This window comes from Martes martes (genome assembly GCF_963455335.1).
Source record: "Martes martes genome assembly, chromosome: 2".
NCBI lineage: Eukaryota > Metazoa > Chordata > Mammalia > Carnivora > Mustelidae > Martes > Martes martes.
In genome coordinates this window covers 23,036,309-23,108,397 of record NC_137889.1, presented here as the reverse complement: position 1 = coordinate 23,108,397, position 72,089 = coordinate 23,036,309, and the positions used below count along the sequence as shown (strand labels likewise).

Sequence of the window (72,089 nt, the reverse complement as noted above, 5' to 3'; positions counted from 1 at the left end):
TGTGCTACCCTGGAAGTAATCAAAGACTTTCAGGCCAGAGATCTGGGAGGTAGTGTCTGTCCTGCTCTGGAACCAGGAATAGAGCTTCCAATATGCTTCCTCTTACCAGAACCTATCCCTTATTTCCCAGTTTTAGTACTTGTGTTCCTACCTGCCAACCAGTCCCTGAGGCCTTTTCCTGAATACTGCAGTAGTTTCCCTGCGATTACAGTGCTTGCTTATCCACTCGTCCCAGACTGAGTGTTAAGTTGCTATTTATCAGGTCTCCTAGATGCTATTTTAGAGTGCCTGCTACAGAGATCTGCTAATTGTCAACATATTCAAGGACTGTCTACTGCTAGTACCTCATGAAACCAACTAAGCTAATACTAATCAATAGCTAGTCCTAACCTGTTGGAAGAAACAAGAATGAGTCTGATCTCACCCTGTGCTTGAGATGAGTTCTGGTAACTATAATGGTCTCTGAGCTATGGTCAGCTCTAGTAATATTTTCGATCAACTCAGCTTTTCATTTCTCTGGAAATGAGAAACTTCTGCAGCTATTTCCAAGATGAGTCTCTGCTCTGTATCAAATAGTCTCTGTGATTCCTCCACTCAGACTCTCAGAAAGAAGACCTGTCATAAAGCCTCTGCAGCCATGCCCTCTCTATTGTATAAGATACTGCTCCAATCCAATCCTAATTGATCACATCCTTATAATAACATATCTGAAACTTTGACACCAGTGAGAGTATTGAAAGTTCCCTGAGAGTCAACACTGTACTTCAAATAAATCCTAGTTATTTTCATCATACATCCCTATTATGTCACTTGTACTCCTTTTCCCCATTCATATTGGGTTGCAATAACCTGTTTACATATCTGTCTCTGCCATTAAACCAGGAATTCCTTGAGAGGAGTAGTAGTTGTTATGTTTAAAAGAACTTAACCAGTGATGAACATAATGCCTGGCACATCTGAGAGGCTTGGCAAATGATTATTGTGTGAATAAACAAATGCTTGTGGATAAAAACAAAATTGGCAACTGGATAATAAAGGAGCCAAAGGAATACTGAGTCTGGGTCAGGTGGCAGACAAAGATAAACAAGAGAAGCTTCTGATTCCAAACTAGGAATTTAGAGTAAGATAATAAAAAGATAATTTAAAGTTTTAGTGAGAAAGATATGGCATAATTTGTGGGTATCTTTTTTAGAAGTTGTACAACACATCTTTAAAACCCATGTTGGGGGGTGCCTGGGTGGCTCAGTTGGTTAAGCATCTGCCTTCAGCTCAGGTCAAGATCTCAGGGTCCTAGGATGGATTCCAGGGTTGGGGGTGGGGTGGGGGGGGGGGTCCCTGCTCAGCGGGGAGCCTGCTTCTCCCTCTCCTGCTCCCCCTGCTTGTGTTCTCTCTCTCTCTGTCAAATAAATAAATAAAATGTTAAAAAATGTTAAAAAAAACAACTAATGTTGGTTTTAATACATTATATGTTAATAATGAGAATTGACCCCTCCCAAGTGACTGCAATATATAAAAACTACATATGTGTATTTTTTCACATTTAGATTTTAAAAAGGTTCTACATACTTAAAATTTTAAAGTACAACTGACCCTTGAACAGCACAGGTTTGAACTATACATGCCTCGTTACACAATTTTTTTCAATCAATATAATACAGTTCTATAAATGTACATTCTCTTATGATTTTCTCAACATCTTCTTTTTCTAGCTTACTTTTTGTAAGAACATAGAATACATATAACATACAAAATATGTATGTGTTAATCCACTACTTATGTTACTAGTAAGGCCTTCCAATCAACAGTAGGTTATTAGTAGTTAGGTTTCTGGAGGAGTCAAAAGTTATATGGGGGTTTTCAACTGGAAGGGTAGTGATGCCCCTAACTTCTGCATTATTCAAGGGCCAACTATAATTATAATATTACTAGCTACATATCACTTCACTTAGCTTCTTTCAGTTACACATTACCAATTCTTTTCTTTTCTTTTAAGATTTTATTTATTTATTTGACACACAGGGAGAGAAATCACAAGTAGGCAGAGAGGCAGGCAGAGAAAGGGGGGGAAACGGGCTCTCTGCTAAGAAAAGAGCCCAATGCAGGACTCGATCCCAGGACACTGAAATCATGACCTGAGCCGAAGGCAGAGGCTTAACCCACTGAGCCACCCAGGTGCCCTACCAATTCTTTTCTACAATAAAAAATAATTTTTGCTTCTATAATATTGCTTCAAAAAGGGTTAATGAAATTCAAATTTTTCTAATTTTTGATTATAGAAATAAGAACAAATGAACAGCACATTTAATGAGAATTTTATCAGTATATGAATAGGGAAGGCCAGATAGAGAATACAGCTTTTCAAAATTTGAATCAATAGTGGTAGTTACAACATAGAAGTACTTTACTGTTGGAGAAAAAGATAAACACAAATATGGTTTGAAAGATGTTCAAATTTAGTAGATTACCCTTTTTCCTACATGAAGGATTGCAGGAGGGTACAGCAGTAGAGGGAAGAGAAGCCAGAACAGAAAAAGTAAGGAAAATAGAGCATATGATTTATCTGGCACAATCCTGAACCAAGTACAAGACTCAGACTGTGAATATGAGCCAGGAATACAGGTGATACACAGTGGTTCAAGCAGCAGGCAAATTGGCTTAAGACCATTATTAAAAGGGGAGGGTGTGTGTTGTGGTGAGTGGTGTGTGTTTTGTAAGACTGATGAATCACAGACCTGTATCCCGAAACAAAAAATATTAATAATAATTTTTAAAAAGACCATTATTCAAAGACGAGACGAACGAGTACCAAATCAAGAGAAACCTGGATTCAGAAAGAAGAAATTTAGTCCCTGGAAAATGGGCATAAGACCACTGGGGTATAAGACAGGAATCCATAAGACAAGGACTAAATCAAAGAGATCACTTCCATTAATAATGTCAAAAGTGGACAATTAGCCATTAAGCTCCTTTGTCTTAGTGTGTATGGTCAGGCTGAACCTATAGTTCTGCAGTTAGGTGAACTTTCATACCAGAAGAATACAGGAGACCATCCAGCTGACAAAATTAATTTACCTTCATCAAAAAATAATCATCTCTTTCCTTTTCAGTGATCAAAGACTTCACCAATTAATCCTTTCTCTACTGTATTAGAATAGACTAAATTCCTCAAATATAATGGCTCAAACACAACGGAATGGTGTTCATTTCTCTCTCATAAGAGCCCAGAGAGGACATTCTGGGACTAGGGTTAGAGAGTGGGATCAGGGAACTCTACTTCAGTGACTCAGGGTGATGCCATTATCAACTAAGGTGGGGAAGGGGGAGGGGGCATGCAAGAAGTTCATGTGACAAGCTTTTTATTGGTCAGGACTCGAAGTGGTATCAATCACTTCTGCTCACATTCAGTTGAGGAGAACTTAGTCACATGGCCACACTTAAGTGCAAGGGATGATGGCAAAGGAAAAACTGGGCATTTACAGCCCGAAGTATTAGGGAGGAAGGGAAGAGATTACGGTCAACAGCCTGCAGTCTTGTCATACCAACTTTGGGTATCAAGGACTCATGGAATATAAAGGACAAGGGAGAAAAATATTAGAATTATATGTATGTTTAACCAAGACCTGGAGAAATTCACTTCCAAAACAAACCACCTCTGTAGGATTGGAAGCCTTATGGGAGATAATTCTTCCAAATCACCTTCATGAATTTTTCAGGGAATACTAAACTGCTGTGATTCACCCAGCTTGAGTTCCACACACTTTATCTTCTGCATTCTGTATCTCTTTCCAAAGTCTTAGATACCAGCCACTATTGACTTGAAGTTTAATGTTTGCATTTGCACTCTCCTAAGCTCTGTTTTTCCAAATTTAGCAAAATGCTTCTGTATCTCTGACCTTTTCACAAAGCATTACAGTGAGATTAAGAAAACACTGGGTCTGGTCCTCCATCCTTAAATGTTGAGAGATGTCCAGTGTAAACAAATGTTTTGTGTTACACCTCCACAGACCTACCCACATTAGCTATGGGACGCTAAACAGTAACTACCATCCTATGGCTTAATTTACAAAATCTGAATTAAACTGTCTCTAGGTAAAAATATAAAGCTCTTCACATTTTTGCTCTATAATTCTAAAACTGAGTTTTTCCCAAACTAAATTTGATGACAGATTGCTATACACAAATATTAAAAAAAAAGTCTAAAAACTCTAAATCTAAAATCCAACAGAGAAAAATAAAATTACCTGAAAATTCATATATATAAACTTAAGTTTTATTTTTTAACTTGTTTCAAATTCAAACAGCTTCATTTCTTTTGTTAACATAGTAAAATTCACTCTGAAAATAAAGTATCATCAAACTTCAAAAAATGAAACTATACCATGTGTGACTGACAAATATTAACTGTTAAATATAATGTAATTATGATTTCTTGGCTTCTTATGGGCATGTTCTAAGTAGATATGTTAAAATTTTAATAGTGTTATTTTTCACAGATTAGGAGACTATAGACATTTAAGTTTAAGGGAAGGTATCACTGCAAAATTTTTAGATGTGGCAAATTTTGTGAAGGAAATGGAATTTTTCATTTCAAAAAGATCTTACACAACTGCTAATGAAAACTACCCAAGCATGGATCTCAGAGTTGGCACATAAATTATCTTATAAATATAAGTGCAAGGCCATACCGCAGGAAAATGAAGTCACAGAAGTCTAGAGGTAAAAAAGAATTTAAGTTTGCCTTTTCAGTTTATTCCTCCTAGGAAATTACACTTTATACATTCTAAGAAATTATTTTATGGGAATTGCTTAACATTCTTTTCAAGTTTGCTAAAAATGTTTAGGGAATTTTCTTTCTAGCTCGAGAAAGCTCTATCTTTTCTGTTTTACTGAAAAATTGTGAGCTACATTTTAATCTCAGTTTTCCTATTTATAAAAATGGAGAGTTTATATGGAAATAAAAATTTCAAATACAACTGTAAAACAAAATACATAATTTATTCATAAAAGTAAGCAATGATCATTTTCAGGTAACTTTGTGGAACCTCTAAGTCATGTTGACATGAACAAGATGAATGGTTTAAGAAGTGGGAGAAATAATAAAAGCTACATTTTTTAATTACCTCATCTTTCTGAAAGAAATAAAAATATTGTGTCAGTGCAATTATCTTCTTTGGAATTTCCAAACTCAGACCTTTGCAACTAGTACTTAGATGTTACTTCTTAAGGTAGTGAAACAAGGGCCTTCAGGCAACAGAGTACATCATTATCCTTCCTATGAATAACAGAAAGCGAAGGTTCACTGCCAAGGCACAGTCTCAAGTTACCTCAGGTCAGCAATTTGAAAATTTACTCTGTGGTAAGGTCTGATTTTCCCAGGGAGGCAAGATTAAATGCCAGATAAAGGATTCACTACTTGACAATTAGAGAAACTGATGCCTACAAGCTGATAATACCCTAAAGAGGTAACTTGAAACAATTATATCAATTATCTAAACACTATATAATGTATTACCTTTTAGCAGGTGAGAAATAGAGCCATGAGAATGAACGACAGAAGAAAGAAAAATAAAAATCATTTGTATTAACCAACATTATTTTGATTACTTATCCTTATTAGTTTCTTTAAAAATTGTTTGATATTAAATCAAACCAATACTAACTTTAAAAATAAAGAATAATCAAACATTATTTGATTTCATGTAGGAAGCTGAGCATTTGTTATTATGTCCTACCTGATACTGGCAACAGGGCTAACATTTTTATGAAACACCGAAGAGCAAAAACCTTTTAAATTTAGATTTTTATGTTATATTTTCTGGATAAGAATCTTATGAAATTCTATTCACATCTATTTTTATTCTAGCTAAAAAGATGTTCACGGAAGTATTACACTTGGCTTTCTCAAATGGCTTCAGGCTCATTTACAAGCTTCTAAGAAGATAAAAGGGGTAACATTTTCTTTGCTTGTTGGGTGGTCGAAAGGTTACATATCAAATTCCAGTGTGGGAAAATCCCAAGTACTCTAGGTGAAATGTTTTGATGCTAGGTAAATGTGTCCATTTGGAAATACATACAGTCTGAAGAGGAGCCAATAGTATTTCCCTGGCTGGGTTCAAATAGGAAAAAGAAGTTGTAAAATTGAAAAAAAAAAAAGTAACTGAAAAACTGATCACTTAGTCTCCACTTGTTATAGGAGTTTACATTATAAGATTCTTTACAAGTTTACAAAGTACTGTCACAAATAATCATCTCAGTATTGATAGGAGGATGATGTGAGTAAAGGTTCTCTAAGGAGGCAGTATGTGTATTTCTAGGGAGGCAGTATGTGAAATGTGTATTTCATCTCTTCTCGCCTATTCAAAGCCTTTGCTCCAGAAATACCACCCTTGCCCTGCCTACCTCCCTCACTTTTTTCCCTCTTCTACTGACTACTCCCTTCAGCATACACATGTTGGCATTCCTCCAGCCTTAGAAGGCTTCCTGTCCTACTTCTCCATTTAGCTACTCTTCCCTTCCTCCCCACTTTGTCTCTTGCATTCATTTCCTGTTTGATCTGATTTCCTCTACTTCAGTAGGTTCTCCCCTCTACCACCTCACTAAAACTGCTTTCCAAGGTCATTGATGACCTCTTTTTTGCTAAATTCAAAGGTTAATTCTCAGTTTTCATCATACAGCATCTGACATAGTCGATAACTCTTTTTTCCTTAAAATAATTTTCTCAGTTTCCAAGACTTCACTTTCCTGGTTTTCCTTTTACTCTTCTGGCATTCTTTGTACTTTTGCTGATACTTCTATGCCAGTCCTCAGACCTTGTCTCTTTTTAAAATCTATAATTACTTCTTTGATGATCTCATCTGGCCTTTACATATTATAAATATACTGACAAATACAAAATTTATACATCTAGCCTTCTGAAATAATATAAATTCCACAAAGTGGGAATTTTTAAGGGGTATACTTCAGTTTCCCCAGTTTCTTGCTTGTAGCAAGTTCTTCAATATTTGCTAAATAAATGGATGCATGAAAGTGGTTGTAAAACTTAGTACAATTATTAAATAATAATTCCTTTAAAAATTAAAGCATATTAAAAATAAAAAATTAGGGGCACCTGAGTGACTCAGTGGGTTAAGCCTCTGCCTTCAGTGCAGGTCATGGTCTCAGGGTCCTGGGATCCAGCCCCACATCTGGGCTCTCTACTCAGCAGGGAACCTGCTTCCCCCTCTCTCTCTGCCTGCCATTCGGCCTACTTGTGATCTCTCTCTCTCTCTGTCAAATAAATAAATTAAATCTTTAAAAAAAATCAGAAGTTATCTGGCATTAATGTAATTGACTTCAGAACTGTGGGATGGAGAAGGCAATACAGTTAAGCATGTTCAATAATTTGCCTTGTGTGTGTAACCACTTGTAGAAACAGGATGTATAACTTTCAAGCCACCATAGAGAGAGAAAAGAGAAAAAATAGGACCAATCTAATGTCAGGGCATAAAGAGAAAAAAATTACACATTATACAGCAAAAACAGATGCAGATATGTCAATAAATATGAGTGGGTTAGACTCATTAAAAAAGAGCAACTCATATTTTTAAGAAGCCACATAAACATTCCTTGTAAGAGTCAGAGTTAAAACACTGCCCAAGTGTTTGAAAATATACAAAATTAAGGGCCAAAAGCATTAAATGGGACAAAGAAAAATTCACCAAGACATTACACACATAAAACAAAACAACTTAAAATTATACGATGGGGGCACCTGGGTGGCTCAGTGGGTTAAAGCCTCTGGCTTCAGCTCAGGTCATGATCCCAGGTTCCTGGAATAGGAGCCCAGAAGCCCCCCATCGCATGGGGCTCTCTGCCGGCAGGAAGCCTGCTTCCCTTCCTCTCTCTGCCTGCCTCTCTGCCTACCTGTGGTCTCTGTTTGTCAAATAAATAAATAAAAACCTTTAAAAAAATTATACGATGGAAAACCTGTTCAAAAAAATGCAATTTGACCAATTCATAATCACAGCTGAGATGTCAATACATCTCTACTAGAAATGGGCAGATCAAATGAAGAAACCATGTAAGAAAAAGAATCTGTGTAACAAAACAAATAAGATGCTGATTTGTTTTTAATAAACAAAATGTATCAACTGAGCATAGATTAGTCTTCACAAGAATATCAATAATATAAAAATGTGGAAGTTATATAGGTTCAAAGAAATATTCACAGAATATTAGAGAGTAGTGAATATAAATTTACCAGGAGTACTTATATCAATATAGATAAGTTTCTTAAATATAATACTAAATAAAAACATGAATTATAAAAGGATACTATCAAATAAGTATATATTATTCAGGGGTACACTCATTTGTAAAAAAAATTATGAAAACATGCATGGGAATGATAAAAATCAAATTTAGAACAGTGGTTATCTCTTTGGGGAAGAGAGAATTATGATAGAGGTATATATGTTGATGGTTTATTTTTTAAGCTGTCAGTGCATATACAGCTATGCATTATATTAATATCTATTTACTGTATTTTTGAAAGTTGGATATATGTTGTTTTTAAACAAGAAATCACTCAGGTTTTATTCCTTGCCTCATATGGAAACATGTTAAAATTCATCAGCAAAGAAATGAACATGAAAAAGACCACTATGAAAAATTCGAGATACACTACTGTATTATTAGACAATTCTTGGGTTAAAGAAGAAACAAAAACTGAGATTACAAGTTTTTGAAATTAAGTGACACTTAGGGACTCACAAGCAGCAATCTGTGTAATGTGGTCAAGGCCACTACTGACATGGGAAAATTAATATCCTCTAATGTATTTTTTAAAAAATAAGAATTTAAAATAAATATATGTATTCAACTCAAGAAGCCAAAGAAAGGATAAGATAAATTTGAAGAAAACAAAAGAGAATAATCAATAAAGATAAACGCAGAAGTAAAAACAATAAAACAGTAAATGATTTTAATTTTAAAAAGTAGTATTTGAAAAGACCAATAAAATAGAAAAACCTCTATCAATCTGATTTTAAAAAAGAATTGAAAGTGAAATAAACAATATTGAACATAAATTACAGTATACCCAGAGTTTGGGAGAGTACCCAATCATAAGACAAGAATCAGGATCTAGAATATATTGATATAATAACAATGTAATAATCAGTTTAAAGGCCAGAACAATACGGACAGTATGGTCATATCTGTGTTACAAAGAAAATGATGTATATGTTTTAAGTTTATAGGTCTGTAAATGTATTTTAAAGGTCTAAGATGAGAGAAAACATTTATGACCCACAAAGTAAGAACAGGATTTAATTCTTACATATCCTAGAAATCAATAAATTTTAAAAAAACGGCAGAAGATATTAAAAGCCAAGTCCTAGGAAACTATAAACAAACAAAAAATTCTCTACTTCACCAGTAATCATAGAAATGGAATTTATAACAATCATGATAAATCATTTTTTCATACTCATGTTGGAAATAATTAAACCTGAAAGTATTAAAGGGGACACTAGAAGTCCATCATAATTGCTGACAGAAGTATATTTTGATGCAACCATTTTAAAGAACAATTCAATAGTTGCTATTAAATCCAGTACCTAGAGACCTAGCATTGTAACATGTGCATCTACACAGAAACCTGGATATTCACTGCAGGACTATTTCTAACAGAGAAAAAATAGAAACATTCAAAATTCCCATCGGTGAGATAATACTTAAATAAATTATGGCACATCAGTGAGTAGTAGTCTGTGGCCATTCAAAAGAATACGGTAGATCTGGAAGTGGTACTACCATAAGATTCACAAGACACACAGCTTGGCGGAAAAAAAGTTATGAAAGAATGGGTTAAAAAAAAAGAAACCAAGGTCACACTTTAAAGAATCATAAACACACATGTATAGACTTTAAAAAAGCAGTGGAATGCTGTATTATTTTTTAAAAAGCAAACAACACATATATTACTAGCCTCATTTTACAAAAGAGTTACTAGCCTAATCTAGAGTAGCCTCCATCATGGTCATACAGATAGTAACTGAGTCTATGACCAAATCCAGCGTTCCTTCACATTACACAAATCAGCATTTTTTAATAAAAGTGCATTGGTTTGGGGGCACCTGGGTGGCTCAGTGGATTAAGCCGCTGCCTTTGGCTTAGGTCATGGTCTCAGGGTCCTGGGATTGAGCCCCGCATCGGGCTCTCTGCTTGGCAGGGAGCCTGCTCCCCTCCTCTCTCTGCCTGACTCTCTGCCTACTTGTGATCTCTCTCACTGTCAAAAAAAAAAAAAAAGTGCATTGGTTTTGTAATCCTTCAGGCCTATGTTCAAATGCCAACTTCACCTCTTCCTAGTTAGGTAACCTTGGAAAAAATAATCTCTCTGAACTTAAACATTTTCAACTATAAAAAAAATGGGCAAACAAATATTAACTCCACAAACTATAAAGATTAAATGAAAACTTAATGAGAATACATCCTTCTCTGTCGGCCAATAGAATCGCCAATAGAATCAGTTCATCAAGAATGTCTACTCTGTTGATCAGCAGGGTCCAGAAATAGTCTTTGGCAGCTCAGCTCCATGTATAAAGTTTGAGGTATCAAATGCCTCTGTGGTACTATAAGTTGGGAGTTCTTTAAATGTGTCCATGATGAAAACTATTCCAACAGCCTGGCATTTCCTTGAGGCTCCCATCTGCCTCTACCACCTTTCTCTCAGTCTTCCTGGCTCAGTTCCAAACATCTAGATTATATAGTATGTGGTGTTCTATTTATTTCTTAAGAGTCATGGCTGACCCTTCATGACAAAAATCTCTAGCTATGCACTGAGGCACTGTCTTCCAGGCCTGGCTACATGACTCCCAAGATAGTTTTTCTAGACTGCAACTGGAAGGAATAAGCATAACACATCATTAATAGTCTGGACTATTTTACCCTAAATGAATCACCTTGAACATACCCAACTGAATTAGTTAGCTTAGGCTGCCATAACAAAATACCATGGACTGGATGGCTTAAATAATAGAAATGTATTTTCTCACAGTTCTAGAAGCTACAAGTCCAAGATCAAGGTGTCAGCATATTAAGTTTCTGATGAGAGCTCTCTTTATGGCTTGCAGATGGCACCTTCTTTCTATAACCTCACATGCTCTTTCCGCAGTGTGTTGGGCACATTAAGAAAGTGTGAGTGCGCTCCCTGATGGCTTTTCTGAAAGGACACTAATCCTATCAAATCAGGAGCCTACCTTTAGGACCTCATTTAACCTTATGACTTCCTTAGAGATCGCATTTCCAAATACAGCCATGCTAGAGGTTAGAGCTTTAACATATGAATTTTGAGGGGACACATTCAGTCCATAACACCAACCACTGAGTGACTCGTTTGCCCTTTTCCTGTACTCATTCATATAGATCTTAAAAATGCTCTGGCAGGTCATTTCCCTCAAGCTGGAATTTTATTTTCTGGAAGAACTTGAAGGAGATTTTACTATTTACCCTCTCTTTTGGAGCCTTTATAAACAATCATTAAGTAAGATCAGTCCTGGAGTCCTTGGCCTACCTATCCCCCAGTGGCAGGGTTTCCGGCTTACCAGTCACAACTTGAAGTTCCCTGCCCACCATCCAGCCTTGGCCTACTTGCATCACAGTGGGGGATCTCCTGCACGCCAGGTCTATCCATGGTTCCCTGTCTGTCAGCAATGGCCTAATGCACATCAGCAGGAGTTTTTCCAGGCTGCCAGTCCTAGCTTATGTTTTCCTGTCTGCCAGCCTCAGCCCAGCAACTCTGGAGAAAAGCTCTAGCTGTGAATACACCTTTTCTAACAAGGCCTAAATCCCAACCTAGGGAGGAAGTTTGTTCTTTCCTTAGGTTTTCTCCCTCAGCCCTAGAATAGTCTTCTGAATTTTGATTCCTTCTTCGTAGCTAACCTCTTGTAAATGGTGAACAATTCTTCATATTGAACCTTATCTGTTCAAATTACTGTGTGGTTTCCAGAAGCCTGGCCCCTGACACAGAAGAGCTTGAGATGACTGTCAATGGGTGTTTCACAGTGGCCCCAGGAACAAGCAAAACAGAGGTACACCAGACTCAGAGAAAGAAGCCTCTTCCGCCTACAGTGGCCCTGCTGCACACTCTACCAGCAAAAAAGAAATGTTTGCAAGTTCCAACTCAGCATAAAAGCGGATGAAATGAAGGGTAGCTTTGAAACTGAGGCAATAACCTGACACCTAGTATTGTAACCTTGCTGCTATCCATACACAAAGTCCCTATTTAGCTACATTTTTTTAAAAAAAGTTAACATATGCCAAGACCTTCCTATGTGCCTGACCATTTTAAGCTCTCTTAATAATCCTATAATGTGGGATGTGTGGGTGGTCAATCAAGCATCTGGTTAAGCATCTGCCTTCGGCTCCCGTCATGATCCCAGGGTTGTGCTCCCCTCTTCCTCTGCCTGCTGCTCCCCCCGTTTGTGCTCTCTCTCTGACAAATAAACTTAAAAAAAAATCTTTAAAAAAAAAAATCCTGTAATGTAGGGACCATTACTATCCCTACTTTACAGATGAGGGAAACGAGGCGTGTAAATTTAATTAGCTTTGGCAAGGTTCTCGAGTAAAAGAGCTGAGATTCAGATCTAGGTATTCTGACTCCAAAGACCACACTCTCAATCACAATGCTATATTAACTTTTGTTTCTATTGCTAAGACAAAAACAAGTTTTAGAACGTGAAGAGATCTGTCCTTTTTCTGGAAGCCACCTCCCCCACCAGTCCCACACACAAGCGTGGCACCGTTTCCTCTCACACTCCTGGGTGCTGCTCTGAGCAGCATCACCCTTTAGACTAGAAAGCTGGCGGGCACAGAGGAAGAAACAAAACAAGAAAGTGGAGGAGGTGCTAGAGGGTGAGGAAGAAGAATATGTGATGTAAAAATTTCCCGATCATCGAGTGGAAAAGGCAAAGTGGAGAATTTCCGCAAGTGGAAGGGGTCCTCAGATGCGGATGACACTTGGGAGCCAGAAGAGAACCTGGGCTGCACTGACCTCATTGCCACTTCTACAGTCACAGAAAACAGTATATGGGACAGAGAAATTATAGGAAGGCAGGTGCTAAATTGACTGATTCTGAAAATAAAGGAGAGAACAAACCAAAGAAAAAAGAAGAGCCAGAAAAGCCATGAGATTCTGCCCAGGGTCTGCAGCTGGAGCAGATTAGTAGAGCTACAGACTCCAGGGCAGAGCTCATGTTCTTGACGAAATGGAAAAGATATGATGAGGATGACCTGGTCCCTTCCAAGGAAGCCAATGTCAAGAGTCCACTGGGTCATATCCTTCTATGAGGAAAGTCTGATGTGGCATTCCCACCTCTTAGAGGACGATGACAAAAAAGATGACAAGAATTAACTCTCCTGAGTACCAGCCCCTTTCACACCTGACTGTGGGTTTCACGTGGAGAGGGAAGGAGTTCTACTTGTCTTGACACCACAGAGGAGGCTTGAGGAGATGTCCTTTGAAGAGCAGTACTTAGAGCCACCCAAAGGAATATAAAGCCTTTCCAGCTGTGTACTTTGCAGATTCATCCCAGGGGAGAGGAAGGAGGAGATGCGCTGCAAGGCAGCTCATTCTGTACTTTGCTGAGAAAAACAGAAGGCCTTCCATGAAGGACAAAACTTGCAGAATGCATGTATTGGAGAGCAAACGATACCGCAGATCTTCAAAGAGCATCTCCACAACGCACAGCCTGCTTTCCAATTGTTAACTCTGCATTTTTACAGTGTAGCATGTATATAGTTTGGGGGGATCAGTGGTGTACCATTCAGGGGTAGGAGGGATGGGATAGGAAGGGAGACAGGAAGGATCATTTTTGTTAAAATTTGGGGCCTGATGGTCAAACACTGGAAAGAACAACCTAATAATGATTTGGTTTTATGTCCAGAATATTTTATCTTTAAAAAACATGTCACTGGCTACCTAAATGAAGACTGTGAGACTCTAAAAACTGTGAAGACCTGAAACTTCTTTTTTTGTTGTTGTTGTTGTTGTGTTTTGTTAGTTATCATACATGCATCATTAGTTTTGGATGTAGTGTTCCATTATTCATTGTTTGTGTATAACACCCAATGCTCCATGCAATCCGTGCCCTCCTTAATACTTGTCAAGGCGTCCCCTGCCTGAGCTTAATGCTGTTCCCAACAAAGGGCTATGCCAGTTAGTAAGTCAGGAGGGACAGTTTTATTGGAACATACACCAGGCAATTGTTCTTAGAGGCACTAATCCTTGACAATGATAAGCCCCCCTTTTTTTCAATTATAAAGTTTTCAATATCAGCCTGTTCATCCAAGCAAATGGCTAAGGTATTTGTGGAGGGGAAGAGGGTGGAATAGAAGGTGGGAGAGTAGGGAAAGAAAGGCCCATGCTCTTAGAATGGAAAGCTCTTGGAGCCGCTCTGCTTTTTGAACTTTGAACCCTGAAACCATTGGTAGCAGCATTGACAGCAGAAGTTCACAGGAACAGTTTAAGGGCTGAAGGATTTCAAAAGCCCTAGACTCAGAAGAAGATTAAGCTTTCATACTGGGACAGTGGTTCACTTTAAAACACCAAGCAAAATTCTTTCTAATCCTAGGAATTACCTAATACCCAAAATGCTGTCTTGAATCATAAGATCCATCAGTTCTCGACATTGTCTAGACCTGAACCTAAAAGTCCATTGTCAAATCTTTTGAGGCATGTGTTAGATTTCTGTGAAAACTTCATTTAAATGTAAACTTTGTACCACATCATCAGTTTTGGTCTTAAAACTACAGATTAAAAAAAAAAAGTGAAGAGAAACTCTGTTAGAGGCTAAAGTTCTTTAATATTCCTATTAAAAAAGACAGCACACTTAGATAGCATTTATCTCTGAAGGAAACTATAAACAAATATGTCAAAATGTTAACAAGTGGTAATTCTGAATGCTGGACTATACAGTTCACCCTTACACAGAGGTTTGAACTGACAGGTCCATTGATCCATGGATTTTTTTTTTTTTCGATAAATACAGTACAGTGCTATAAATATATTTTCTCTGCCTTATGATCTTCTTAATATTTTCTTTTCTCTAGCTTATCTTGTTGTGAGAATAAAATAAGGTGTACATATATTGTAATAATTTGCATATAATACATACCACATAAAAAACAGGTGTTAATCAACTGTTCATATTATCAGTAAGGCTTCTCATATACAGTAAGCTATTAATAGTTACGTTGGGGGGACTCAAAAGTTATATGTGGACTTTTGACTGCACAGGGGGTTGGTGCCCATAGTCCTACATTATTCAAGAGTCAACTGTATAATTTTACATATCTTTTAAATTTGACAAAAACAACTTTTAAAAGGGAATGTAAGAAAGGAGCACTATTTAAAGGTATATAATCTTGGGGCGCCTGGGTGGCTCAGTGGGTTAAGCCTCTGCCTTCGGCTCAGGTCGTGGTCCTGGGGTCCTGGGATCAAGCCCCACATCGGGCTCTCCGCTCAGCGGGGAGCCTGCTTCCCTCACCCCTGCCTCTCTGTCTACTTGTGATCTCTGTCTGTCAAAAAAAAAAAGTATATAATCTTAAAAATTATTCAGTTTTTCAGTTGTAGAAATTATTATTGAAAAGTATAAACAAGTTTTAAAAATAATATAATATTACCTAGCTTTGGCACTTTATTCCCATTACATTGACATTTGACTTTCAGAGAGAACTTAAATGTCCCTGAATTTAAAATGAATGAAAGTTGAGAAGGCATTATCTGGGACAAAGTTTATAAAGTTTATAAAACTGGTGTTTAATTTATAAAACAGATTTAAAATATATACACAATGGAATATTACTCAGCCATGAGAAAGAATGAAATCTGTCAGTGACATCAGCTTTTTCTCTGTTTGGGTAACGTAAATTCTGACTCTGACCCCATAAGAGGTAGTGAGGGACCATGTTTATACATTCTCAGAAAATGTTTTTTTCCACCTGGAGTCCAGACAGACACGTTCAGGTTTCCGTATCATCACACTAGGAGAACGATTTTTTCTAGTCCATTCTTTTGAAGAGGGCTCTGGGTGTCTCAATTTCAACTTACCAAGGTCTTGTTTCCATTCCCAAACAGGCATTAAAATCCAAGTGTCTACAATTTTAGGAATAATAATCCACTGCTTGCCCAAGTAAGTCACAGCTCATGCTGTTCTAGTAACTAGTTTCCTCTTTATTTCTGCACCTGGCAATTTTCCTTAATGTCTTAAGTACAGTATGATATTTAAAAGGATGTTTAAAATATTTTTATGACAGATTATATAGTATGCTATATTGTTAAAACCATAAGTCTAACCATTTATTTTATTAAATGGGCATTCCATAATTTATTTATGAGCATTTTCATTTCACTTAAAAGAAAAAAAAAGCCATTTTCCTAATACAATATACTTCATATCTAAGAAAAATGGATAGATACCTATCACTCATTCTCTAGTTTTCCTTAGAAAGGAAACAGATTTTTAGCTAGGTACAACAGCACACAGAATAAAGGTTACATTCATCATGTTTTATTGTAGTTAGCTATATAAGCTAAGTAAAAATGACTATTTTGACTAAATTGTGGCCAGTAAAATGTAAATGAAAGTGCTTTTTGAGACTTCCTGAAAGGCCCATAGAAAAGGAGCTGACTCTGCTATTCAGAGCCCAGGTAAGTAAAGGCTAAGTGACTCATTTCTCCTGATCCTAAGCCATCTGCTCCTATGCCACCTTATTTTCACTTAATTCAACCAATCTTATTTCTATAATCTCTTTAATCCCTGAGTTTAAAGTTGTTGTAGAGAGCATTCGTAAGTAGAAATGGGTAAGCAGATCACTGTAGAGGGAGGAAGTGTGGGAAAGGAAAGGGTGGAAGCTCTATATTTTCCCAAGCTCAACAATTTCATGAAGATCACAGTCGCTTTTAGATTAGGATATAGTGCTGTGACTTACTCAATAGGATACCACGGTGCCTTTACAGATTTTTCTAGGCTAGGTACCTCTGACCCCTCTGTCTGTCAAAACACTGATGCCTAATACTAGTACCAAAGGACTTAAACTCACTCCCTAGGGAACCACTCTGCTATCCTACAATTAAGAAAGCCCAGCTGCAGATACTTGAATTTTACAGTATATTTAAGAATATTATTTTCTCAAAAAAGAAAAAAAGAGAGAGAGAGAATGGCACTTCTCTGTAGAATCTAAGAAACCTTCCTTAATGAAACCTATCACCAAAATATGAAAAAGACATGTTTCTAGAACTTCTCTACCAGCCTATAATCAAATAATATACCCTTGGGTCCCTGAGTCACTTCTGTTCTTATTTATCTGACATTCAGATAATCCCTCTGTAGTTCACTTCTCCATATCCTTCCAATTTTCACCATTCTACTGAAGATCAATGCGCAAGCCAATCTCTGGCTTTCACCATGTTCTGAATTCTGCTGGGTGGGGGATGTGGATAAAATACCTAAGACACAAAGAGCTACTCTCCTATAATTTGCCAGCAAATGGCAGGCACATTGATGTTTGCCTGCTTGCCTGCAGTTTTACAAATTTTTAAAATAAGTATTATAATAATTCAAGATAAGTTCTAGATTTTACTTATTTGGTGATACATATGAAATATTTTTGATAATTAAATATTTAGTTCATAATATCACCCAGTATTTGTGCTTCTTATAAAATTCAGAATATTAGATCAAAGTATGAATTACAGATTTTAATCTTACTTCCCAAATAGGATGTATTCACTTTGATTAAGTCTGTGTTATAATATACTTGAATCAAAATTCTTATCTAACTTTGAAGATGATGATGAAGTAATCACCAGGGCTGGCAAATCAGAGAACAGGACAGGCATATGCAACAATACATGTACACAGTACTGGACCAAAAGGTTACTAAGACTGGATTCTTTACTAGGAGGACATAAAATCCCAATTTGATCCATATATTGGGACAGGAATCAATAGGGAGAAAGCCATATGACAACAAAAGTTCACGTTACACTGATCTCCCTTCACCATAAACTCTAGTCCAAAAGCTGCCTATGACTTACCATAGGACTCTATCATTAAGTTTGATGGTAATAACAGCCTCAAAACCTGTCTTAATCTCTTGGGGATAATAAGTCAATGTGCTTGTATATATATGGAGAATAACAAGTGACCTTCCATCTTTAGAGTAGTAAGAATAAAATTAAAGTACAGTTGACCCTTGAAAAATGTGGGAGTTAGGGGCACCAAACCCTGTACAGTTGAAAATCCATGGATAACTTTTAATTGCCACAAAACCTAACAACCAATAGCCTCCTGTTAACCGAAAGCCCTGAAAGTCGATTAACAATTATTTTGTATGTTAGGTGTATTCTATACTAGATTCTTACAATAAAATAAGCTGAAGAAAAGACAATGTTTTAAGAAAATCATAAGGAAGAGAAAATACATTTACAGTACTGTATTTATGGAAAAAAATCTGTGTATAAATGGACCTGCACAGTGCAAACCCCTGTTGTTAAGGACCAACTGCATTTGGAAGAAGTTTAGATGATCCTATTTGAATATAACTAATTTTAACAGGTTGGAGCTAGCTTAAACTGGACATAACCTATGGAGCCTTTCTGACCTGATATGAAACTGGTTAGGAAAAACCCATTTTGAATTGTTCCAAGCAACTGAATAAACCATTATATCCCTTCCAGAGAAAGAGATAATCCAAATATCTCATCTAGTCAATATTTACATATCAATTAGACATCATCTTTATCAAAAAGCAGAAAAAAATTGAATTATTTGAAATTCTTTTATATACACTTTCTGTATTCTAAATTCTGGAGCTGGAGTATTAAATGAATAAAAGGTAACCTAGTGAATGGGGAAAAAGCAAAAAACTTGGATTCTACTTTCCCAATTTGGAAAAGTAACTCTTTGATGAACATACACCTACTATGCTAATCAATTAAATGATACAGCACTAAATTTCCACATTTTATTTTGCTTATATAATCTATCAATATGTCAAAGCATTAAGGAGTAAAGGGTTACTTAAAAAGTAGAGGAGAGGGCACCTGGGTGGCTCAGTGGGTTAAGCCTCTGCCTTCTGCTCAGGTCATGATCCCAGGGTCCTGGGATCAAGCCCGCATCGGGCTCTCTGCTCAGCAGGGAGCCTGCTTCCCCCCCTCTCTCTGCCTGCCTCTCTGTCTACTTGCAATCTCTCTCTCTCTCTGTCAAATAAATAAATAAAATCTTAAAAAAAAAAAAAGTAGAGGAGAAACATATCTAGAAAATCTGTTTAGTATACAAAAGACTAGGCATTTTCCTTAATGCTAGATAGATAATGTCATAAATAAAACTTGTTTTATTTTTTAGATCACATTTTTCTCCAACATAAGAGTGTTTACACTAAACAAAGTAAAGTTACTCAAATTCTTAGTGTTTGGGACAACAATTACAGGAGATCAGTGAGAATTAATAATCTCCAGTTTAAACTTGCCCATCAAGTTTAAATAAAAGAATAAAATCTCTAGTGTTTTGTAAGTTTGGTCCACTTCCTACGTAAGTTAAATATTACATCATGGGTAAAAAAAAGTACTAATTAGATCATATTACTAAAGTCTGTACATCTTAAAAAGTGGAATAACATACACAAGAATTAAAATAGCAAAAGCTGTGACCATGTGGAAATACCCATTGAAAAACTTCTACATTTCATGAGCAAGTTAAAAAAGATTTCATGGTTTTCTAGTGGTTTGTGTTCTTTTTAATGGCTGTTTCAATCCACCACTCTCCAAATCTATCATGGTTACTCTACAAATTTCTATTATCTTGCTCTCAGGTGATAACATCACCTTCTATTTTATAGCAAAATAGTAATCATCAGGCTAAAACTCCTTCAACTACTTGCCACTAAAAATGAATAATTTCTGTGTCCTCCCATTCCTTCTTCCTATTACACCAGAAATGCCATTGTTCCCATTATCTAAGATTAAATTCTTCCCTAGTGTTTTAACTTTCATTTCCCATCTGTACCCTGGTTCTTGACAAATCAATTAACCCCCCTCCTTCCTTTGGTTTAGTGTTTCTCCTCTTACCTTCAACATCTAAACATATTTAAGGGTCAACCATCTAAAAAAAAAAAATTAAATCTATGTTCCTTAAGCTATTGCCCTCGCTTCTCCCCTTGACAGCCAAATTTATAAAAGTATTGTCAACACTTACCTCATCTTGTCCACATCACCTTTTCTTTACTTTTACTTTCAGCTTCTCCAACTATAATTTGATTTTCACCTCCAAGATATCACCAAGATCATCCATGAACTTCTTATTGCTAAATCCAGTGAATACTTTCTATTGCTAATCTAAGATGAACTCCTCTGGTAGAGCTCATTGATACTGACTATAGTATTACTTGTCTGAAGTACTTACTACCTTCTGTTGGCTCCCATGACTCTCCTGGCTTTACCAGTCTAGACATTACTTCTCAGTTTTTTGTAGGGTTCTATTTTTCTGACAGTTTTTTACATCACTGATGCTCACCAGGACTCTTTCCTTAGGGGCTTTTCTCTTTATGTTCTATATATTCTAAACAATGTCATCCATTCTCATGACTTTCATTGCTTGGTGATTTTCAAATCTATTGTTATAAGCACAGATTTCTCTCCTAAGCTTCTGACCTATGTATCCAACTGGAAGTTTCCCTTCAGCTGTCCAGAAGACACCCTGATCCACTGTAGTTAAAAACATCATTCATGCACACTCCCCCCAACCTTTTTTTTCTCCTGAGGACCTAGTCTCAATGAACTGCTGCACAATCCACCCAGTGCCCAAGACAAAAACTTGAATATCACCCAGATTCTCCCATCTCTCTCATCCCTAAAATCTAGTCAACTACCAATCCTCGTTGATCCTACCTCTTGAAACTCTCCAGTGTGGGAACTTCTCATTGCTTCACTGCTATTTCCCTAGTAAAGTTATAACCATTTCTTGTCTAAAGAAATATTATAGGTAAAAACCATCTGACACATATTTTTTTAATTAAAGAATACAGAGAATCATACCCCCTAACATTCTCATCTAACAAGTAACAGCATTGTACCTGGCCTCCTCCCTTTCAGCATTGTATCCCTCCCTCTACCTTCCCTATCCAATCAAAGTGATATTCCTAAAATGCAAATTTGATTATATTATCCTGATGCCTAAAAATCTGTAATGCCTCTTAAGGTAAAGTTCAAATTCTTTGTCTTAGAAGGTCTTGTACTATCTGCTCCCCATTACCTTCTAGCCAACTGTCTGATCACTCTTGCCTCAAATTCTCTGCTATACCTCCACACTGATCTTTCAATTCTGGAAACATGCTATGTCACATATGTTATTTCCTCCTGGAACACACTTCTTCATCCACTTTGTCTCCTTGTTTCCCTAGTAATTCCTACCTATCTTTTATATCTCAATTTAGACATTACTTCTCCCAGGAAGCCATGCTTAATGTCCCAAGCCTGAGTTTTACGTCCTTCCTGTATGATCCCATAGTATACTCTATTTTCCCCATCACACCACTTTAGCATATTGCATTAAAATTATTCTGTATCTTCACTAGACTATAAGCTACAAAAGGACATGAATTTTATTTCATCCACCACTAAATCTCTAGTATATACTACACTTTAATAAACATTCCTTGAGTAAAGTATTTGAATGAATAAATGGTTGAGTGGAAAGATGGATAAATTGTTTCTAAATAGGACATGAAATGGAAATCTTGATTTTTATAGCTATAAAACTGAAAATAACTGCTTAATACATGAATCTTAAGAAATATTAATCATTTAGATAGGATCATGTACTCTAAGATAAATGACCTTTCCTAATACTTTTCTAGGACCAGGAACAGATAATATTCTTTAGCACATTATGTATATGATTTAAAAGAGAAAAAAGTGGAGGAGAAAGAGATTAAAGAAGCCATTTAGTGATGGAACTGTAATACTGATAGTAAATAAGAGACTTTTGAAAACTGGTATGGGAATCTGGTAGTCAACAGTTTAGATATATAATTTTACATTAGCAACCACCTCAAAGTAAAAACATTAAAGTATTTAATACTAAAAGCTAAGGACTCTTAGGAGAATGAATCTGCTGTCTTCTCATATATTTAGAGAGAAGAAAACAAATATGTATGTACTCTGAACCTACTATCTAATGAAACTGAAATTAGTTACTGAATTCAAATATACTACTAATATTATGACTCAGCATCCAATCATTAATCCTCACAGATAACACAAAGAGGTAATACACCCATTATTTTACCTTGCATTAGCTTTCTAATATCTAAAGTCAAATGCGAATTTGCATAGATGAGGTGATTTTTATGAAAACAAGCTTTTTAAAGAACTGTCATAATAAAATATTGTAACTTATTTCAGGATTTGGCATTCACTCAATCATTAAATAAGAATTTATTAAAATTTTATGAACCACAAAATTTATGTGCTATATGGAAGATGAATGAAACCACCCTCAAAAAAGCTTCAAAAATTTAGGGTTAATATAATTGTTTTAATAATCTCAAATATCTTCTTTAATCTTTATTTAGAAAATGGCATCCATTTCTCAAAAATTATTAAAGATAAATTATATATTCAATCAATAAGAGGGAAGCTACATTTTACTCAGTATTCATAAACAGTCCAGCCCCAAATTACATAAACAGAATTACATGTCAGAATTTGAGAATCAACTAGGAAGTTACATTAAACCCAAATACTATTTACCTGAATTCCAATTCAAAATACAACTCAATGTTTTTATTATATTTTTTAATGTAGAGATTATAGAGATCAAGGAAAAAAAAACTGGCATACACCTTCATTCAAAGTGATTGCTGTGCATTATTTTACAATTTCCAAGTCTTAGAAGAGAATTACAGATGAGAATTTTTAAATATAAGTTCAAAGTCATGACAGTTTCATTTCCTGATTCCCAATGTGGATCCTAATAAAGACATGCATAAATGTAACAATCTTTCACTGCAACCCAAAAAGTACATGCACTTCTATAACTCCTGGCTTGGTATAACCAGAAAAAGGATATATTTTTTTTCCAAATTCATCCAAATTTTATTCTGTGATTTACTTGGGAAAAAAATAATCTACACTCAAATCACTGTACATGAATCTATAACATGATCACGCTACTAGAAGAAATGTGCGTAGAACCTAGTGGATTTGCCATGAAGTGATTCAGAACCTGGTGCATAGAACCTGGTGGATTTGCCATGAAGTGATTCAGAAAACAAACAAAAAAACCAAAAAACAAAAAAAATTCAGAAAACAAAAAAATAATTTAGCCTCCTATACAAAATGTTATTCTGCATAGAATAAACCTATCCTCAGTTTTACACCTCTGAGGCTTCTCTCACTCTATAAAAAGTTAAGAATCTTCTCCATTTACACCTCTGGCAGATTCTTCAATATCTGGGGAAAGAATAAGCATAACTTCCTGTCTCAAAACGTGCTCACATAAAAAGAGATTGGAAAAGATATCTAATGAATGAAATTTTTAAAAGCATGATTATTGGCAATTACTACAGACCTATACCAAAGAGATACAAATATTGTTCTCTTTTCCACTTGAGAGTAAAACTATGTGCAAGTCACAAAATGATGTATTCTGTACAATAAGTAAAATATGGATTAAAGTGTATTGAGCAACCTAAATTTTTTTTATTTTGAACCTTTTGAAACAAAAAGGCAGTCCTAGAACAAAATTTTTTCCACTAATAAAAATAATGTTTTAAGGATAAAATTGTAGGGTTCTAAACAGAATCTTGTCTCCCATCTCTTTACAATATTAATAAAGTTCAAGGTCATGTCTACTGAAAAATTTTGGCAAGCCAAACTTGCACAATTAAAATAAATACAGTGTCACGTGATTGGTCTTCTAAAGCCTGGAATTTTGACCTTGACCGAAGTCTTCTGAATTCTAATGCTATAAATAACCAGCATTTAGATGAAAAAAAAATCTTAAACTATTAATTCTCACAGAATGTGGCTGTGCCTTTTTAATGCATATATCCCATGTAAATGTTTAGCATGGGCTTATTCATTGGACAAAAATGTATTGTGTGTCTACCAGGGCTAGGCCCCATATCAAGCAATGAAGATATAAAGGAGACACGACCAACAGAGTGCCCCTCCTTAAAGTGCTAAAAAAAAAGCAGAGGAGACAAATAATTGCAAAAAGTCATCACCTGGGAGTATAGGATATGCAGGGGGCATTTTTAATATCTATAGAGTAAGGGAAAGCATCCTGGAGGAAGTTGAGAGTCAATGTCTTAAAAACAAAAATCTTCAAGGCTATGGTAATAGAACTGTCTATCTGTAAGTTATGGTTATTCACGCCTATCAGTTAAATTCTATATTCCGTAACATGTACAGGTTAATTTATAACTAGGTTTATGTTTAGCATAACATGCTGCTTAAAAGAAGTTTTATAAATCAAATTTCTCATAGTTTTAAACCACAAAAGGAATAATTTCTGCCAGTTCAGTAAAATCAAATGAGCATAACGAGTAAAGTGGCAACACAGGTTTAAATATTTCTGAAAAATGGAAGGCTGACTACATGAGTTTCTTTCAATCTCTTTCTATCTTAACCACAATAAAATCACAGTAAAAGGATTTTTTTTAAAAAGATAGAAACATATAAGAACTAAGAAAGAGAAAAGGAAAGGAGACTAAAACAATCAAAAGAATTCATCAAATTTTTACAAAATGGAGAAAATGAAGGAGTGATAATTGACCTGGGGGGGGGGGCAGAGTGCCCCTATACTCTCAATACTGGAAGACTGAGGAGGAGGAGACCAAATGGAAGCGAGCTGACTGGAGATGCAGACCCCAGAAAGGATAAGACCTAAGAATTCAAGGAGTGGTGAAGTCAGAGTAAGTGATGGGGCTGAAAACAGCATTAGATAACAATAGGTAAAAACATCATTGGATACTTCCCAACACACAGGCTCTCACATACAAATGCATGTGCACCTGCACCTAGATTACAGCTCCTGCAACTTCTCCTACTCTTTGGAGAAACTCAATGACACCAGAGAAAAGGACTTATAAAACACTGACATTTGGGGGTGCCTGGGTAGTTCAATTGGTTAAGCGTCTGACTTGATTTCAACTTAGGTAATAATTTCAGAGTTGTGAGACTGAGCCCCACATTGGGCTCCACACTGGGCATGGAGCCTGCTTAAGATTCTCTTTTTCTGTCTCCCTCTGCCGCTGCCCCCTCCCTCTCTAAAACAAAACAAAACAAAACAAAACCATAAACAAAAAGACCACTGACATCTGGATGTCACTCTATTAAGCCCAGACCACCAAATGAAAAGCCATTCTCATGTACAAATAGCTTCTGAGTAGCTCTCAAATATAGAGAGGCAACAACTACAGATATGTGAGGAAAACTTCCATAATGAAAGTGAGAGCTTAGAAAATCAAACAGAAACAAAAAATTAACCTGGAAGAAACAACATAATGCACAAAGAGGAAGACAATTCAAAAACAAAACAAAACTATGATTAATATCCTTACAGTAAAAAGAGAAATTTAGCAGCCATAAAACAAAACAGAAGGCTGTACCAAAGGAACACTAAAGAACAAAAAAATAGTTTTGAGTTAAAAAATTAGAATGGCTGAAATAAAACTTTCAATAGGGCAGCTGGAAGAAGAGTCAAAGATAGCTCCCATAAAAACAAACAAGCAAGCAAGAGGATTAAAAAGTTACAACAGAAGATTAGAATTAGATTAGGATCTGTCAGGAGGTGTAACTTCAGACTAACAGAGGTTCCAGAAAAAGAAAACAGAAAACGGAGAAGTAGAAATTGTCAAAGAAATAATACAAGAAGAACATACAGAACTTTCAAACATGAATTTCTATATTGAAAGGATCCTCAAGTTCCCATCACAATAGATGAAAAAATGCCCACATAAAGCTCTTTATTATGAGTTTCAAAAAGCAGGGGGTAAAAAGAGATTATAAAAGTTTTCAGGGAGCCTGGGTGGCTCAGTTGGTTAATCGCCTTTAGATCATCAGGTCATGATCCCAGAGTCCTGGGACCGAGTCCTGCATCAGGTTCCCTGCTCCTTGGGGAGTCTGCTTCTCCCTCTACTCTTTCCTCCTTGCTCTGTGATCTCTCTCTCATTCTCTTTCAAATAAATAAAATCTTAAAAGAAAAAAAGTTCTCAAAGGAGGGGGGGAAAGACTGATTACAAAACAATCAGAATTGTGTGATTAGAGACTTGGGAAGAGTCAGACAGAGGCCTCTGGTATCATTTATAGAGGAATTTTTATAAACACTAAGCAATTATACCATAATAGGTACAAATAAATAAATAAATAAATAAAATTACAAAAACAAATTTATTGAATGCTCACCACATGCTAGGGGTACAATTCTAACTATTTAAAATGTATTAATTTAATTTTCATAACTATGGAGGAAGACACTATTAAGTGTGGTCTTTTTTTTTTTTTAAAGGTTTTATTTATTTATTTGAGAGAGAAGGAGCACAAGCAGGAGGAGGGGCCAGGGAGAGGGAGAAACAGACTCCCCACTGAGTGTGGAGCCAGGTGTGGGGTTCAATCCCAGGACCCTGAGATCATGACCTGAAGTCACACGCTTAACCGACTGAGCCATCCGGGCGCCCCAAGTGTGGTCTTTTAAAAACTACTATACTATGTCTCAATTTTAAAAGCAAAATAAACTTTAGGGGCACCTGGGTGGCTCAGTCAGCTGAGCCTCTGCCTTTGGCTCAAGTCATGATATCAGGGTCCTGGGAATGAGCCCCGAAGGGGGCTCCCTGCTCAGCGGGTAGTCTGTCTCTCCCTCTCCCCACCCCCATGCATGTGTCGTGCGTGCACTCTCAAATAAAATAAATCTTAAAAAAAAAAAGTAAAATTAATTTTAAAACAGAAGAAAATACTGTTTTAATGCTCTCTACCTTCCTAATCTGTTTCCAGATCAACTATGGTTAGTGAAAAATTCTGTCTTGGTCAATGGGGACACAAGTTTAATGTATGGGGGGGGTGGGGAGAAGAGGAGTAGCAGATGAAAGTTGAGGGAATTTGCTGCTAGCATTTTAAGTATTCATTGTACAAAAGCACTTTATGCTATGTATTTATAATTTGCAGCTAGAAGGTCTGTAGCACAGTAGATTCCCCGATTTAAATACATCAACGACCTCCATCAAAAGAACTGATGCACTTACCTCAGACCACCAACATGTGTTTGGCCAAAGAATAAAGAATACGTTTCATTAAAGTTAAAAAACGAATAGCTACCTCTTTTCTAAATTTTTGTTATCTAAGCCCTTCACACTCTTTCGTCTTGCAAAGAAAATGTCCCTAAATGACTCCTAGTCATTTACATGACTATTTATTAAATACAACGATAGGACAAAACTCACTCTTGCCTTACCCTCATCTTTACCTTACATTATCAGTTGCATAATGATACTTGAATATTTCATTTAAATATCTTCTGTAAGAGTTAGCCTCTTTCAGTTTCCTATTTGTGCTGTCCTATCCATCTTCTCACTTATTTCCCTCACTTAAGAGTTTCTGATTTGGCGGTGGAGTGGGAGGGGATATACACTCTTCTGAACAGATTTTTGTTTTTCCCATTTCCAATCTGGGGATATCTTCCTTCTTTCTGACCTATAATAAGGAAGTGACTCGGTTTTGGCATTTACTCTCTTGGGACTAATAAAGTGCTATACAATAATGTCGTTACTTTTTAGACCTCAGACCACTGCTTCAAAACTCATCCTCCTGCATTGGACCTCCTGGGTCATTTGCTGTTACCTGGTCCAGCCTGGGCGTTCCTATCTCTCACACACCCAGCCCTCCACTTTCTGCCTGTTATACCCTTGCCTTCTTCGTAGTCTTTTGTTTTGTTTTGTCTTGGCTTGGGGTTTTGGTTAATAGATGGTACTGCAGCAACCTCTGCGGTCCTGATGCATCAATGACAGCATCATCTGTGTTTTCCCGACAGCTGGGTGAACAGACCTTAGCCTGCCTGGCCTACGTCTCGGTCTCACAGGAGATCCCCATCTGCGGCCGCAGAGCTCACACCGCGACAACCTCCACTGCCGGCTGTCACGGTGGCCCACAGTCCCAAGCGCACCCAGCCCGACTGTCACACCTTCCCTCCAGGAGCTCAGGTGGAACACCCCGGCCGCCCTACCCTCGGGCGTCACCTGCGGGCCAGCCCAGCGCGCGCACGCGCTCACGCACCTACCGTTTCCTTGGCAGCCGCCACCGGGATGGGAAGCAGACCCCGGCCGCGGGGCGGGTCCTCCGGCTCTGCGGCTAAGGTCTCCGAGAGGCGCCCCGGAGTAGGCGTCCATGCGGAGTCGGCCCTAGGGTCCCCATACAGCTGGTAGCACACAAGGCCGACCAGACCCCCGCCGGCCGCTGCCGCGATGCTCAGCTCCCCCCAGCGCCTCCGCCGCCTCCAAGCCTCCTCAGCCACAGCCCCCTCTTCCTCCTCCCGGCAGGAGAAGGGCCGGCCGGGCGGGCCCGGGGTTACCCCCGCAGGCCGCCCCCACAGCCCAGGAAAGAGATGGTGAGGGCAGGGCGGAGGCGGGAGCCGAGGCGGCGGCCACAGGAGCCTCCGCAGTGCAGCCATTGCGGGAGCTGCCCGCACCAGAGCTAGGAGGGGGCGGGAGGGAAGGCGGGTGGGGGGGGGGTGAGAGGCAACGAAACCTCGCGAGAAGTCGGTGTGCGGAGGTTCGATGCTGTCCGAGGGCGACCTCTGCAAACGCGCGGCCTGGGGTACCCTGTAGCCGGCCTTCAGCTGCGGCGACCGGGGGTCTTGGGCTGGGGATCGTGAGGAAGGGGGCGGATCCCGGCTCCTCCTGCGCGCGACACTCCTGTCTCAGTCCCGCAGTCATAAATAACTGCGCCTGCCCCGGCAGCACCTGACTGCGCGAGAACCCAACACCGCAGGGCACAGCCAAGTCAGCAGAACTTAAAAGAGCCCTCGCGTGTGCGCGTGTCCAGACGTCCGTCCGCTAACTTGGCCCTTGGACTTGGCTGGGTGGGTTTTGGGTCATTGGGTAGTGCTCCTCTAAGAAAGTCACGGCCCCTGACCCAAGCTCACGAAAAATTTGCAATTGTATCTTCAGGTGTACAATAAAAATGAGGTAAAGAGTGGCTCAAGTTAAAAAGATGGCAGATTAAGTCAAAGACTGTTTTGACTACACAGTGACCGCTTCTGGACTTTTAATGGGGAAGGCTAACTTTTTTTTAGCTACAATTAATATCTTAAAAAACAACAAAAAACCATACTTGTGGTCAACAAATCGGAAGTGTCTTGAAAGATACCCTTACTTTTGTGGGGATGCTGTTGGTATAAATATTTGAAAAAATATGTGATCGTGTCATCTTTATTTTTGTTATTGCTATACCTGTTTGTTTGCTACCCTGTCAGTGCCAGTTATATGAGAAAGTATATATGACATTCTTACCAGCTTCCCACCCCTGAGCCCAGTTTTGGTTAACTGAGTAATGCTAGCTTTGGTCTCTATATTCTGGAATGGTGCCAGGATCCCCTAAAATATTCTGGATCTAGGGGTGTAAACAAAATCCAGTTGTCTCTGTTGAGCTACAGTCACAAGGGAATTAGATCAGTTGATTCTGGCAATTCTTATAAAGACTAAGGGCAAACAAAATGAGGTTTTCTGACTCAGATCTTGATATTCCCATTCCTCACTAACAGGAGTGAGGAAGATTAGCTCCTTGTGTGGTCACTACGATTCCTTCCATTTCTGCCTTTTTTGAATTTGGGAAACTTCTGTATCCCCAAAGAAACATTTATTCTCTAGGTATATAACACAGTTCTTCTTCTGGCATTGTTTGAACTGAACACAATTTCTGGATTTTCTCATAAATTTCCAACATGGCCTAATGGCAGAATTCTTGGACAGACTGATGAATTTTTATTACTTGTATATTAAAAGCCGAGGAGCTCTAAGGAGAATTAAGGAGGTAACACAATAACATCAAATTTCAGATCAAGAAAATAGCAGAAATACTCCCTCTGAGATGGCTTCAAATATGTATTTTCTTTCTGGTTTAAATACATTTAATACAGCTCCTGCAAGTAATTTCTCTGCCTAGAAACCAAGTTCTGCTATGAGAGGTGCTGGACTTGGGTTTGTCAAGTACTCACAGCACTTTGTATAAAGCTCTCTGTATGCAAAAGTTGTTCTAATTATAACTTTCCATAGTACTTTCCCTCTAAAAGCAAAATTTCCTAAAGAAGATTCCTTTCTTATATTTGATGCTCCATGATTATAGCTACATAAAAATAACCAGATTCCTTTGTTACCTGTATATTTTTCTAGGTTTACTTCTCAAGGGAAAAAAAATTATAAGAAAACATGATATTAGGAATTTGGGATTTGGGGAAATTAAAGTATTTAATATTAGGTCAATATAAATGTAGTCCAATTAATTTCCTTTAACTTTTATGTCAATTCTCCTGCTCCAAAAGTGTCCCTATTCCACAGTGAGAGTCCATACCTTTAGGAAAAAAATCACTTATGTTCATTATGGTCTAAGTAAAGACAAATGCTCTGAAGCATTTTAAAATGTTTATAACAAGGGTGCCTGGGTGGCTCAGCGGTTTAAGCCTCTACCTTCAGCTCAGGTCATGATCCCAGGGTCCTGGGATCGAGCCCCACATCGGGTTCTCTGCTCAGCAGGGAGCCTGCTTCCCTCTCTCTCTGCCTACTTGTGATCTCTGTCAAATATATAAATAAGATCTTTAAAAAAAAAATGTTTATAACAGCAGAGATCGAGTCAAAGAAGTTGTTTCCAGAAAGCATATTTATCAATACAGAGCAATAAACTAGGCAGCAAAAGATTTAGACTCTTAGTTTTGCTACATCTCAGGTGCATAAGCTTATACTGCTTTGAAGGTCACAATTTCCTACAAAATAATGAAATTGAATAGGTGATCACCTTCTGAACCCATGATCCTAATTAACCAAATGCTCCAAGCATACCAGTAAAACATGTACAAATACTTCAGAGCATTTTTCACATGCCATTTCTCTTTTCAAAACCTACAAATGCCCTAGAATTGCTTTCTTTCCTATTAAAATTCAATACAATGACCTAATTATTTCAACCTTTCACTGCTTTTTAAATTGCAAATAAATATTTTAAAAAATGTGAAATTTAAGTGTATTATGTGTCATTTTTTTAGGCAGAAATGTCTTGTTTAACAAAACCCCTATTTAAATATTCTGCTGACCTTATGTTACTCAATCTGAGCACCAGAATTTTGATTAGTTTAAAAAAGGAGCAGAGTACCAGGTGGCTCAGTCAGCCAAGAGGTCTCCTTTCCACTCAGGTCATGATCCTGGGATCCTGGGATTGAGCCCTGCCTTGGACTCCCTGCTCGGCAGGAGAGTCTGCTTCTCCCTCTGCTATTTCCCCACCTCATGCTCTCTCTCTCTCTCTCTCTCTCTCACTTGTTCTCTCTCTTTCAAATAAATAATTTTTTTTAAACCAAGCAATTATATCTAAGGCCTACATCAGGGCACATAAGTCCCCCACCAGCCAGTGCACTCAATTCCGACAGAGGGAAGTTACCAGCCAAAGAGCAAGGCTGCAGCAAGCCCCTTCTCTCTTGGGAAAGTTGTCACAAACGTTGTCCTCATCTTCAGCACTGTCTTCCCTAGGGTGCACTTGGCAAATTAAAAGAAGAAAGTGAAAGTGGGGGGGGAAGAGGTGTTCTCTGGGGTCATAGCTTTTTCTTGGTCTTTTGTCTTTGTAGGGCTAGCCACTAGGAATCTGGAACTCAATTCTTCAGCATCCAGGGCTATGAAAATCAAGTTACCCAAGGCACTGAGGGTCTGTTTGTTATTTTGACTATCTTCCACCTCTAAAGAGAGACTGACAATGGGTTGTTCCCTGCCCTTCTCCCTTAGTCAAAACTAAGCTGTGCCTAAGCTCCGTTAAGCCAAAGTATGTATTTAGCCTTACTGCAGGCACATAGTAGGACCCCAGTAAATGTTTATTAAAGTGAAGAAAGGAATTTTTGATTGTTGTAAGGGGAAGAGGCCAAGATGGGAATGCAATTCAGGGGACAAGGAAATAAAGTAGTTTATCAGAGGCTAAAGGAGCTGCTGATAAACCAAGCAGCACATCTGGAAATGCAATTAATGGAAGGCCAGACGGAGAAAGCAAGGAGTTGGCAGGAAAGATCAAAGATAGAGTGTGGGGCGCCTGGGTGGCTCAGTGGGTTAAAGCCTCTGCCTTCGGGATCGACCTCACATCGGATCGAGCCCCACATCAGGCTCTCTGCTCAGCAGGGAGCCTGCTTCCTCGTCTCTCTCTGCCTGCCTCTCTGCCTACTTGTGATCTCTGTCAAATAAATAAATAAAATCTAAAAAAAAAAAAAAAAGATAGAGTGTGGTCATGGAGAAGGGTTGATTTGGGAACAAATTTTGTGATTCTGTGATTTGAAGCCATCCTCGTACATGTCATATTTTGACATGATCCTGCTGGTCTTAGAGCCTTAAAGCAACAGGATTTCATCAGGTTCTTTTGGTCCTCTGAGGAATTCCAGCATGATCCATGGCTGAAGGCTAATGAGTTGAACTTGACATTTCCCTTTTTGTTACTCCATATCTCACTGGTGACAACAACCAAGCTGCCAGTTGTACACATTTAAGTTTTTAACTTCAAGACAAGTAATAAACTCACTTTGACATCTGTCCAATCTGATTTATGTAATTTCTGACTTCATATGATGTCCAGGGTCCAGCTGACAGTGCCTCACTGTTCAATTATTGCTGTTTTTGTTCCTCATTTAGTGACAAGAACTTGTTTTCTTATGTATTTGGGAATCTTAATATAGCTTAAAGATATTTAACCAGGAAGTATCTTAATAAAAGACTTGTAGTACCTGAAAACAACTTTAAGAAGATGCTCAGTAGATATTTTCCTTATTTACTAAGAAAAGACCAAAAGAACTTCTTTTTTAAAGCATTGATGTACTGTTTCATCTTCTTTAACTTGTAACACTTTCTCCTGAAAAATATCCATGTGTACAGACCCAGTAGGTGTCTGGTGGTACAACCAATATATACCTTTGTCTCTTGCTCTAACGCCAGACTGTCAGGTGTTAGATGGGAAATTGCTTTAAAGGAAGAGAACCAAACAGAAGGGCAGCCTTCAGAACAGATGGAAAGATCAGCACCAAGAGGAAATCATTAGGGAAATCAAACGTAGCATTAGGTAAGTTCATATACTTACCTGAAGAAACTTATAGGGATGGCAAACCAGCTGCATTTCTTGCCAATGTCAGTTGATTGGTACTGGTTACCCAGAACACTGTACTGAGCAAAATTTTCAGACCAGGTCCAGACTTCAGAGGAAAAAGTACATTGGTAGATGAGTATGTCGGTAAAGAGAAGGTTACCAGATCGGGCTGAGCTGTGTTACTGGACCACCATGGTTTCCTTGCAACTCTCCAATTAGAGAAGACTGTAAATAATAGAAAAACTGGAAAATGTTTCAGTGTTTCTGTAATTCACATGTGAATATTTCCTATTTGCCCTTGAAAGATTCAGCAAACTGAAAAGAATTTAGAGATAAATTAATCTGGAAAATTTGTAAACTTTTTAAGTTTTCAGAGGTAGTGTGGAGAGTCCTTCATGGAAACTCTCAAAAGAAATCTAATATGGAAGCCCCCGGGACACCTGGGTGGCTCAGTTGGTTAGCATCTGCCTTAGGCTTAGGTCATGATCCCACAACCCTGGGATTGAAACCTGCTTTGGGATCCCTGCTGAGAGGGAGTCTGCTTCTCCCTCTCTCTCTCTGCTGTTCTCCCTGCATGTGCTCTCTGTCACTCTCTGTCAAATAAATAAATAAAATCTTTAAAAAATTAAAAAAAAAGAAGCCCCCGAATACAAAGTAAATAACAGTAGACTGTTTCCAGCTGAACAGAGGAGGTGTTTGGACCTTGTTCACTTAAAGCCTCCCTTTACATTCCCACAGCTGGGTCTGAAGCATTTCTGTAGAATCTTAGGGCTTAAAAACCACTAAAATGTACAGTTTTAATTTTTTCTGATGAGGAAACTTAGAGGTTATCAGGTTAAAGAATGTTCTCTGGGTCACACAATTAGAACTTGTGTTTCAATATCCTGCCCTACCTCTGCATAGTGTCTGTATTGGAATCAGAAACAGAATTCAATACAGTTTTTTTTTTTTTAAGGCACATTAACTTCCAAAAAATAGAAAGAAATGGCATTAGCTCAAATAAAAGATATTTTTAGGATAAAATCATATCACCCCAGGGAAGAGTGGTACTGAGTCTTAGGAAGTATGATAAGCAAGTCAGCTGTAGAGAGCTACATAGTAAGAGTTCAAGTACATTTATTCTAACATACTGCTGTGAACATGACCTGGCTACTAATTCCATCAGTCTCTATGAATCTTAGTTTTGGTTTTAAAGAGAAAGCATTGACTTGGTGTGGCCTTAGTGGGTTTTCTACTTTTGTTAGTTTCTCACTGTTGGTCCAATCAGCTGTGCCTAGGAAGGAAAGGGTTGAGTCATGGAGGAGCATTTTCCAGTTTTTCTGTTCTATTATTTCTGGGAAATACAGAAAAGAGCTTCTCTTAAGAAGGCACCATAGGCATGTACCAATGGTATGCTGGTCAAAGTTAACAGTCAATTCTGGGCGTAGAAGAAGCAGGGAGTCGTGATTTGTGGCATTTGCAGATTTCCATGGTATAAATACTCTGACCATGGCTGATGCCTACAGGACAAAGACACAGTAGCACATCATCATATAGAATATCAATTAAACACAGAAAGATATAATCCATATAGGAAAACAATTGGGAAGTGATAAGTTCTTAGCACTCGTTACCTTCGATTTTAATATAATGTATCCAATTATAAGTTCATATATTTTAATTTTTTAATAATGTCTCCAATCTAATAATGTTTAGCTCACTAAATTCCTGAAAATTTAATAATCAGCTCTATTGAGCTAGTCCAAGCTGGCTCCAGCACACTAATAGCAGGTACTTAATGATTACCACGCCCATTTGAGAGTTTGGGTGTTCTTGAAGACCGGTGTTTGACACAAGAAGGAAACAGTGTGAAGAGGACATAAGACTAAACCCAAAAGAAGACCGGAATTAAAAATGCACCTTTAGGGACGCCTGGGTGGCTCAGTTGGTTGGGCAGCTGCCTTCGGCTCAGGTCATGATCCCAGCGTCATGATCCCAGCGTCCTGGGATCGAGTCCCATATCGGGCTCCTTGCTCGGCGGGGAGCCTGCGTCTCTCTGTCTCTGCCTGCCACTCTGTCTGCCTGTGCTCGCTCTCGCTCTCTCTGACAAATAAATAAATAAATAAATCTTTTTAAAAAAATGCACCTTTAGCCACAAACAGCGAATTAATTTACCCGTCCTTTAGTCAATAGGGGTTGACAACCTTCCTTCCCTTCTTGGGGTTGTTAATTGGTTTCAATCAACCTATATAAAGATGTTATTATGGAATTATTTTTACTCTTTCCAATTAATTATGTTTGCTGTTCCAAAGACTTGAAGTTAAAGAATCATCTCAGTATGGATGGGAACAACTGACTACCCAGAACCCAGATTATTGGTTGTTGTTGTTTTTTTTTTTTTTAAATTGTTCCTTTTCTATTTTGTTGAGTTGAAGTATAGTCGACACACTATGTTACATTAGTTTCAGCATACAACGAAGTGATTGGACACGTCTGTACATTATGTTGTGCTGATCGCAAGTGTAGCTACCATCTGTCACATACAATGCTATTATGATACCATTGACTGTATTCCCTATGCTGTACCTCTCATCCCCATGACTTATTTATTCCATAACTGGAAACCTGTCTCTCCCACCTTCCTGCCCCTCCTGAATCCATCAGATTATTTGGGTAGAAACTACTCTTTTTTGGGGGTCGGGTGGATAGAGACTACTCTTGAGCTGAGTCTTGGCTCCCTGGGTAGAAAGCAGTGCATTTAACAGCCAATACTCAATAGGAATCAGCTCTGATCTTACCAGGTCATTAGGTCTTGCTTTATGCTAATAGTAATCCTTAGCTTTGATTAAAATATATTATTTCAAATTTACAGTAATATAACACAGCTAAGCACATTTTAAATGTATTACACTCAAAATTTTTATTTGTCCACAGGAAGGTAGTCATTCTTAAGCCAAAGTAATCAACAAGTGATTTAGGTCACTATGCATATCTTTTTCTGTTAAAATCAAGTTTGCCTCCAACACCGGAGACTGATCTGAAAACGAAAAGTCTGAAAATATGAGTGTTCATAAATTCCTCGACAACCGAAGCATATCAAAACTCTTGCACTTTGGAAAGGATTGCAGGTTTTTTTAGGATTGTCGCAAATCCTGTGTTCAGGAACCTGTAAACCTCAGACCACCACATCAAGGGAAATGAAATGAACCTTTCACTTGATGATAAGACATTATAGAAAACCACTAAATGAACTACTCTAACATCATCATGCAGGTGCATGGGGCTCCTTAAACAAATTATTCTAGATTAAGTAGGCCTGTTCCTCCATCCTCCTAGCGTTATATAAGGAAACCATGTTTGATTAGAATTTTATTGTGTGTGGTATTTGTTTCAGGCACATGCTTTGATCGAAATCTATGTAATGGAGGCCTGTGTTCTCTGATATCTAGAATTAATCATTGAACTCTTGGCTATGGTTAAATATAATAATTACACTGACTTAATAAACATCTATGTGCCTGTAAAGAGTTTGTCCCTGAAGTGAATTTTAAATAAACATCAAACAATGATGAAAACAATATGTGAAACTCAAGATCATTATCCAAACCAGGTGCTGTTTCAAACTGAAAATGAACCAAATTAAGAAGAAGGACGAGCTAAAAGTTGGGATAATAGAGTAATCATTATTAAGTCTTTTAAAAATGGAAACAAATGAGAAATAAATTTCAGAACATTGTGTGAATGCTCCTTTATTCTTCTTTCCAAGTCTATAGATTAAAATTAAATTTTCTTCCAATCTTTTTCTGATAATTATGAAGGATTCATATGACATCCAGCTAGAAGAGGTCACTAGGCAGTTAAAATGTGGAACTAGAGCTTTGGGAGTGAGGTCTTAAAGGTGATAGCTGACTGCTATGCAGCTTTGTGATGAAATTTAGTTGAGCTTTAAACATGGTACTCATAAAAAATATCATACTCTGAAAGGCAGCTTACATATACTATAAGTGGATTATGTTACAGTAAAAAATTATAAGTTATATAGTATTTACATAATAACCAGAACTTGCAGATACATCTATAGAAATATTATGTTTCAGAAGGTGGAATCTCATGTATATAGACGTATCATTATCTACATCTTTATTTTGATAAAATATCAGTATTTGAGTTTCATAATTAGAATCTCCCTTATCTTCTTTAAAGTTCTGATTTTAAGAAAAGGAGAATTTAAATGATGCTAAGAGAGAGGTTTGTCTCTCAAAGTTTGTCTATAATTAGTCTATAAAGCAAAGCTACTGAATTTTATTTTCTAATTAAATTTTACCTTGAAATTTGGATAGCAATCATTAATGTTAGATTGAATGGGACCATGAGATAATTTAGTCTGAGGTCTGTGTTTTAGCCAGGAGGAAACTGAATGGATCTTACCTTACCAGGATGTGTTTCTTGATCTAACTTCTGTCTGCTACCCCTCTTTTCTTTGGCGTTTTCCTAACAGGACTCTGCTAGGATATAACTTCTAAATGCTTCCCAGTTCCAAAGCCAGTTTAGTTCACCCTGCTACCTGCTTTCAACAAAGTACCTCGAACTTGCCCATCATAGCACCACCACGAAAATGTTTTCCTTTACTTGTTTATATCAGCCAGCTAGATCATAATCAGCAGAAGATGGAGATTTGTTTTCGCCTTTTTTTTTCAAAGATTTTGTTTATTTATTTGACAGAAAGAGAGAGAGATCACAAGTAGGCAGAGAGGCAGGCAGAGAGAGAGGGAGAAGCAGGCTCCCCACCAAACAGAGAGCCCAATGCTGGGCTCAATCCCAGGACCCTGAGATCATGACCTGAGCCTAAAGCAGAGCCTTAACCCACTGAGCCACCGAGGCGCCCCTGGTTTTTGCCTTTTGACAAAAACAGATAGTACCTATTACGTAGGTACTTACAGGACTAACGTATCTTTTGAATGAAAGACAAATATTTGTTTTTATAAAATTACCAAAAATCATGAAAATTCCACATGAATAGAGAGGTTCTTGCTTCAGGATCATCAAGAATAAAGATATGAATTAAATTACCGGTCAACATTCAGAACACCACGTCAATAAACTAGTAGGTTCAGTGATTGTCCTGAAAAACACATTTCAATTGTTGTAGCTCTTTAAAAATACTTACAATTCCTTACATTGTTAACTTCCAGGAAATAATAGTGGATCTGGGTTTGCTGAAGTCAATCATAAAGGTCTGTGGTCTGAACAGTTCATCTCTTATTTTCATAGACCCACATAGATTGCTGTTGCAGTCAGGTGTTTTGGTTGTCGATTCCGACCCAAGGAGTTTTAAGGGGGTTAAGATGCTCAAAGAACTGCTCTTTTTCTTTGTTTAGCCTGACAGCCAACTACTCCGAATCTAGTTCCTTGCCACTTACCATTTACGTGACTCCGCTCCCTGTCCTTAAACTCATTTCTCAATTTCATTGCCAGCTAGAAACTTACAGCCTTGTTCGCAAGAATAGCCAGGGTCAAATATTTTCAGCGTCAACGCGTTCACGGGATCCTGACAGCTGTGTAGTGTTTGCTGAGCTGTGTTTTATTCCTGCTGAGGTTATTGACATCTTCACAGTTTTCCTGTGATTTTTATCTTTGCCAATGACATGCTCATTATCATTGTGCCGCTTTCTGTTTTCAGTTTTGGAAGGGAGACTAGGCGGAGGAATTTACCACCGGTATGGCTAGAAGCTGAAGTGAAACTTGGCACCCTTTACTCCTGTCTATCAAGGTTCCTCTTGGCCTTATCAAGGGTCTGGCAGCGTGTGTACCCACACCGTCCTCTAGTGGCTGACCCCATGGGAGCCTGGCTATACCACTCAGCCACTGAGGCCAAGACTGTCCTTTCTCTTGGTGTATGGGCTTATGAGCAGAGGTTTTTTTTTTTTAGGATAAAGAATATTTCTCCTGGTGTGCCTGAGTTTTCTAACAGTCAAAATTTAATTTTACAGCACTGAATATACATTCTGTGACTTGGAAACTTTCTCAGGGGAAATAGAAAAATAAATTAAAAAATCTAAGCAAGCCCTTCCTGTTTCTGGAAAAAATCCTAAAGTGTATATCCATCAGCGAGCAAAGATTTATCAAGCATAAAAAATATCCCAAGTACTGTTGTCGGTGCTTGATATATGTAAGTGAACAAAATAGACAAGGATCCCTGCCCTCAGGGACCATACATTCTAGAATGTGTTTCCCTTTGGATTGACATTACTAGACTACTTGTAAATGTGATGTGCTTCAAACACTGTACTACCGGGAACTGTGTTCTTACCATTCAGTAGTGTAAATGATATTGGCCTTCTCTTCTCTAACGTGCAGTCAGGGCCGAATGGAGTTTGCTGGTCCCATGCCACCTGCACAGCTGGTACCATATGCATTACTAGTCTCGCATGAGCTAATGGCGCTCACTCCAGAGTGGCCATTCGGGGACTCTATTTCCGTCTTCCTAAAATGTAAGAAGTGCCTTTGAGTCCTCTTTCCACTTCCCTTCTTCCGGGTCTCCTCCCTACACCAGCCCTAACTTAGTAGAGTCCTTCTGAGCAGTTTTTGCCTAGGGCTATACTCCAGTTCTGCAAAAACAGGACTGGTTATCCAAGGCCTCTAATTAGGGGAGAAAAATGGGTAAATAATACTTCAGTAACTCTTATCATATTACTCTGGGGAAAGATATGAAATTTTAAGGTGGTTTAATTACTCACTTTTTCATTTTCTGTTTTTTAAAAAGAATGTAATTCTTCCGTATTATTGATGGTACAATAAATTAAACTCTTGTATCTCCATTCTTGTGATGGTGTATTTTATTTTTAACTCATTCTAAGGAGAGACAATGAACAAACTCATTAATTATTTAAACCTACTGACATCCTGAGTTTTATGAATAGATTTTTTTTTATTTGGAAGAGTGTCATTTTTTTAAAAATCAGAATTTGATGGCCATTTTATGCCCTCAGAAAAATGCAACTTGTTTGAAAACTAATGATTTTATTTTTATTTACTAAATAAAAATACTCTTTTAGTGTTTATGTGACTTACGCTTCAGTAGGATGAGACATATTTAATTTAAAATACTGCTGCTTAGGGCGCCTGGGTGGCTCAGTGGGTTAAGCCTCTGCCTTAGGCTCAGGTCATGATCTCAGGGTCCTGGGATCAAGCCCCTCATCCGCTCTCTGCTCAGCAGGGAGCCTGCTTCCTCCTCTCTCTGCCTGCCTCTCTGCCTACTTGTGATCTCTCTCTCTCTCTGTCAAATTAAAAAATCTTAAAAATAAAATAAAATACTGTTTCTTTGCCTTGAAAATGGAGAAATGAAAAAGAAAGAATCTCAGTGGAACCTGTGAATGCATTCATAGTAAGGATGTAATAAGCAGTGAAAAAAATAGCAACCACAATCATTTATCTTAATCCACTCTTCAACTGCTGATTCTGGGAGCAATCAAATGAAGTAATGTGTATGAGCAATGATGTCAATTTGTACTACATTTTTTTTTTTATAAGGTATACTTCAGTTGCTCTAGAGAATCAGCTTTTATCAGTACTTGGATGTTTGCAGCAGGTGGGGTGGGAACAGTTTTGGAAATAGATGTGAACTATTTCAGTTTTAATGATGGGTTTTCCATTAACTAGGTGGCATTTTTCTGAAAGCCATTTTCTCTCATCTGCAAAACAAAGGTGTTGGTTGAGGTGAGTTGGCAAGTTCCTTCCATGACATGAAAAAGGTAAAATACTTTCACACCACCCTTTTATGACACATTCAAATGATGACAGAAGATCATACGAAAGAGGAATGAATGAGGTATATTTAGCCAGACGCTGTGAAATAGACTACTTCCAAAACTTTATTTTAGAAGTATATTTTTTGTAGATCCACCTCGAAATGCAATTAATTAAACCTTTCATTACAGGAACCAAAAGATCATTTTTTTCTATGCTCCAAAAGACCACTATGAGTTTTGATGATAATTTTGATAAAATATCTTTATCTTCTTGCAACCTAGAGCAAAACATGGAATTTTAAGTGGCCTAAAACCCAGAAAAAATTGATAATAATTATTGTCATTAAAATAATCACTTAGGGGCTCCTGGGTAGCTCAGTCAGTTAAGTATCTGACTTTTGGTTTTGGCTCAGGTCATGATCTCCTGGTCAGGAGATGAACCTAGCATCAGACTCTGCTCCACAGAGAGTCTGTATCCCTTCTCCCTCTGCCGCAAGCCCCCCCAGCCCCCCCCAACCCCCGCTGGTGCGCACACTCTCTCTCTCTCTGGAATAAATAAAAAATCTTTAAAAAACAATCACTTAGATTTTGTAATACTAGTGGATTTTCATATGCATTTGTCTGTAGGCTTCCTGCAACACTTCTGTAAGTTGGATAGAACATATTATTATCCCAATTTAATAGAGGAAAAAATTGAGCTCCAGTAATGTAATTTTCTCAAGATCTTACAACTCCTGAGTGGTAACATCTTGCTTGTATCTAAAGAGTGAGTAAGGAAAGAAAAAATTACATGGTAAAAATCGGACTATGTGTTCCTTACTACCTGTTGTTCTTTGCGATGGGTAAAGTGGGGAAGGGGGTCTGGAGTTGACATTCCTGAAAAAAGTAGGCCATGACAAAGATGTTCATTTTCTGTCAAAAATTTGTTCTGCTTGGGGCACCTGGGTGGCTCAGTGGGTTAAAGCCGCTGCCTTCAGCTCAGGTCATGATCCCAGCGTCCTGGGATCGAGCCCCGCATCGGGCTCTCTGCTCAGCAGGGAGCCTGCTTCTTCCCTTCTCTCTCTGCCTACTTGTGATCTGTCTGTCAAATAAATAAATAAAATCTTTTAAAAAAATTTTTTGTTCTGCTTAAATTTGTCCCCCATGTTATGTGATTTCATAGTCAACGAACTTTCCTTTTTCCACGTGTGGTCAATATTATTCACGAAAAATATCCAACCTCTTCTGGTGGAGGTTTGGGATTTTGTGCAAACAGTTCAGGAATTCTGATTTAATGCCAATTGTCTTACATAATAGCTGTTGAATTTAGACTTTTCTCTCCTACAATTAAAGTGCTTCTCATATCTGAGCTGTGACCTTTCAAAATTTACATTAAAAACGTTTATTTTGATACAACTTCATGCTTTTAGAAAAGCTACAGGACTGGTACAGAGAAATCCACAACCCTTTATTCACATGCTTCATTGACACATCACTTCATCTGCTTTGTCATCTACTCTCTTTTTCTGTTTCTAGATGCATAAGCATTTTTTTTTCTGAACTATTTGAGCACAATTTTGCAGATATCATGCCCTTTTATCCGTAAAGTTTTATTTTGGATTCCCTGAGATTTTTCCTTATATAACTGCAATGTAACAGTCAAAATCAAGAAATGTAGTGTAGAAGGCGCCTGGGTGGCTCAGTTGGTCGAGCGACTGCCTTCGGCTAAGGTCATGATCCCGGACTTCCAGGATAGAGTCCCGCATCGGGCTCCCAGCTCCTCGGGGAGTCCGCTTCTCCCTCTGATCTTCTCCTCTCTCATGCTCTCTCTCACTCATTCTCTCTCAAGTAAATAAATGAAATCTTAAAAAAAAAAAAAAAGGAATGTAGTGTAGATACAATTCTATTGTTTAATTCATAATCCATACTAAAATTTTGCCAGTTGTTTCAATAATGTCCATTATGGTTGTATTTTTGTCTGGTTCACACTCCATGCCAGGATCACACAACACACTTAGTTTTCATGTCTCTTTAATTTCCTTTAGACTGGAGGAGTTACTCAAACTACCTTTCTTTGTGTTTCTTGATTTTGACATTTTGGAAGCATGTAGGCCAGCTGCTTTACAGAATTTCCCTCACTTGGGGTTTATCTGATATTTCCTCATGATTAGATTGTGAATTTTTGACAGGAATACCAAATGAATGACATTGTCCCCTTCCTAATGTATTAAGAGGCTCATGGCACTGGTTTGTCCCTTTTTTTTTTTTTTAAAGATTTTATTTATTTGACAGAGTGAGAGAGAGCGAGCATAAGCAAGGGGAGATGGAAAAGGAGAAGCAGGTTCTCTGCTGAGCAGGGAGTCCAGCTCAGGGCTTGAGAGCCAAAGCAGATGGTTAGCTTACTGAACCACTCAGGATATCCTTATCCCATTATTGTTATTTACTTTTATTATGTGGTTAAAATAATATTCACTAGATTAGTTCACTACAAAGTTATTAGACTCTCTTTATGATTAAGAAATAATTTGTGAGAGAATACTTGAGACTATGTAAATAGTTTCTTCTTCTTCATCTAACTTTTACCCCCTAGTTTTAGCATGTATTGATTATTTCACTGGATTAGCAATGCTCCTATGAAGGATGCAAAATTGTCATTTTCTAATTCCACCATTCCTTCAGTATTTATTCGTTGATATTGTACCATAAAGAAAAGTTCTCCCTTCTCCCTTATTTATTTATTATTTGATTAGTTGTTTATTTAAACAGTTGCACTCATAGATTGTTATTTCATTCTAAAAATATCTTGTTCCTGGGGCGCCTGGGTGGCTCAGTGGGTTAAAGCCTCTGCCTTCGGCGCAGGTCATGATCCCAGGGTCCTGGGATCGAGCCCCACATCGGGCTCTCTGCTCGGCAGGGAGCCTGCTTCCTCCTCTCTCTCTCTCTCTCTCTCTCTGCCTGCCTCTCTGCCTACTTGTGATCGCTATCTGTCAAATAAATAAATAAAATCTTTAAAAAAAAAAAAAATAAATAAAAATATCTTGTTCCTATCATTATTTATTTTGATACTCAAATTGTCCTGAATTTGGCCTATGTCCTTTTGACATGTCTTCACTACTCTTTTAGTACTTTCTTGGCATGTGAGACCAAAAGATGCCTTGGCCCTAGAGGGGAACTTCCTCAACTTGATAAAGAATATCCATTTAAAAACCCTAAAGCTAAAACATAATTAGTGGTGAGAAACTTGAAGATTTCTCAACAAGATCAGGAACAAGCAAGCATGTCTCCTATCATTATGCCTTTTCAATATCATACTGGAACCACTAGCTACTGCAATAAGACAAGAAACAGAAAAAAAAAGCTAAAGCTGTACAAATTGGGAAGGAAGAAATAAAATTGTCTTTATTTGCAGGTGGCATGATACTGTATATAGAAAACCCAAAGAATTAATGACAACAACAAAAAGTCCTGGAACTAATAAACAATTATAACAATGTTGTAGGATAAAGGTTAACTTCAAAAGTTAGTCGCTTTCCTATATATGTCAGCAATGAACAAGTTGAATTTGAAACGAAAAACACAATGGCTTTTATATTAGCTCATAAAAAATGAAAAGGTATAAATATAACAAAATATGTACAAGATCTAAATGTGAAAGACTACAACACTCTCATGACAAAAGCAAAAAAAAAAAAGAACAAAATAAATGGAGAGATCACCCATGTTTATGAATATGAAGACTCAATGTTGTCAAGATGTCAGTTCTTCTCAACTTGATCTATAGATTCAATGCAATGTCAATCGAAATCTCAGCAAGTTATTGTGTGGGTATTGGCAAATTGATTCTAAAGTCTACATGTAGAAGAAAAAGATGCAGAATAACCAACAAAATATTGAAGGAGAAAAACAAAGTTGGAGGACTGAAAATACTTGAAGTCAAGACTTACTATAGAGCTACAGTAGTCAAGACAGTGGGCTATTGATGAAAGAATAAAGAAATAGATCAATAGAACAGAATAGAGAGCTCAGAAATAGACCCACATAAATCTTTGAGAAGGAGCAAAGGCACTACAATAGAATAAAGATAGTCTTTTCAATAAATGATGTAGGAGCAATAGGAGATATATATATATCTATCCATATACATGTTTAATATAAACACATTTATAAATATATGTATTTAATAAATTAGACACAGACCTTACAAGCTTCACAAAAACTAATTTAAAATAGGTAGTAGATCTAAACATGAGATAGAAACTATAAAACTCTTAGAACATAACATAGCAGGAAACCTAGAGCACCTTCGGTATGATGATGACTTTTTGGATATACCAACAAGGGTGCAATTCATAACAGATATACTTGATAAGTTGGAATTCATTAAAATTAAAATCTTCTGCTCTATGGAGGTTAATGTTGAGGGAATGAGAAGACAAGCCATAGACTGGGAGAAAATTTTGCAGAAGACTCATCTAATAAGGGATTATTATCCAAAATACATAAAGAGCTCTTAAAATTCAACAAGAAGAAAACAAAAACCAGATTAAAAAATGTTCCAAAGATTTTCATAGGTACCTCTAAGATGTCAAATAAGTATATAAAAAGATGCTCCACATTATATGTCATTAGGGAATCACCAATTAAAACAAGTAGGTATTATTACATACCTATTAGAATAGCCAAAATTCAAAACTCTGACAAGCCCCAATGCTGGTGAGAATGTGGAGCGATAGGAGCCTTCATTCAGTGCTGGTGGGAATACAAAATTGTACAGCTACTTTGGAAGGCAATTAGGCATTTTTTAAAAAGATTTTATTTATTTATTTATTTTTCAGAGAGAGAGAGAGAGAGCACAAGCAGAGGAAGCAGCAAGCAGAGGGAGAAGCAGGTTCCCTGCTGAGCAAGGAGCCCGGTGTGGGACTTGATCCCAGGATCCTGGCATCATGACCTGAGCTGAAGGCAGACGCCTAACTGACTGAGCCACCCACGCAACCCCAATTTGGCATTTGCTTGCAAAACTGAACATAGTCTAGCATACAATCCAGAAGCCACACTTGTTTATATTTACCCAAAGAGGCTGAAAACTCATGTCCATACAAAAACATGCGCACGGATGTTTATAGAAGCTTTGTTCATAATTGCCAAAACTTGGAAGCAACCAAGATGTCCTTCAGTAGGTGAATGGGTAAATAAACTGTGGTATATCAAAACAATGAAACATTACTCAGTATTAAAGGTAATGAGCTATAAAGTCATAAAAAAGAAATGGAGGAATCTTACACGTAAATTATTAGGTGAAGAAAGGCAATCCGAAAAGGCTACATACTGTATGATCCAAGTTACATGACATTCTGGAAAAGGAAAAATTTTACTGTCTCCAGAGACAGTAAAAAGGTCAGTGGTGCCAGGAGTTGGGAGGGGGTCAGGATGAGTGAGTGGACACCAGAAGATTTTTCCTGCCCTACAATTACTCCATATGATACTATAATGATGGCTGCATGTCATTATACATTTGCCTAAGCCCGTAGACTGTCCAACACCCCAAAAGTGAACCCTGCAAACTATGAACATTAGGTGACAATTATATGTCACTATAGGTTCACCAATTACAATCAACAAACCACTCTGGTGGAGGATGGGATCCCTGTGCCTGGCTCGTATTTGCTGTGAACCGAAAACTACTCCAAAAAATAGTCTTGGGGCACCTGGGTGGCTCAGTAGGTTAAGCCTCTGCCTTCGGCTCAGAGGGTCATGATCTCGGGGTCCTGGGATCCAGCCCCGCATCGGGCTCTCCGCTCAGCAGGGAGCCTGCTTCCTCCTCTCTCTCTGCCTGCCTCTCTGCCTACTTGTGATCTCTGTCTGTCAAATAAATCAATAAAATCTTTAAAAAAAAAAAGTCTTAAAAAAGAAAGAAAGATGCTCCAGTTCTGGACCCAGATATTTTCCATGGGTCATTCTGGTGGGAGATTAAATAAAGGAACTCAGATCAAGACAGCAAGTGTGCTCATTCGCTTCTAGTATATCTCGGCATCTAGTCTCTGTTAGTGGTCAGAGTGGACATACATGCATCCGCACATACATATGCTTGCACCATATGCTAATCCTGGTAACTGTAATTCCAAGTCGACACTGCAAGGTTCATTTAGTCTTGTCTATCTTCATATCTGTGTCTCCATTCTCTAACAGTGAAACATGCAGCTTCCATTATCATCGATATATTTGCTCATTTGTTCAATCTTACGATACATCCATCTAACCTCCACTATTGAGAAGAACAATCTTAGTAACTGAAATTTAATATTCGTTCATGTATTTTTCTTTTGGTCTTAGACCTTGGTTGTAATAAGAGTCAAAGAACCGTATTTGAAAATTACTAAGTATTTTTAAAAAATTATTATTACTCCCTTCTGTGTGGTTATGTGATTCATTTGAATTCAGTTAGGTCATTTGTTGCCAGTTTTATTCCCTACCGCTCCCCATCCCTTCTTATTTTCTTTCACCTAAAAAAAAATTGAAACATTAGTATTTCTCCAAAAGTTAAAACTCTATGAAAAGTTCTCAAAGAATGGTTACTCCCTTATCTCTTCTATTTCATTCACATCTATCCCAGATAATTAATTAACCAGGTAACCAATTCTGTTGGTTTATCTATGAACCAGTTTCTGATTTATCTACTCTATGTTTATTTTTATTTTTTTAAAAGATTTTAATTTATTTGACAGAGAGAGACAGCGAGAGAGGGAACACAAGCAGAGGGAGTGCTTGAGGGAGAAGCTGGCCTCCCACTGAGCAGGGAGCCCCATGCAGGGCTCGATCCCAGGACCCTGGGATCATGACCTGAGCCAAAGGCAGACACTTAATGACTGAGTCACCCAGGCACCCCAGTTCTATGTTTATTTTTTAAAAGAAAAGACATTTACATGTGGAAGTTTCTTTTTTCCCTTTCTCTTTACAAAAAATGTAGCACACTATACGTAAAGTGTGCTAAAGCTTCAATTTTAATTAATAATATCTTCTGGAAATACTTCATGTTAGCTCATAAAGGTCTTTCTTTTTCTTTTTTTCCCCAGCTGTACAACGCTCCATTGTATGAATGTATCATAATTTATTCATTTAGTTTCTTATGTATGGAAATTTATGTTGTTGCCAATATTTTGTAAAGACAAATAATAAATAATGTTAGGCAAATGTACTTATATTTTATTGAGGGCGTAAGTCGTGACTTTTAAATCAGCTCTTTTTCTTTTTCTCAAGTTAAACACATGTAGGAGAATCAAAAAGCACTGGCTTCTTTTTTCATGTGTTAAAAAGAAAGATTCATGACAATATGCTTGCTGAAAAGCCATATAGGAATTATATGGTCTGGAAAACTGTAACTACATTTTGTGGAAGTATAAATTGTACCACATATTTGTATAACAGCAAGGCAAGTGTGGTCTCTAGGAAGTAAAGGTGAAGTTGATTAGATTGCAGTGTATACTTAAAAGTTGAATAATGCACTCTTGTAAAACACTCTTCAAAATTATTTAACTTCCCATGATATCATCACAGCATGTGCAAAAAAAAAAAAATCTTTAGTGTTATCTTTTCCTGTCACGTGACTAGTGCAAACAAAAGAAATCCTTATCTTTTTGTTTCTATTCTGACCCTTTATAAAATGGCATTAAGCACCATTCAAAACTTACACATTAAAGGTTTGGTCCAGGGAAAAAAGATTTATTTTGTATTTTAAACAAATTATACTTGCCAAATTATGAAGCAAAAATGTTCCCAACAACTGGAGTCTAGCATCTTATATGCACAGAAAACTTTATAGTTTTAAAACCACTCCTGTGTATTTTCACATTTAAGTCCCATAGCAACCCCAGGCATAGTGAATGAGGCAAGTAGCTATATTGTATTTCTTTTACAAAAGCTGAAACAGAGGCATTTAGAAAGTTTAAGGAAATTGCCCTGGGATGTAGGACTCTGGACTAAACCTTGAACTAGAATCTAGGACATTTTTTTCTTTATAAAGTGGGATGTGCTTATCTCATAGGGTTAATGTGGTGATCAAATAAGGTAATGCACTTGAAAATGCTGACGTTGTAGAAAGAGGGGGTGGTTCTATTATTGGAGTATTTGGGGTTTGGTGACCACGGGGAAAATTTCCTGATATTTTTATCTATAAGTAATACAAGAGACTTAAACAGTCTAAGAGCTATAGATCATACAGCTGGACTTAAAGTGTTCATATGGGGAAATATTTCATAGACTGAACTAGGACCTCAAGGAGCAGGTGACGATGCCAGATATCCACTGTGGAATAATTAACAGTATTATATGTTGTACAGAACTTAGACCTTGAAACAAACCTCATTAAAAGGTACCTGATCTTAGTTTTAAAACCTTTAAGTATCTCTTCTGTGAAAGTAATCAATGTATGCGCTGGCTACTTTAGTTATCCCGCTATGAGATTCACACAACTTTGATCTAACTTTCTTTGATTTAACACTGCAATTAAGAAGATTTGGTTCAAAGTAAAAGCTCATTGGTTGGTGTTTTACACTGATGTGATAATGTTTACACAGATGTGCTTTGAAATCTTGCTTATGGTGGATTTGAGGGTCCTACCATACGACAGACTGCTGTTATCTGAAAGGTGAGACAATATGACTTTTACCTGGTACAACCTTTAAAACAGACATAGAATATACTTTTCTAAAGTGATTTATCTGTTTATTGGTTTTAGCTAGTGTTTTTGCTTTATTTCATATCTATCAACAGTAAATCACTTGTTTTAAGGACTCTTTTATAACTTGGTTGCACAAGGGTAAGTACTTAGGGCTGTAGTGATGAAAAGATGTAACTTCACCTACTTTAAAACACCTTTCAATTAATAACAACACACACACACACACATGACAAAAAACAAAAACAAAAAACATTCAGAGCAAATAAAATAAAGCAGTCACATCCATCTGTGCTCCCACGTTCAGGCTTTTGCTGGACAGATCATGAAACAAGACTGCAAAACTAAACTACCAGACTGAAGAACTAAACTTTAGCCATTCCCTAAAACTTTTTGCTCAGGGGGAGCATAAATCTGCCAAGTGATTCTCAACTCTTCTGCCACTGAAAAATTTTAATGGGAAGATCTTGAATTGCCTAGTGGTACAAAACCAAAGTTTTAAGGCTCATATGGACAGATATCCACCGCCTTCACTTCAATGACTTTTTATTTTACAAATAAGCAAAGGCATGATTACATTTTTACCAGTAACTTTTCTTGTCTCAAAAACACATCAAGAATGAACACCATTTACTCATTTTTATAATTAAAATGTGAGGCCCCCCACCCCCAATCTAACCTTAAAGAAAATGCCTAATCTAAAAAGAACAGGGAAATGCTCTTAGATTGGGTAAGGAATACGAAAAATTCATTTTCTGTTTGTGGCAAGTATAAGGATGTAAACCATCTCTTTTCAACCTATTTGGGTTTGCCCTTAGTCCTGAGAGCCATGATTATATTATGTTATCATACTATGTTGATGAAAAGTCCATGACCTTAGCACACAATTTAGAACTTCCATGTAGATATAAGGCAGTCCTGGTTATATCACGTGCTATCTGAGTAAAGATAAACATTAAAGAGAACCTGGGAAGGGGGGGTGTATGTGTTCCTAACCTAACCTTGATTATGTAAAGAAAATCCCCCATCTAAATGATAAAAGAAAAAAGTAATGCTTGTACATTTTATTAGTGTTTTAAAATTAGTGAGTTAAACTGTCAAAGCTTTGATTTTCCTTTTATGTGTGTCTGGGCAGGTCTAAGCCTCAGGTAACACCCTTTTTCCTTCTCTCTCTCTTCCCTTTCTTTGCACCTGTCCACTGCAGGCTCCCAGCAGCTCTCAAGGAGTCCAATTCTCCTCTTCTCCCCTTTTCCTCCTCCCACCCATCCCCTCCTCCACCCCCTCCTCCCACCTTCTCAGCTGCAGCCCCCCTTTCCCCTTCTATATACCTGCCAAGCTGGGCTCCTTGTTAGCAGCGATCTATCACTGCAGAGGAGCTCACATCAAAGGCGGTTGCACAGCAGTAGCCGAACAGCATCACGGTTGTCCCAAAGACAACCCCAAAGAGGGGCCTTAGCTGCGCCTCCCCGACGTTGCTGGCTAGCTTTGGCCAAGTGTGGGAATGATTTTTGCGACTGCATGGATAGAGGACCGTCAAGGGCCCCTTTTGGTCACTTCCGAAGAGCAAAAACGTGTTGAGAGGAGACCGGTTTAAGATTTCAAACAGAACCTCCCCAGTGCTCATGAAAGGACTTGATTAGCATATGTCAAGAGGACCCGCATATATACTCGCTGTGTATGTACGCAGGACTCTGATCTGATCAGTTTGCGGAGTTGGAGCCTCAGCCCCCAGCCCCAGCCCCAGCCGGGTATTGGCAGCGGCCGCTTCTAGATGTTCCTGCAAAGCCAGCAGCCGGCTCCCACCTACCCAAGGAGAGAAGATCGCTCCAAGACAGTGAAAACTCCCCTGCTATCTCAGTGCAAAGTCCATTCAGCGACCTCACAGGAGTAACCGGGTCTTTTTGCGTCTGTTTTTGCTCTATTTTTTTTTCTCCATTCACGTCCCCATCCCCGCTACACTTTTGGCTGGGGTCTTTTGTTTCCCGGATCCTCCGCCTCTCCCCCTGGCCCTTCCATGGCTCCCTTAGCAGAAGTCGGGGGCTTCCTCGGCGGCCTGGAGGGCTTGGGCCAGCAGGTGGGCTCGCACTTCCTGCTGCCTCCTGCCGGGGAGCGGCCGCCTCTGCTGGGCGAGCGCCGGGGCGCGGTGGAGCGGGGCGCCCGCGGCGGACCTGGGGCTGCGGAGCTGGCGCACCTGCACGGCATCCTGCGCCGCCGGCAGCTCTACTGCCGCACGGGCTTCCACCTGCAGATCTTGCCCGACGGCAGCGTGCAGGGCACCCGGCAGGACCACAGCCTCTTCGGTACGTACCGGGCCCCCGGCCCCCCAGACCCCCGGCTCCTCTTCTCCACCAGGCGCTGAGGACGCTCCCGGAACCCGTCCGGTTCGAGGTGCGGGCTGGGACCGAAGGGCGGGCCGGGCCAGCGCAGGGGCAGGGAGGACTTTCCAGCTCGCTCCCCGAGGCGGTCTCCAGCAGGCCCGCAGCTCCAGACGCCTCAGGGGGGCGGGAGGAGAAACGGTGGGCGCTCCGCACGCGCCTTTCCGCCCTGCCCTTTCCTGCTGCCTGGGACCAGAGCTGGACTCGGAATCGCATCTTTCTTGCACTTCTTACCTCGCAGGCAGTTTTCGTTTTTTTTTTTTTTTTTTTAGATCCCGATGTTATTTTCTCCTACTTCCTCTCCCGTTTCCTCCAGTACCGTTTACTTATCAGAAATTAATATCGCAAGCCTCCCGCTTCTTTAAACATGCCCCGCAGCGGTGCAGTTTTTAAAAATGCATTCATGGCTCCTGTTCAGAGGGTCGCTCTCTTATCGGATGGGGGCATTTATGTAAATATTCACTCAAAGAGGTAACAGAGGAACTTTCGGTGAGCTACTGGCAGGCTCACCTGGCTGCAATTCTTTGAGCTCTTTAAGTTCTACTTGGGCGAGAAAAGGAAAACACACACACACACACACACACACACACACACACACACACACCCCTACCCGGCTGGCTACTGAGCATGCCCAGTCGTTCAGCCAAGCTCCTCTTAAGATATTGTGAAACGGGAAAGCAAAGATCTTAGTATTGACCGTCTGTAAGAGGAAATGGGGAAGCGAAAGAGGATATGGGTGGGAACACATAGAGACGTGTTTCTGAATACCTCCAGCAAAGCCCGGGGGCAGGAGTTAAAAGAAAGAAACAGACGAAGGATCCTTGTGACACTAGGTTGGGAAATCATAGGCCTCTCCTGTTAATTACTCCCTAACGCTATGTGTGACCAGCAAGTGCCTTCAACAGTCTGAGGCTTAATTCTTCTTTTCTGTACAATGATGGAGTTAAATTAGGTGACGATTTAAAGATGCTCTCAGGTTCTAACATCTCAGGATCTTTTACCCCATATTGCGGGAGTTTTCGTTAAATTAGAGTTAACCCGGTAGTATTCTCAAAGGATTTTTGATCATCAAACTTGGGACATTACTGGAGAGATTTATTGTATTTTTTTAAAGTACCATTTACTCGTTGGCAGCAACGTGAAAAGGCCCAACATCTGTCTTCCTTTCTTTTCCTTAACACTGAGGGATTCTTTGAGAATCTCATCTCTGAATGGCTCTCTCTTATCTTGTCCTCTTCCCCTTGTTCTTATACTCTCATTCCTTTTTTTGGCTTGCAGTACTCATTAAAACTTTGCAGAAGTGTAAATCTTGGTTTGAGGGGCATTTGTAACTCTAGATGTAGAAATGAGCATGTGGTGGTCATTTGGTAGCACTTAAAGGCTTAGAAAATTAACTTTTTAAAACCCATATGTTTGCAGCTTCCGCTGATCTCTTCCAAATTCCCATTGACTATGAGTCAAGAGTGTCATGACCTATTGGCCAACCTTGGGGTCACTTTTAGAAAGTGGTTTCTAAATTGAGGAGGCTGAGATTCTGGTTCTAAAGAACTTTGCTGACACCAGGTGGCTCAGTTTTCTTGCTTTTAAGAATTACTGAACTCCATTCATTATAGAAAAAAATCATCCAGCTACTAGAAAGATTTACAAATGAACACAAATGTGGTAAGGCCAAAAGTAGAGCAGGTAGAAGTTAAGCTGAGGTAATACTCAGACTCCCTTCCCTACCCCCGCCCCTTGTGATACATAGTATAGCCTCGGACACCTTTAAGACACTTGTGGTTCACCTGTAACTCCCCCATGACACGAGTTGCTTCTTTCAGATTGTGTCTCTTTATAAGACTATAGGAAGAGATATAAACCTATGGGAAGAGATTATAAATATTTGTAGACTTGAAAACATTCATTAACCTGGTATTTAAATCATTTCCTTAAAAAATATTTTATATCAGAATTACTATCTTCTACAATATATTTTTGCTAAAATTTTGCATAATTATTTAGTAATTGCAAAAATATGAGTTAAATGTATTTTGTGATGGTTTTAGTCACTATGGTGGGAGGCTACATATCAAAACAGAATATCTACTGTTACACAAAGGGAAAAGAACCCAGATTATTTCTGATAGCCTAAGGAGGTTTGAACAGCCTCTGCCATGCCTTACAGTGCATCCTAGTGGCGTTGGATGGCTAAGACATCATAAGGGAGTAGAGGTGAGAAGAATGTTTATGTTTCGCATGTATATCATTTGCTTCTCTCTGTATTTGCCTTCTTTTCCTAGCACTTCAGTTATTCATTATGAGATCATTTTGGCATTTTTCTTTTAAACTCATTTATGTGTCATCGAAGTGAGAATTTTGAAAAAACTTGAGAATGGGTATTTGTGATGTTAAAGTAAGTAACATGTTTGATAGTTTATACTAATTTTCCCATGATTGATTATGTGAAAAATTCAGAATCCTGTATTTAAAATTTGAAAACCACATCAATAGAAGCTAAACAAAAAGGTTCCAGTGAGGTTAAAATAATTTCCTATCTGAGTTCGCTCTACATTTATAATAGAGTTTTTCTGCACAGTAGTACCGTAGGACGATTTTACCTAATATGTAAACATGGAATCATTACTTTAAAAAAATGTTTAACCTGAGATCAAACATACTCCTTTAAAGGCTTTTCCTTTATTCTCCCCTATTCTCCATAGATTTGTCTGATGTGGTTGCATTGTGGGTTGACTCACCTGTTTATTATGATTCTTAAAAAGGCTGGCTTTGAAAATGATACCAGAAAGACAAAGTACCTCCAAGTCTTTTTATGGGACACTGGGCATTAGAAAATCTATCTAAAATCTGTGATTACCTCTTAAGGAAAGTTTTTCATGTCTACTCTTTGTTAAGGAATTAGCTTAGTTGCCACCTCATATTATAAATAAGAAAGACTTGTCAAATCCCATTTAAGAATCAAGTGATTACAAATTACTATGTGGTATACTATTTCCTTGAGGAGAAAAAGGATCAGAATTTAAAAGTGTGGCTAAAATCTTTAAGAGGAACTCAAAAAACACATAACCTTTTCCCCATCAATCTCTGAGCCATTGCAAAATTATTAATGCCTGGTTATGGATGAAGTTTTAGATGTTGTTTAATAAATTTGAAGCTATGAATACAATTGTTCTAAAAATATATGTGATTTCTACAACTACATATTTTTTACAAGATAACAGCATTATCTTAAAATGAGAAGTAAAGTACAGGTGGTTTACCATTTATTATTGAAAGAAAAATAGATACTTTATAAGACCTGTTATATGATTAGTTTATATGGAAATGAAACATTTTTTGAAACTTATATTTTATTGTACTTGAAAATTGGTTCTATTATACATCCTAATCATTTAATCAGTCTCTGGTTTTTGAAAGACAAGAGCATCTTAATGTAAGTCAGATATTTAAAGTGAATTAAGTTATATTATAGTGAGCCATAATATGCTTTTCCATTTGAATTTAACATTCAATACAACTTCAAGTAATTATACATTTGTAAGTATATCCTGGATGAAATTCTATTAATATTACCTTCTTTTACTGATCATGTTTTAGGTCTATATTTTTATTTCTAACAGGGATCACTCACTAATGAGCTTGACCATAGGTTTAATTTTTATTTACTCCCCACCTCTATGTTCATCATTACAATGACTATCCTATGGAGTCTGTGTCTTCCTGCTGTATCTTATTTTCTCTCTTTTGGTTCTCAATTAAGGGCACTGAATCTTTCAAGCCACTTATATTCTATTTGGTAGTGTATTCTTGTTATAAGATCCTTGATAGCTCTAGTGTTGTACATGATCTACCAATAGTTTGAAAGAGCTAATTTGAGCTCTTGAGAATCTATGTTTAGAGCTTAAGAATCTATGTTTCTGCCAAAGAATGAATTAGGCTCTGGACAGAATAGAACCCTCTGTATAAGGGTTATCCAGATTTTGGACTTTCTCTTGGCCTTGGGAACACCACATGTCCAAACGGGAATCTGTACAATAAATCAAGACATGACTTAAGAATGAGAATCAGGCTACACAGTGCACATTTATATTGCTTGTACAGCTTAAGAAGGAGTAAAGGGGTGAAGTAGAAAGCTGTTAAAGGCAGTTTCAACCATAGAAAGTATGTCTATATATTTTTTCAACAAAGAGTTTAAAGAACAAGATAAAGAAATTATTCCAAAGGTTAGTGTGTGCAGAGAAAAAGAGTGATGCAAAGGGAAGCATTATTTCTTTCACTGTGGTGTATTAGTGTATTAGTAGGAGAGTGCTTGATTTATCTATTGATAAATAGTTTGGTTTATCTATTGATAAATGAAAATAATTTTAGAAAGTTATTGATAACAAAATCTACTTGCATTCTAAAATCTTGGTATTTGTCTATCATATTTAATGAATTATAAAGCCCTTTTACTTCTTTGAACTATCATATTTGTTTTTAAGAACCATGTGACAGGTTCTTATTACACATACTGTGTAATCTATAACATATAGATTACATATATAATATATAGATAATATATAATATACCTATATATCTATATAGATATATCTCCATTGGTTTTGAAACCAATGGATAGTCCTGAAGTAGAAATGCTGGATTAGGGCTCAGAAGATGTGAGTTCAAGTGTCAGTTCTACTAATTCCGAATTTCATATTCTTAGGCAATTCAATAAATCTTTTTGAGCCTCAGTTTCTTTATATGTAAAAATGGGGACAATAATATCTTCCACACCTATATTAGGGAATTGTTTTTTTGAGGACCAGATAGAAAATATAAGTCGAAACCCTCTATAAAACGCTAATGTATCCATATAAGGTATACTGGTTGTTGGGAGAAAAAGACGGACTTGATTCATAGTTAGCAAAACCAAAACAAAACAATTAATAGAACATATGTAATTAACTAATGGAATCATAGAGAACTAGGAACACCTCTATTACGTACTAATTTATGATAATAATAGCTTCATTTGTTGAATGCCTAAATGTGTCAGTCCTTACCACTCTTCTGGAAAGAGGCATTTTGCTCATTTTGTACATGAGGAAACTGAACCCCAAAGAAGATAAATGACTTGTGTGGACAGACTGGCCAGTAAGTTACTATGAAATTTTAAATTACTGTAAATTTCAAGGTAAATTACGCAAGTGAGTCTGGTTTAAGGTTTTATACCTTTAACATTACACCATGATGGACAACTTTTCTTTTTAGGTTTTTTTTTTTCATCTGTAAAATGGGAAGATCATCATAATAAGATGATTGAATAGCACTTTTCAGCTTATGAAGGACTTCTGCCTACATTATTATATTTAGCAATATTGGTTTACTCTTTGGAAGATTTTTAATAATCACATGTTCATTAATAAGTATGTCATTATTTTGTTTATAAATATAGGTATCCTGGAATTCATCAGTGTGGCAGTGGGGCTGGTCAGTATTAGAGGTGTGGACAGTGGTCTTTACCTTGGAATGAATGACAAAGGAGAACTCTATGGCTCAGTATGTATTTTATTTTATTTTTTATTCTTATTTTTTTTTCAGTACATATTTTAAAAACATTATTGTAATTCTTAAAATTATGACTATTTTGCCAGTAAAAAAAAATCTACCAATAATACATGTCAGAAGAAACATATGAAATACATATGTGTAGAAATTAAATATTTATATTCTGATTAATTTCCATATGTCTGGGCAGTAGTATACTAACTCAATTTCAGTTTTTTGTTTTTTTTTTTAGAGAGTGAGCACACGCATGCAAGAGGGGTGGGGGAGGGCCAGAAGGAGTGGGAGAGAATTTTAAGCAGGCTCCACACCCAGTGTGACCCTGACATCTCACAACCCTGAGATCATGACCTGAGCTGAAATGAAGATTTGGGCACTTAACCAGTTGAGCCACCAGGCGCCCTCAATTACAGTTTTTAAGCCCCAAACATCTACTGCTTTTAGCTTGCTAGTCTGGTTGCCTATTATCCTGAGTCCTTCTATTTCCCTCCATGTTTTGATTATTCCTACCAGAGACACAGAAAAAAAGACAATTTCTTCTTGCCATGTTAAATTCTTTTCACCTTCACATTTATTTAATGTAAATTTTCTCTACCCGTGATCATCTTCCATAGCTAAGTATTTATGTTGCTGACCTTCGTGAATAGGGAACGACTGAATGAAGTCCTAAGATATTGTGGACAACAACAGAAAATGGCAACTACATATCTGGTTGACCATATCTGGATAATTAAAGAGCCATGACTCAAAAAGCAACTGTAGTCTATCTCTTAGGATAAGATACAGTTCAACTTAAAAAGGCAAGAAATCATTGGGCCTTTCCTACATTTACCTAATGGTAACCTCTAGATGAAAGTTAATGATGGGAAATGTATCATCAAACAATTAATAAATACATTTAGGGAAGATATATGATTTGGAATGATGGTTTTGAATTAGGAATTTGGATGTTAGCAAGATCTTGACACATTTCAAAATGATAGTACAGACTTGCTATGTAGAACTTTCTAACAACAGAACAAGATAAATACAGGCTTGTTTGGTGGGGATGGTGGTAGGAGGGAGATATAATGAAACATGGGAAAGTTCTGGATATTTATTAAGTATTTGACAATAAAACTGAGAACTCACCCTTAATTTAAAATTATTGGAATAAACTACTAGTTGCCTGGAAGAATTCTAGGTAATGTAAGAACTAAAACAAAATAAAGTAAAAACAATTCATCCTTTCCCCCTTTTTTGACAAAGATGTCGTTGTAAGCAAGGCAATACAAATATAGAGATGAGACTTTTCTAAGGAAAGTCTCACAAAGGTGTTTTTTTAATGGTAGTTACCTTCTGTCTTACAGGAGAAATTGACTTCTGAATGCATCTTTAGAGAGCAATTTGAAGAGAACTGGTATAATACCTATTCATCCAACATATATAAACATGGAGATACTGGCCGTAGGTATTTTGTGGCACTTAACAAAGATGGAACTCCAAGAGATGGTGCCAGGTCCAAAAGACATCAGAAATTTACACATTTCCTGCCTAGACCAGTGGATCCAGAAAGAGTTCCTGAATTGTACAAGGACATACTGATGTACAGTTGAAGCATGACAGTGTCTTCACTGGAGAGCCAAGCTACAACCATTCTATCTTGTCAGAGTTCACACCGTAAAATAGTAACCCAGGAGTCTTCTCAAAATGTTATGGAGTTTTCTACTGGGTGGCTGAATTTGGAAAGAATATTGAGAACAAAAAAAATAATATTTTGGCTGAAAGTAGATCAAGACCTCTCTTTATAAGTGGATTAAGTTCCCTTAGGTTCATTGGTTCAGTCCTTACTGGTAGATTGAAGCTGAAAATCTGTTGAACTGTGGATAATGGGAACCCCACCTGGTTTGCTGCTGGTACCTCACCTCTCTGGATTATGTTTACTTCAGAAGTTACATTAAAAATAGATACTTCATGTTGAAGAGATAAATTGACACTGTTGACCAAGATTATTGCTACATAAAGTCTGAGGACCTTGTAGGATTTTGTAGGTTACAGAGTGATATGTAAAAACTCTGGATGAAACATGAGCTATAGAACATGACACATCAAGATGGAACATTTTTTTAAGGATGGACCTATTTATACATTTTTGACTTGCAAATATTTATTATATATATTTATTTATTAAAGAGTTTATTTTCTACTGGTATATGAAGATAATGCAAAGGAAAAAAAAACAACAAAAATTCTTTTATTGTGCCATTACTTTCTTGTGATGTCCTGAGCTGTAGAGAAGACATCCTTTTTGCAACATAGAAAACATAGAATAAAATCTTGAATTTCTTTTTAAAAATAAAGTATAGCATAGACAATACATTTTTTTGCAGTCAGTTGCCTTCTAAATGTAACATTGGTTCCTTTGGCTTAGAAAAATGTTTTATCAAATTGTATTGAATTCAACACACATTCAAAAGGGAATTAAACATTTTTATTTTGTCTTTTGGTCTCATTCCTTTTTAGGTGAAAGTTGTTCTACTTATATAACATATTTTTTAAATGACAACAATTCTAGGCTCCTTGGAGAAATACTTTGATATTTAGCGAACTTGTAATGCTGAAAATTATGAAACATGATAGGCAACTTATGCGCTCTTATTTTCTTGATTCAGTGTAGCAAAAACCCAATTTTTTTTTCCACTATGATCACAGAAGAATTAGTCTATGTAGCATCAGCATTAATAATGGTATCTGAGTCCGGTACCTTTTTCATTATATCTCTATTTAGTCATTTATTCAGGAAATATTCATGAAAGCCTATTATACAGAAGAAATATTTAGGCACTAAAGATGATGGTGGTCAAGACAGAAGTGAGCCCTTCCTGGAACTTAATGGCTAGTAGGAGAAACAGAGGATAAACAAGTAAGCTAACAGATAAATTTTGTAAGTGTGAATTGTGTTGTGGTCCATGGGGGAAACAAGGTTCTGACACAAAAGAGAGAGAACAAATTTAGGTAGGATGAGGGGGCTTCTCTAAGGAGATGGCATTCTTCACGGGCTGTAAAGAATTTGAAGGAGCTACCCAGCCTAAGAGGAGAATAAGAGCCTGATAGGAAGAGGAAGCAAAGCCTGGCCTCTGTATGGTGAGAAGAAGCTTTGTGGTGGGAGTTTAGTGAGCAACCGGGACAGGAGCACAACCAAGTTTAGACAGTTTTGCACATACAAATCCGGTATGTTCTTGGAGACATTTCTTTCTTTTTGTTTTACTTTGTTTTGTTTTATTTTATTTTTCTTATTAACATATGATATATCATTAGCCCCAGGGGTACAGGTCTGTGAATCGTCAGGCTTACACCCTTCACAGCACTCACCATAGCACATACCCTCCCCAAGGTCCATAACCCAATTGAAGACCTTTCTTCAGGTTTTGTTTGCTTCTGCCCTGCAGTTGTCAATGTCATCACTCTTAGATGCAGCATTGATGCATCTGCATAGTGATGCATAGTGATGATAATGGTAGCAGCCGCCACCAGTTCCCAACTTGGAAGGTTTGATGAAGCACAGATTGCCGGGTCCCAGCCCTACAGTGTCTAATGTATAGGTCTGGGGTAGGATCTAAAAATTTGAATTTTTAAGAGGTTTCCAGGTTGTATTGATGTGGTTGGCCTGGAGATAACATTCTGAGAATCACCAGGCTAGAGCAATGTTTCTCAAACTTTAATGTATGTACAAAATCATCTAGGGGATGATTTTTATTTTATTATTATTATTATTATTAGTCTCACATATCATGTATATATTAAATAATGTGTTCACATACCACTTCCCTTTAGGAGTATCAAGTGAAATCTATTCAGATACCTAGTAGATCTATTAGGACTTTGTTTTATCTTATCATTCCTTCAGCCAGCACTTACACTTATAATTCAGTGTATGCAAAGTGCCAGTTTTGTGAATTAACTAATGATCAGAAATATTATATATACACACACACACCAAAACTCTGACTTTATTCGATAAGTTGTTATGCCTATAAATAGGCAGTTTCTAATTTCTAATGGTAAAGATTAAGAGGTTATGATATATTATTGGTGAGTGAGGAGTTAGTACATCAGAAAACTCCTATGTGTTCAGTGTCTGCTGCTTCCATTAGCAAATACAGTTTTGGGACACCTGGGAGGGGCGTTAGTCCAAATAATCAACCCAAATAAATCCTGCTTTCAAATTTCTCACAATCAACACTTCTATAAAATGTTTCCATTTCAGTTTGCTCTCGACAGAGATCTAGAAACTGAAGTTAGGCTCAATTAACCTCAGCCTGTTGGTTCTCAAGATGATAATCTTGCTCCTCAAGGTATATATGATATGTGAGATGAAGTCACATTGCTTTCCTCTGACCAACAATATGGTATTACTAATTAGGGTATTTGCTTATTAGTATAATGTTGTTGGTGTGATTAATGCCTATAATTCCTTGGCCCATTGTTAGAATTACTCAATGTCTTCCTATTGACAGAGAAGGGGTTTAGTATGTACGACATGATATTAAAACAAATCTAAATATTTTCAGGATGCTTGGGTGGCTCAGTTGGTTAAGTATCTGCCTTTGGCTTGGGGCACGATCCCAGGGTCCTGGGATGGATCCCGTATTGGGCTCCTTGTTCATCGGGGTGCCTGCTGCTCCCCCTGCTTGTGTTTGCTCTCTGACAGACACATAAATAAAATCTTAAAAAAAAAGAACAAACCTAAATATTTTCATAGAACCCACAACTAATATTATTCTAAGGTTCCCAAGCTGAGTGTACTAACCAAACCTACCGTCGGCTAGTAGTGTGCACAGGGATCGTGCTGAAGTTGAAGAGAAGAGAGTAAATACGTATTTCATGCAGTTGCTTGAATAGTTCACTTCTGGCTGAACAAAACAATTCTGTAGGTCACATTTAGACATTTAAATTCCTTTACAATTACCTTTCTTTTACCTGGTTTGGTAATATATAAATGATGACGAAATGAAGGAACAGTGTTAAAGTGGTAATGTTTATACCTTATACCAATTTTTCTTCCAGTATGGACTTATAAATTATACAACATGATTTTAAAACTCTTCCTTCGGGGCGCCTGGGTGGCTCAGTGGGTTAAGCCACTGCCTTCGGCTCAGGTCATGGTCTCAGGGTCCTGGGATCGAGTCCCGCATCGGGCTCTCTGCTCAGCAGGGAGCCCGCTTCCTTCTCTCTCTCTCTGCCTGCCTCTCTGTCTACTGTGATCTCTCTCTGTCAAATAAATAATAAAATCTTAAAAACAAAAAAAACAAAAACTCTTCCTTCAACTGTTTTCTAAGCATATTGGAGTAAGTTTCACTGTTCCTGTGATTGTTTTTAGCCCAACAACACTTTAGTTCTTTGCACAGTCTAACTCATTAGAGTAGCCGTATGCTGACTGGTTAATTTGTTTCAACTGAGTTTTGCAAGAGAATTAAGCCCTATAGAGAAATAGTGTCACTATTTCTTAATCCTCCCAGGGAACATATTTGGTATCATTTTCGATGTATACAACACAAGTTAATCCATTACACATAATGAGTCTGTTGGGACTTAATTCTCTCACGAATCCTATTGAAAGCCTATTGTGACGTGGGCTATGCTATCATCTAGAGTGCTCCCTTCTCTCTGCAGAATTAGCTGTTTCCCACAGGACTAGACACGTTAATATAATTCTATTAACCAAAATTCTATATACCATGCAATTTTTAATGTTTGGGTACTACGTGTATTCTGAGCAGGCACCAAAGCCAATCAGATCTAGGAAGATTCCAACTGGTTCACACTGTTCCATAGTCTTCATATTTCTACCCCCAAGGGCTCATGGAGCTGTAATGAAATCTTCTAGTTATGTGGCCCAGGTGCAATGCCTTGGATTTGTGGCAACAAACACTTACTGAATAGTCTACCAAGTAAATAGAAATATTTAATTGACATTGTTGTGCTGCTGGAAGTATTCTAGTGTTCTTTTAAATCATGTTGATACATTAGTCATCCAGAGACAATTGTAGAATATATATAAACCAACTTTTATTAGCATCAATTAGTTTTTCCAGTTGTTAAAATAGAACAAATTGATCTTTTTTTCTGGCTGAGTGTTCTTCTACCTGTCCCAGCTATTGCCCTGTTCAATGTATGATTGGATGTAATTAATAGTTTGAGACTAAGGATCTTCTCTGTATAGACACCCTTCTAGAATTGGAGGCTAAAACCTATCAAATGGCTCAGGACAGCTGTTAAATATTTCCATATATGCTGGAAGTAGCCCTGTCTCTCATCAGAGTTAGCAACCTCAAGCTCGGGTCTCCAAAGTGCAGTTGATTAGGACAATCTGGATGTAGTGAGGTTATATCCTGGCCTTACCTAGTAGTATCCATCCACCGAGTAGAAGGATCAGAGAACTACACTAGAAAAGAAAAATATGGGGGAAGAAAAAGATAATCAGAGGCCTCTTTGTTTTAAAGGATTTCTGGACTTTCAATTAAAATGCCCCTAGCTCTGTTCGGCAAAATATCCAATATTTCCTGGTTCCTCAGTCATTGAAGCTCTGTGTGTGATTTGGCTTTTAAGTGGTTCATATGTACGTTGCCACATATTTGGCCAAAGGGAGTTTTAATATTTATTTTAACATTTCCAGCATTCAGAAATGAATGCCCGTGCTTATTTCATCAAGTTTTCCCCCAAACATAACTGAAATATAAGAAAATATAATTTTAGAGACAAGTATTGACTTTTTTGGGGGAACCCATTTCCCCCCAGTGAATCACGTACCCTTTGTCCCAATTCAGTAAGTAAGTCAGCTTTACTTCTATTTTCTCTCTAGTGCTTTAGTAGAGAAGCACGTAAAGAACTGGCCATCTGAATTGTATCAGATCTCTTTATGGTGGTGGATATGGCCAGGTATGTCTGAAGTTCTAGCATATTTTTTGGCCAGACTCTTACCTCATCTCATTTGCTATGGGGCATGAGTTAGAGAAGGTGGTACTTTGATGGGAGCAATTACTGAGATGATAAGTTGTTATCATGAAGAAGACTCCACCTTCAATCATATTGTTACCAAACTTGGTTGTACCTAGTAAGCAGTTAGAAATTGGCCAGAGACCCAGCAGGAGTTCCAAGCAAGGCTTCTGCTGGAGCACGAGGGTGACAGCAAAAGGAAAGAGTCCTCAGGATGGCCACCTGAAGAGAGGTCTGGGAAATTTTTAAAGAGGCTTTGGGTGGGGGGGAGCAAAAGGTGGTGTTTAACCATGTAGAGGTAAGGATTTATCAGTGCCTGCACACTTAGAGATTATGATTTTCAAACATTGCATGTTTAATTAGCATTCCAAATTTCCATCCCTGGGCATGATTTTTAGCATTATAATGAGGGGAAAAAATCAGTGAAAGGTCAGCATAGGGTTCACTGTGGCTCGGAATGGCTTATTGTGGTTCTTAGAGGGGCAAACTCATTGGAAGCTGGGCCATGAGTCTTGCTTGGAGCTTGTGGCTTGCAGGGCTAGAGAATGGGTTATTTGGGTGTTTTTTTGTTTTGTTTTGTTTTGTTTTGTTTTTCTCTGCAAGTTCCTGGGTGAGGAGGCTTGAGTCCAGTCTCTGCTCTGTCTCAATTTTGTTAGCCTCCAAAATGGGATTTGGGTAGCTACCATATCTTGTAATATTTGAAAGTAAAAGTCTTGGAAGTATCAGATGGGAAAAGTGCAGAGGTCAAGAACAGTGTTTCTTGGAAGAAGTGGTATACCTTGGGAATCAGTAAAGATATCCTTACCAAGGGCTGGTCTCTGGTAGTGCAATACATTTCCCTGAAGGACATTACTCTCTCCTCATTTTTCTGCTTCCATTTAACAATGAGATCTCATTTGCCCATTTTTCCTTGAGAGTACTAGGATATCAGATAAAATCAGATTCATAGTGGTGGGGAAAAGGACTTAATGTTCTCTCTTTGAGTTGTTCTGTTTTAACTATGACTCAATGAGTGGGGGACAACTGATTTTCAAAGTGAATTTACCATTTGACAGATTTGACGACTTTGTCATCTTCTTAGAGACAGGCCAATGATTCTATGTAAAAGATCACTAGGGAGTCATGTCTTGGTTGTATTGGTTATATGGGCTAAAAGGTTAGAAACCTTCCTGGGTAAAGTTTAAGGGACCTGCTGTTCAGGATGCCAGGTGACTCAATGATGAGACTGCAGCGTAATAGTCGGATGTGGCAATATCCATACGTGGCTCTTACTTCTTTGCATCCTGTTTAGTGACAGGAGTTTCAAGGGAAAAAATTTTTGACTCACTCAGTGCATAATTTATTTGTTCCAAATAATAGTATTTCCAGAAAAGTTATTGTTTAGTGAAGGGTCATTGAATTTCTTTTTTTCTGTTTGATTATTCTATCATTTTTACTAATGAAACTAAAAAGGGAAGACAGAGCCCCAAATACAATTATTTCTGACTGCCATTTATGAAATGAGTACATTTTCTTTTTTCAAAAACATTTTATTTATTTATTTGGGAGAAAGAGAGAGAGAGCTGGTGTGTGAACTCTGAACATGAGTAGGTGGGGGAGGGACAGAAGGAGAGAGGGAAGCAGACTCCCAGCTGAGCAGGGAGCATGATGCAATGCAGACCTCCATCTCAGGACCCTGGGATCACAACCTGAGCCAAAGGCAGAGGCTTAACCGCCTGAGGCACCCAGGTACCCCCATGAGGACATCTTCTATTTGAATTAGGTCAAGAACACCCATTTAATTTTTACCTTATTAGATTATAACATGGTGCTAGACACTTTATCTTTATAATAGGACAATAAATGTATAATTCTGACCAAATGAAGGCAAACTACATGGTGACCAAAATTAACAGAGATCTAATAGAACACATTTGCTGTATTGCCAACCACAGATTACTAAAAGGTTGATTCAATGTCCATCTCTGTTTTGGACAAGTCAAACCAGGGAATTAAAGAGATAAATAACATAAAGGGTTATTCCTAGTTTCTTCTGCACCCCTATTATGTAAATTGGTATAGTCCTAATGTACCATGGTATTTTTGTATTTGCAGCTGTGGCAATACAGGATCATTCTAGAGATTTCCTTTTGGCATGCCCAATTGTTGGGGTCCTACGTGTCAACATTTTGAAGGCTCTTTCTATCCCTAGAATCACTACAAAACTATTGCAATTACACACTCAGGGAAAGGTGATACCATCCAAGGAAAACTTCTTTTGTCCTCTGTGTCAAGCAATTATCACAACTCAACAACCTCAGCTACTTTCTCCTCCATATACTTCAATTGTCAAAATAATTTCTGTCCCTATATTCAAGTTTCCCAGAATTAATGTTATCTTTGATCCTGTATCTAAAAGCCTCTGAGATTCTTGAATATTATCCTTTGTTCAGAACAGGTGACAGGGTTTAGAGTCTCTCCAGGCAGATCGAATGTTTTAATGGACCTTCATGTTAAGGACTCTGGGGCAATTTGTCGTTCTCTTTGAGAGACTGGGCCCAATCTCGACTTTGGGGCCAGGCTTCTTAACTTAAAGAGAGATCAGAAGAAATCAAAGAAATTGCTTTGGAACTTGTCCTTTGTTTTCATGAGCAGGGAGTTTATCCTTAAGATTTATGAAGTCCTTGTCTCAGTGTTCCCTCTCTTGCCTCATCTCCCCGTGATTTTGAAGTGGCTTGTTGCTCTGTGTGGAGGGTATGGCAAGCTTGTGGCTATGTCTGCACTGCCTATAAGTATAGCTGATTCTTGTGTTCTGTTGATTTCCTCTGAATCTAGGCAATTTGCCAGTGTTCCTCTTAGGAATTGGGGAAAACCTAATGACCTTCTGTCTTAGCCCACAGGGAGATTATTGTGTGGACAGCAGGTCCAATCCAAAACCAAAACTTTCCATTAGTCAATTCTCCAGCAATATCCCATAATATATATGCTTCCAGCTTTTAGAGGGTAGAGGGATAACTCTTTTGGGAGAGACTTAAGATGCAATTTCCTTGCATTTCAACATGAAGATAATCATCTGGCTCATTGGGTTCACCTGTCCTGTTGGTCAGGATGGTAACTATTTGAACTCTTCCTTTCTAACCTTCTCGATCCCTTGCTTCTCAGTTTTCCACTATCAGAGCTTTTCCAATACCTGCAACTCAGGTCTTGGTTGCCGTGCTTTCCTCACCAAAGAAGCAAAATATTAATTTCAATGGGGGTGTCTTTCCTCACATCCTGCCTTTACTACCTCTCCTTTCTTTATTGTGCCGAACTATACATAACACACAATTTCCCTTTTTAACTATTTTTTAAGTATAGTTTCATGTCATTAAGTATATTCACATTGTTGTGTGGCTATTACCACCATCCACCTCTGGAACTTTTTTATCTTCCCTAACTGAAACTCTATACCCATTAATCACTAACATTCCCCTTTCTTCCTAGCCCTTATTTTTTATTTCTATGAATTTGACTACTCTAAGAACCTCATGTAAATGGGATGATATGATATTTGTAACAAGTTTATTTTATTTAGCATAATGTTTTCAAAGTCATCCATGTGGTAACATGTGTCAGAGATTGTCAGATTTTTAAGGTTGAATAATATGTCATTGTATGTATGTGCCATATTTTGTTTATACATTCATCCATCGATAGACACTTGGGTTGTTTCCACTTTTTGGTTATTGTGCAAAACTGCTATGAACATAGGTATACAAATATTTACTCAAGTCCTTACTTTCATTTCTTTTCGTTACACTCCTTTAAAATTGTTTTTAAATGTTTTTATAACTTTACTGAGGTATAGTTTAATACAGTAATGCAAAGAATTTAAGTGTGGAGTTTTATAACTTGACAAATATATGCACCTGTTTAACCATTACTCGGTTACGATATAAAATATCTGCAACAGCCTAGAGTGTTCCTCCTTGCCCCTTGAAGTCCTTCCCTCCTGCACCCACAGCTTGATCCAACTGATCTGCTTATTGTCACTATAGATTAGCTTCAATTTTCTAGAATTTAGTATAGATTGAATCATTCCCTATGACCTGCTGATGTTCTTGAGATTTATTCATATTATTGCATGTATTAGAAGTATGTTTCTCTTTGCTACTGAGTAGTATTCCATTATAAGAATATGACACAATCTGTTCATCTATTCAAGAGTCGATGGACATTTGGTTGTTTCCAGGGCTATTATGACTAAAAACTGCGGGGAACATATGTTCCTAATTTCCTTGGATAAGGATATAGCTGTGGAATTGCTGAGTTATATTTCTAATAAACTGCCAACCAGTTTTCCAATTGGCTATACCTTATTACATTTAAAGAACACCGTATATGATTTCTAGTTGTTACACATCTTCATCAATGCTTGGTATAAAGTCTTCTTAGTTTTAGAAATGCTAGTGAAGTAGAAGTATCTCATACAGTTTTAATTTGCATATAATATGCACCTTAATTAATTAAATTCCCTAATTACTAAGAATGTTAGGAATATTTTCATGAGCTTTTTTGCCATCTCTATATCTTTTTTGGTAGAGCATCATTTCAGATGTTTTGCTTATATTTATTGGGTTATTTATCTTATTATTATTGATTGTGTTCTAGGTATAAATCCTTTTTAAGCATGTGTTTTGCAAATATTTTCTCCCAGCCTATGGTTTATCTTTTCTTTCATTCACATCATCTTTTGATGAGCAAAACTTTTGCTGAAGTTTTGATGAAGCCCAATTTATGAATTTTGTTTATGCTGTTTGTTTTGTATCTAAGAAGTCTTTGCTAAATCCCAAATCACCAAGAATTTCTCCTATGCTTTCTTCTTGAAGTTTTTATAATTTTATAATTATAATTTTAACTGTTACATTTGCATCTATGATCCATTTTCGAGGTTATTTTTACCTGTGAAATGTTCGAAATCTTAAAACATATATTTAAAATCTGAAAACTTTTCTGTAGCTATCAGCCAAAGATATTTGAGAATTTATTAACATGCCATTTCAATTATCATAGGGCTATAAGTACAAATCCAAGAGGATTTAAAAATATATCCTACAAATGCATTGTATAGATCCATAAAAATGTCCTGAGATATTAATATACTCTGGAGTCTCCCATTCATGGCTCATTCTCTTTCCTAAGACTCCTTTAGAAAACATAACTCAGGTTGGTTCTTTTAGAGATGAAGTTTAGGGAATAAATGTCTCTTAGACAGTGCCCGTGGGATTAATAATTGTGGAAGAAATGACAAGCAAATGTAGGGAGGTAGAAGTTCAACAGTGATGCAGAAGTGATGTAAGAGTTGCCCATCCTGTGCTTTGGAGCTACAATGACCCTAACTCACTGGGACAAGTTGGCTCGATTTTTTTTTTTAAATTCATGCTTGAATCAGTTGCTAATTGGGGGCCACCACAGGAAGTGGGGATATCTGCAGCTGAGGCAATTCATGAAGGGCCTGACAGCACCTGGGCAATTGGGGCAATAAATCCCTGCTTGTAGAGACATGTGGACAATGAGTCTCCTTGTCCATATAGTCTACCTGTTATCAACATTTTCATGATATGATATGAGTGCTGTAGTCCTATGTCATGTGCTCACTTTCATACCTACTCTGCTATGTGTGGGGTAGTGTGCAGATAGAGAAAACCCTTGGATAGTGCTACTGGCTAAGACACTGTGGGCAGAAAAGACAATCTGTACCCAGAAGGTCTATTCCTATTTGAATCAATCACAGGCCTCTTCGGGGTTGAAGGGGTCAAGTGTAGATAACTTGCCATCAAATATACAGATGGTCTCCTTGAGGAATGGTGCCATTGCATGGACTCAGGATTGATCTTTGTTGTTGGCAGGTTGGACATTTAGAGGCAGCTGTAGCTAGATTCATTATGGAAAGTTGGAGCCTGTGCTGCTGGGTTGATGTCTAATTTCTGTCATCACTGCCACTTTTTAATATGTCCATTGTTCCAGCATTGGCCTGGCCAATAACAGCTGGCTGGCCATCATCTGCTTGAGTCTACCTGGTTGTTTAGTGCCTCTTCCATGGAGGGTGCTCTTAAATTGGTGTTAACTTTGAATACAAAGATCTTCGTACTTTATACCCAGTCTCATTTATCTATAGATATTCTTTCTGCCAGACATTTTTGTCTCTGATCTTCTAAAATCTTTTTTTTTTTTCCCTAGGATTTTGAATAGCTAGCCAGACTATCCATGAGTCTTTCTTTGTTCTAATTTTAGGCCACTTTCATCACATACAGTAGATGATCAGATGCACTGGCCAAATTGGGATCAACATGGCCAGTTGGGAGGATTTTCCCTGGGTTGAACTATATAGTGGCTTCTATCCACATACTGAGCTGATTCATCTGCAAACCGAGCTTAGGCTTTTCCATCTTCTATCCTTAGATATCCCCCTTCTGGTCCATGGGAGTGAGCTGGGGAATTGGTAGTGGTACAACCATGCTGGATGACAAGAGTCTGGCTATCTGAGTTGGTGGGTCAGCCAGGATTTAGCTCATGATGAGAAATTCTAGCCAAATAGTCATGTGGTGTCCCATATTCAGGCTTTCAATTTCATTTCAGTGCTTTTGCAATTCAAAAGATGTCAATTCCCTATTGCAAATTATGTGACCAAGGACCCGAGCTGTGATTTTCTCACTCACCTTCCTATAAATTCCACATAGTATCTTTTCCCACCACTGATATGTCTAATACAAGAGTTGGCTCAAGTAAAAGGGTACAGCACGGACCTTACCATAGATAGTCCTAGAATCTCGTGCTTGCTTAGTGGCATCTTTCACTAGATTTAATTTTAACTCTATCACTTCTTAGCACTATTTCCAAGGGCTGTGAACGAGTATCTGACCAAAATGTCCTCACAGTGCAGGAGCTCTAGCTGAACTGTCAGGGGAGACATCTAAAATGGATTCTAGGAAGAGTTGTTTGTACTCTGGCTCCTGAGGATGCTCTCTGGTGCTCTTGACAGATTAGAAATAGTTATATTCATAATGGACATCCTGGTGGTGGTGGTGGGGTGGTGATGGAGTGTGTGTGTGTGTGTGTGTGTGTGTGTGTATGTGTATTTAATAGAATTGGGGAAGAGAGGGGCATATAAAAGGAGAGAGTGGAAGGGTAGGAGAAAATCCTCCAAATTAGCTGTTTGTTCATGCTAGTTTGTGGTAATGAGTTTTTCTTTTGTATTTCCGCTTCTCAGAGAGGCAATACTAAGTCCAAGGCTTTTAATGTATCAGTTCAATACACTATAATTATTAAATATGAAGTAGAAATACAGAAATGGTAAAATATAGATACAAGTAACTTTCCTCATGAGAAGAGGAAAATAAGTACTGTTCACTTAGGGAGCAAAAGAACTAGAATTTTAGGACTTGAAGTTATCTTAACTATCATCTAGCTCAATCTCTTTATTTTACAAATGAGGAAAATCTTTTATC

At 37.7% G+C, this 72,089-nt stretch overlaps 2 protein-coding genes and 1 pseudogene across 3 annotated transcripts in view; 2 read left to right on the top strand and 1 right to left on the bottom strand.

Annotated features, from left to right (window-relative positions):
• MICU3 (mitochondrial calcium uptake family member 3) overlaps positions 1 to 28,990 on the bottom strand; it is a 94,661-nt gene extending 65,671 nt beyond the window's left edge. The window contains exon 1 of the mRNA XM_080796476.1: positions 28,317 to 28,990. Coding sequence (XP_080652602.1) covers positions 28,317 to 28,706 — 390 coding nt within the window. The 5' untranslated portion in view covers positions 28,707 to 28,990. The remainder of the gene's footprint in view (positions 1 to 28,316) is intronic.
• LOC308338992 (chromobox protein homolog 1-like) lies at positions 12,021 to 13,393 on the top strand (annotated as a pseudogene). The gene is made up of 2 exons: positions 12,021 to 12,071; positions 12,833 to 13,393. The product of its transcript is annotated as a chromobox protein homolog 1-like (transcript).
• Positions 28,991 to 51,746: 22,756 nt separating the features above from the next.
• FGF20 (fibroblast growth factor 20) lies at positions 51,747 to 59,243 on the top strand (the record flags this gene model as incomplete). Its single annotated transcript, XM_080797090.1, has 3 exons — positions 51,747 to 52,032; positions 57,539 to 57,642; positions 58,998 to 59,243. The coding sequence occupies 3 exons, from the start codon at positions 51,747 to 51,749 to the stop codon at positions 59,241 to 59,243; spliced, it is 636 nt and encodes a 211-aa protein (XP_080653216.1).
• Between the last annotated feature and the right edge of the window lie 12,846 nt (positions 59,244 to 72,089).